General features: G+C 43.2%; 2 protein-coding genes across 2 annotated transcripts; one reads left to right on the top strand and one right to left on the bottom strand.

Moving 5' to 3' along the window:
* Positions 1 to 18,713: 18,713 nt before the first annotated feature.
* On the bottom strand, positions 18,714 to 24,216 carry MED21 (mediator complex subunit 21). The gene is made up of 4 exons (XM_075276403.1): positions 24,135 to 24,216; positions 21,456 to 21,570; positions 21,201 to 21,301; positions 18,714 to 19,521 (listed from the first exon to the last, which is right to left on the bottom strand). Exons 1-4 carry the CDS (start codon positions 24,174 to 24,176, stop codon positions 19,345 to 19,347), a joined length of 435 nt encoding a protein of 144 aa, XP_075132504.1. The 5' UTR covers positions 24,177 to 24,216; the 3' UTR covers positions 18,714 to 19,344.
* A 6,158-nt stretch (positions 24,217 to 30,374) lies between these two features.
* LOC142203829 (glucose-fructose oxidoreductase domain-containing protein 1-like) lies at positions 30,375 to 66,912 on the top strand. The gene is made up of 2 exons (XM_075274901.1): positions 30,375 to 30,840; positions 64,336 to 66,912. Exons 1-2 carry the CDS (start codon positions 30,588 to 30,590, stop codon positions 65,253 to 65,255), a joined length of 1,173 nt encoding a protein of 390 aa, XP_075131002.1. The 5' UTR covers positions 30,375 to 30,587; the 3' UTR covers positions 65,256 to 66,912.
* Positions 66,913 to 72,089: the final 5,177 nt, after the last annotated feature.

Raw genomic sequence — 72,089 nt, 5'->3', positions numbered from 1 at the left:
GTTCAAAGCCTCGACAACTTTATTGATAAAAATGTTTTAAAATTAGTCTGTTAAATATATTTAGTAAGTCATATAAAACATGAGGTGTATAGTACCACATGCTTTGGATTTATATATATAATGCTGTTATGTATCAATAGAGCTTCCATATGCAGAGATCATAGACTTAAAGGGATTGTCCAGGAAATCCAGTTTTTATCCTGGAGGCCAGGAAGGTGTAAAAAAAAAAAACCCCAAAAAGACTCCCCATACCAGTCCCTGGTTCTCAGGGGTCTCCCGCCTCTGCCCAGTATTGTGGCGCCCACCAGGGCTTTCCGCACATAACTGCTGATCAGCAGCCTAAGGAAAGGAGCCGAAACGTCACTCAGATACGTCACCTGTGTGATGTCACCGTCTATTGACAGATCCATGAAAACAGACAAAGATAGGTCAAGTACAAGTGCTATTGCACCTAATGATTGATGACTCCGCCCCCTGGACACCCTCACCACACTCCCTGGTGGGGGATTGTGCAGAAAACAAAAAGTCACAAGTTGTTTTTTTTTGTTCTAAAAATCATTAAAATAAATGGGGCAGGTTTTTTTTAATTAGGATTAATAAGCTATTTTTTTTTTATTTTTTTTGGGGGGTGGGGGGTTTGTACCCACTTATCCAACAGAAGCGCGGCATTAGTGTTGGATTTATTATCATTTAAGGCAGTATGTTTCAACGCGCAGGTGCTCGACCCAGTGGAGGGTGTGCCTGATTTTTGAAGAGGCTTAAAACAGACGTGTTAAAAATATGGCTCTTGAACCGCCATTTTTCACTGTTGTTCTCATGAAGCCTTAGGGCCCCTTCACACGGAGTTTATGCTTCGTGTATTCTGTACATTTTACACGTGTAAAAATACATGTGTAAAATGTAGTTAGCCATTGAGTTCAATGGCATGTTCGTATAACGCGCGTCCTTTTGCGTATGTCTTTTTGCATGCGCGCACAAGAAGACGTGCGTTATATGAACATGCCATTGAATTCAATGGCTAACTACATTTTACACATGTATTTTTACACGTGTAAAATGAACAAAATGAGCGGAGTGTATACAGAATACACAGAGTGTAAACTCCTTCTGAAGGGGCCTTTAGGATGACCCGATACAACATGTTAAAAAAAATCTCCATTAAATTAGAAATAAATTGTAAAACCTTTGATCCTCTAGTGTCTTATTCAGACCATGGTGAAATTATTTATGAAAATTATATTCTTTTTACACAAAATATTATACCTGTTGTGTAACTTTTTAAAAAAGGTCTTTAATATCTCTAGGTTGAGGGATCACAATGCACATTTATTTTCCTATCAGTATATCTTTGTAGTATGGGAGGAAATCCACGCAAATACGAGTAGAAGATACAAACTCCTTGCAGATGTTGTTCCTGGCGGGATTCAAACCCACAACTCCAACGCTGCACTGAGCCACCATGTTCCCCCTATAGGTTGAGATTTCATCATTTGAAGTTCTAGGCCCAAAGCCTGCTAAGAGATTCTGGAACCATCGGCAGGTGCTGTGTTGTCACGGAGACCTTGTTTGGGTCCAAATCACCATTTATATTGATGTTTCTACATAGATACCTGTCAACTTTTCAATGTTTGCAGAAAACCTGGCACAGTGTGAAAATTTTTGTTTGACCTCGCCCCCTTTTGGGAAAGCCTTTCCTTTTTAGTGACAGATGCTAAGGCTAGGTTCACACTTGCTCCATGCATTCCGTAATTTGTTTCTGCCGTGAGACTTCAATGACAGAGAGCTTGCCCACTAAAACAGCAGTTACCTGCTGACACCCGCGGACCCCGTAGACAATAATGGGGTCCGGTAGCTATTCGCTGGTTTTAGGGTAAGTTCACACAGAGTTTTTTGGTCAGGATTTTGAGGCCGTATCCACCTCAAAATCCTGATCAAAAAGACGGCTCCCATTGAAATCAATGGGAGCCGCTCAGGTCTTTTTTGTTGGAGCTGTTTCTTCCGGCCCCCCGGAAAAAAGAAGCGAGATGCTCATTCTTCAGGCCGTTTCGCTTCACGATTCAGCCTAAAGACACTCCCTCCTCCGGACTAGGCTTGGGCCTAATCCGGAGCGGAGTGCGCAGCTGGATTTTGGTGCAGTCGCAGCTACCCGTTTTTGGTCCGGAACACCCTTAGACTGAAACCAACGGGGAGAAAAGTCCTCCATACAGGACATTTCTCTCATTAGATTTTCGGAGGAATCTGAGACAGAGTCTCTTACGGAGCACAGATCTGCACATGTAAATGCAGATGTGAACATACTGTACATGGCAGCCCTCCTAGTTCTGTATTATGGACCCCTGGTCACTCCCTGTACTGTCCTGGCGTCATATTCTCGCCTAGTAGAAAATGGCACAATCATTAATGATTCCTACATAAATCTTCCTGCCTGCCAATGTGTGTAATGTTCCCCACAGAGTGGAAAAGACATTGGTGAGAGGTGAAAGAGAACAGACATTACATGAGTGAGGAGTAAATGTCTGCAGTCTGGTCCTACATAACACCCAGTGAGGCCAGCGCACAAAACCGCCCTGTACACAGACCAACCAGTACAATCGCCACTGTTTACCATGGGTGTAGGCAACTCTAAGGAGGGAAATAGTCCCTGCCCGGAGGAATTACAGAAACAAACCAGTTATAGCTGGAAATCACAAAATGCTGTCTATTCAGAATCTATAATTCTGTCACAGGTAGATGATGGATATGAGATAAATAAACAGATGGATATTAGATAAATCTATACGAGGGAGGGAGGTAGATAGATAGATAGATAGATAGATAGATAGATAGATAGATAGATAGATATGCTGTAGATAAATAGATATGTGAGTAATATATGTGAGATAGTAAATAGAAGACAGATATTAGATATGAAATAGTGAGATAGAATAAATAAATAGATTGCCAATTATATAGATTGATACAAGAAAGATCAATAGAGTTATATGAACAAATAAATAGAGGGTAGATATGTTGTGGATGTTGGATAGATAGATAAATAAATAGATTAGATATGACAGGTATGCAATATATAGATAGATAAGTATGAACAATGTATAGACGTGATATATAGATAGATAGGTATGAGATATATCAATAGATTAGGTGGATGCAACAGAAAGAATATATAGATAGATATGAGAGAGAGAGAGAGAGAGAGAGAGAGAGAGAGATTAGATAGATAGGAGATAGATAGATTGATAGATAGATTAAATATGAGATAGATACATTAGATATGAGATAGATAGATATGTGATATGTCGATATATTAGAAAGATGCAATAGATAGAAGAGACAGATGTAAGATACATAGGTAATAGATATGAGATATTATCGGTTGATTAGATGGATGCAACAGATAGAAAATATAGATCTATAATTAGATAGATAATAAATAGAAGATAGATAGATATGGACAGATAGATATGAGATACATAAATAAGAGATAATAAATAGAACATAAACAACTAGATAGATAGATATGGACAGATAGATATGAGATACATAAGTAAGAGATAGATAATAAATAAAAGATAGATAAATAGATCTAGACAAATTATTATGCAAATTAGTTTTCTTACGCAAGAAAGAAAACCATCTCACACCAGCCAAACCAGAAACTCCCCCAGAGGGTGGTTTTATTTATAAACAACTTTTTTTTCTATTGAAAGCTGGATCTTGTGTTTTTTGTCCAAAGTGCGGAGAAAGCGCCGCAAGCCAGACATTAAAGGTACGGGGAGTTACATAATTAGTGCAGCTGAAAGAAGACAGATGTCCATCATGTTCACCCAGGGGGGTATTGGTGTATTACCTTGTATCACTGACCCTCTCCAGGGAAGACAAAGCTGCCCCAACCCTGCGAGCCAGAAGACCCTGCAAGGTCCAGCGGCGGATCAATCCCCTCACAATGACTTAGGCCCATTTTGCTCCCAATTCCACCTGAACTCTCCCCCAGTGTCCATCAAGGGACCACAGTCTAGGTTGCCCCCCCTTCCTCCTTCAGAAGATGGGGCCCCCATGGAGATGGTGTGTCTTTAAAAAAACTTGTTTGGCCTAAGAAGTCCACTGGTGGGTCTCTGAAATGCGTTGCAGTGTGTCAGGCTGGATGAAATTTCTCTGTATTTTTCTTTTTTATTTCACTTTGCCTTCCCCACCCCCATGACAGACATGGAGTCAGTCGGAAGCCTCAGGGTATTGTCAAAAAAACTTGTTTATCCAAAAATGCCCTTGAAATTGGTCTCGTAACATATTTAAAGAGCCGGTGCAAACACACCCGTGAGACACGCAATGAAAACACGGCGCCCATTAACCCTCTGAAACCAATCCAACTGGTTCCTGGGTCCCAGAGCCTAAAGTCCTATAAGTATTCTGCTAATCCTTATATCTGGAAAGCTCGGTAGTAACCAAATATGGCTACCATTGCACCACTTAAGTCATCATTCAGCTTTCTCAGATCCCTCAACGGCCTAATAATGTGGTAAAACACCCCCCACTACTGTATTACCAAATACCTGGACACTCTTTCTGTGCAGGAAACATGGAAAGTAGTGTGACAATCCTTGTGGGAATGGTAAAAATGGCCATATTAGTGGCCATTAGTACCCAGCTTTTCCAGACTTCTAAATGACAGATCTGCCCAGTCAGGAGCCTGGAAAAACTGTATGACATAAATTCTCACTGAGGGATTCACACAGATATGTCCAGTTATACAGTGTCATATAACTGCCACATGTGTAGTCCCCCAGCTTTCCCAGACCCCTGAATGAATAGCTTAGGCACATTTGCCACTCAGAAATCTGAGAAAGCTGGATGAATCCCAGTTCTGATTTAATACGGCTGTTCAATTATATAGTGGTACAACAGCCATTGGCAGTATTATTTGTCATCACCCAGCTTTCCCAGTTTTCTATGCCAGGAGTCTGGGAAAGCTGGATGACAACATGCTCAGATTTTGTACAGCTTTCCATTCATCCAGTTTACAACAGATAATGACAGCAATATTTATCATTACCCAGCTTTCCTAGTCTCCTGAATGACATGACTTCCAGGTCAGGGGTATGGGAAAGCTGGATGACATAACAAAGCAGACCTATATGGCGAATTCGCCTAGTAATACAATGATACAGGAGCTACTCAGGAGTTTGGTAAAGCTGGATGAAAACTACTAGATGTGACACAATTGTCCAGTGATACAGGAGCTCACAGCAACCATATTAGTTGTCACCCAGCTTTCCCAGATCCCTGAATCTCAAAACTACCTAGATAGGAAATGGAAAAGCTGGATGACAACTGGATCCCAATGGGATATCACAATCCAATATTACAATAGCTAATGACAGCCATATTTGTTATCACCCAACTTTCCCAGACCCCCGAACAATAAATCTGCCTAGTTAGAAAATGTAAATCTCTTGTGTACCCAGTGCCAAACTTGTATCAAACTTTACAAGAAAACTGGCCGAAGCAGGTTCTTCTGTAGTAGTAATGTAAAGTGTCAGCGCTGTCACACCCACGTACTATCTAATGTGTAAACACAGCGCCGCCCTGCTGGACGCACAATCCATCACCTGCATAGCCAGAGATCACTACAAAAATCATCCCTGAGGGCATCTGTCAACTGGCAGCAGTGTGGACAGCTGAGACAGAATAACCTCAAAACCATAATAGTAGTGTCCCTTTAAGGCCTGAAACCAGAGGACAATCATTATATATGGCATTGCAACTGTGCAGGATTGTGTAATAGGATTAGAACACATTAGCCTTCTTCTCAGATCAGAATGTTTTAGCACCACTGTTGCCCGCAGATATCACCTCCCTGTCAGAAGTAGCATCATATAATGACACCCTGCTTGCTGCGGTATTATAAATGTGTCACTCGCCTGTGTATAGGAGACATAATAATAATTACGTGTGGTTCATCACATTAACCGTGTGAATCAGGGTTACCCGTGTGAGAGCGCCCTGTAGAATGACGGCCGGACCCAGACGTAATGATGGCGCACAGTAACAACACGTGAATAACCAGCACTTAGGAAAGAATCATTATTGACTAATGTGCAAAGGATTTTGGTTACGTCGAGGTTGTGAATTCCTAATACAATTGATTTATTGCCCCAAAATCTTTCCTGCACTGGATGGAGTGGGGCTTATTAATAAAAGGTGTGGTCACAGGGCCCAGTCACAAAAATCGGGGGTCCCAAATCCCCCTTTGAATGATGATCACACATTAAATATATCCTACCATTTTGTGTCTACAGCTCCGATTCAGATCTATGTGTCTCCATGGTTACAGTCTACAAACAAATTCTCTATGTAGTTGGATAGTTGAGGACAGAGCTTGGCTATCTGCGGCAGTCACAAAGACTTGATCGGAAACTGAATCCGCCGCTTCATTTATGATGCGGGTCCCAAATCTCCTATTTAAATGGTGTGTTGGTCAGAAGTGCATTCCTGATAGTCTAGCTGGGCCGTGAGGAATGCCCCTCCCAACATTACTCGTCCATAGCCCTGTACGGTCAGAGGGGGCGTTCCTTATTATCCAACGATGACGCTAAGCTGTGAAGAACGCCCCCCAGTACTAATCTATGGACGAGTACATAGCGTCATGGCTGGGCGGTAAGGAGCGCCCTCTCTGACAGTACAGGGTTATGGACGAGTACAGTCAGGAGGGGCGTTCCACAGCCCAGCGAGACTATCAGGAACACCCTTCCGACAGTGGGCAGAGATCGTTGCCGTTATAACAGCACCAATATCTCCAGCCCTGGGGCACAAAACGGGAAAGCCGACAGTTCAGTGATTTCAGCTCACTGTTGGCTTTCTAGCGGTATATAAAACCGCATGTGCCTGAGGACATAAAAGGTCCTCTTTAACTATATCCTGTCTACAGCTCCTATGCAGTTCTATGTGTTTCTATGGTTACAGACTACGAGCAGATTCTCTGTGTAGTCAGATACTTGAGTGATAGTTGAATACAGACTTTGGCTATCCATAGCAACCCCATAACCTTTGTATGGAATGATAGTGCACATGTATGACCAGTCACATTGACAAATCGGAATACAGGATCGGTGGGGGTCCAACTGAATTATAGTGCACGTTCGTCACATTAACAAACTGGGGCTTCCATTTGCAGGATCGGTGGGAGTCCCAACAGTCCAACCACCACCAATTCCGCATTGATCCCCACTTATTCACATCTCCCAGATTTCTCTTGTGCTGCATCTACTTTTTGCATAAAACACTCACATATTGGCACTGCTACTGGTCTGTTTAGCTGCAACCCAGCTTTCCCAGGCTCTTGAACAAGCAACATATTCCCTGATATCATGTATATGGTATATAACTTGGTACATTAGAGACTGTGACAACCCCCTGAAATAAAAACCAAACAAGTGGTAATAGCCGCCATATTGGTTGTCACCCAGCTTTCTCAGAAACTGTAATAGCCAGATTTTTTTTTTTACCATTCATGGATTTGGCTATGTAGGGATCAGATGTTTAATAGTTAACTCCCCCCCTTCCCCAGCATGGTAATCTTGGCAGTTCTGCCTCCTCTGTGGTGCAGCCTCTTCCTGTCTGCGCCGATAAGCAGAGATTACCATGTAAAAGGTCCTTGTTCAGATCTACTCGGTAATATCGCAGCGGATGCTTCCTCCTCCTGTGATGTCACCTAATAAGGGAATAGGACACACAATGAGACTCTGGCGTCACGCCAAGATGGCCGCCCTTGTGCCTGTCACCTGACCATTACTAGGAAAGGGTCATTCACTGTGGGAATTCTGGTCTAAACGACTTACTGGCAGATTCTTAGTCATATCTGTTTCTGGAAAAGCTGAATAAAACTTTATTTGGACTTCAGGGTTGCCCCTCAGCTTTCCTAGAGGCCAGAAAAGAAGTTTTAGCAAGTTAGGTACAGGTGAAGGAAATATTATCAGGTTGAATTGGCATTGAGGAGCCTCGGAAAGCTGGATGACAGTCCCTGTGATGGAAGATGGTTGAATATAATTTTTTAAGATTTTGCAAAATAAAAAAAATAAAGTATATGTTGATCTTTGCAATCATTTTATAGCTCCAATAAATCAAATAGGAAAAATTAAACAATTTTGAAAAAAATTATGATTAAAATTCTCCTACCGTTTGGTTTCTACAGCTCCTATGCAGATCTATGTGTCTCTATAGTTACAGACTACAAATAAATTCTCTTTGTAGACAGATCCTGTAGTCAGGTGTTATTCCTTTTTCATCTCAATTCTATACAGGGTTTGTTTTGTTACCTGTAACCATGGTGGCTCATAGTTCTGCACAGGAGCTGTATACACAAAACGGTAGGAGATTTTTAACAGCCACTTATAGGAGTCTTAAAAATTTAAGAAAAATGATCTCATTCTCCATATACACCCAACAGGAAGGGCAGAAAATGAAGGAACAGGAAGAGTCTGTTTGCTGAATGTGATATAAATATTGCAATGGAAAACCCCAAAACAATCTGTGTTTGCTTTGCTGGGAGAAGATGGGAGAGCCTTGTAAAGGTAGGGGTATAGCCATGTCATAGTACTGCTAGTCATATAACATATACGACACATCATCCAATTAATAGTTCTATAGAGAACCTAAATAATACTGCCATGTAGTGTCCAGATAATACTGTCAGGTAGTGCTTACATAACATGGTCCTACAGCATCCAAACAATAGTCCTATACAGAACCTAAATAATACTGCCATGTAGTGTCCATGTAATACAATCAGGTAGTGACACGGTCAGACAACATCCAAACAATAGTACTATACAGAAACTAAATAATACTGCCATGTAGTATTCATATAATACTATCGTGTAGAGCTCATATGACATGGTCATACAGCATCCAAATAATAGTCCCATAGAGAACCTAAATAATACTGTCGTTACTGGCGTAACTAGGAATGGCGGGGCCCCATGGCGAGCATTTGACATGGGGCCCCCCTGAGAGACGCCGAAACCTCGACCGAACGCTCCCATGCCCCGCACTTTCCTGCACGCACTATTATGCCCCATAGTGGCCCCTGCACACACTATTATTGCCCCATAGTGGCCCCTGCACACACAATTATTGCCCCATAGTGGCCCCTGCACATACTATTATTGCCCCATAGCGGCCCCTGCACACACTATTATTGCCCCATAGCGGCCCTTGCACACACTATTATTGCCCCATAGCGGCCCCTGCACACACTATTATTGCCCCATAGCGGCCCCAGCACACACTATTATTGCCCCATAGTGGCCCCTGCACACAGTATTATTGCCCCATAGTGGCCCCTGCACACACTATTATTACCCCATAGTGGCCCCTGCGTACACTATTATTACCCCATAGTGGCCCCTGCACACACTATTATTGCCCCATAATGGCCCCTGCACACACTATTATTGCCCCATAGCGGCCCCTGCACACACTATTATTACCCCATAGCGGCCCCTGCACACACTATTATTACCCCATAGCGGCCCTGTCACACACTATTATTACCCCATAGTGGCCCCTGCACACACTATTATTGCCCCATAATGGCCCCTGCACACACTATTATCACCCCATAGCGGCCCCTGCACACACTATTATTACCCCATAGCGGCCCTTGCACACACTATTATCACCCCATAGCAGCCCCTGCACACACTATTATTACCCCATAGCGGCCCCTGCACACACTATTATTACCCCATAGCGGCCCCGTCACACACTATTATTGCTCCATTGTGGTCAAACATGTACAATTATTATACTTGGGGGTCTTTTCAGACCCCAGAGTATAATAATGAGGACCCAGGGGAGCATACAAACATAAAAGCACTGTTACTTACCTATCCATGGCTCTGATGCTATCCCTGTTGATATCAGCCATCTTCAATGACATATGACACGTCACGTGACCAGAGCCTGTGTTGCGACGTCAGGGTCGTCACTTAAGTAGGCCCGAAGCCTGCCTGGAGCGCGGAGAGGTAAGTAACAATGTTTTTATGTTCTCTTTCCTCCCCTGGGCCTCCGATCATTATACTTGGTGGTCTGAAAAGACCCCCCGAGTATAATAATAGTGTTTGTGGGGCCCACGGGCTTACTTCCCAATCCCCCCGCTCCTGCTCACAGCAGCCTCCGCAGGCGGCCGTGGGCAGGAACCAGGTTCGGTATGTAAATAGGGCCTGTTACTCCAGTAACTCCAACCGGTAATGAAATAAAAAACAAACAAACAAAAATGCAGCGGTAGCGGCTGTCGCTGGACCCCCTAATGTCCTGGGCCCTGTGACAGCTGCTACCCCGGTAGTTATGCCCCTGCTGTCAGGTAGTGAGCATATGGCATTGTTATACAGCATCCAAATAATAGTTCTATAGAGAACCTAAATAATACTGTCATGTAGTGTCCATATAATACTGTTAAGCAGACACGTTGTGACACCTGTGACACCACCATACAGCATCCATATAATAGTCCTATACATAACCAATACAATACCGCCACAAAGGGCCTCAATTAAACTGTCATACATAATCAAAATAACAGTGCTATAAAGAATCTAAATGAGACTGCCAAGTGGTGCCCACATCACATACAAAATAATATCCTTACCTAGTGTCCATATAATACTATTAGTTTATGTCCATACGCAATATACACATAAAATAAATAATACTGCCATGTATCATCCATTTAATTACTTGGTCCAACCAAACCGGCATCCAAATCATAATCCCATACAGAAACTAAGTAACACCACCACAGAATATACATATACTACTGCCATTTGGTGTCTATATGTGACGTTCATGCTGCATCTAAATAACAATCCCAATCAGAACTTAAATAATATTGACACAGAGTGCTTGCATGACAAGCAGTGCCAATATTGCAATATCAGAAAGCATCCAAGTTCTGACCATAAATAATACCACCACATTGTGTCCATATACTACCAGGCAGAGCCTATACGATGCATCCTCCAAATCATAATTTTGTATATGACCTAAATAATACCGCCATACAGAGCCAAAATAAAACTGTCAAAGCTTACACACAGCATGACATGCAAATATTATACCACCATATCTTGCACACCTAATACTACCAGGTATTTCCAATATGTAAAATAATAATTCATGGATCCTAAATGATACCCTCATATAGGGCAGAAATAGTAATAATAATAACAACATAAAGCATAATAATAAAAAAAGAACTTAAATAATTCTACCGTACATTAGTCTTACAGTTCTGCTATTGACAGACATTGAATCCTCCAAATAATAATGGCATACAGAACCTAAATAAAACCGCCATATAGGGCAGAAATATCAATTTCATATACCATAGTGATAATATTAGAACCTGAATAATTCTGTCTCACGCTATCCTGATTTTTCTGGTATACTACTGCACTACTAATATACATTCTATAAAGACCTAAATAATACTGCCATGTGGGGCACAAATAAAACTAAGGGTGCATTCACACTGAGTAAACGCCAGCTTATTCTGAACGTAAAACACGTTCAGAATAAGCGGCGTCTAAAGCAGCTCCATTCATTTCTATGGGAGCGGGGATACGAGCGCTCCCCATAGAAATGAATGGGCTGCTTCTTTCACTCCGTGCAGTCCCATTGAAGTGAATGGGGAGTGCCGGCGTGTACGCTCCGGCATGAGCAGAGCTTGCCGTATACGCCGGCACTCCCCATTCACTTCAATGGGACTGCACGGAGTGAAAGAAGCAGCCCATTCATTTCTATGGGGAGCGCTCGTATCCCCGCTCCCATAGAAATGAATGGAGCTGCTTTAGACGCCGCTTATTCTGAACGTGTTTTACGTTCAGAATAAGCTAGCGTTTACTCAGTGTGAATGCACCCTTACATAGAAATAATAGAAATAAGAATAAGTAATATGACCTAAATAATTCCATCACACATTATCCTTTATAATTCTGGAATACCACTGCATTAATAATATACAGCATCCAAACAATAATGATATACAGAACCTAAATAATACCGCCGTATAGGACACAACTAGTGCTAACAAATACCCATAGAAATAATATAAGCGAAATACTTCCACTACAAAGTGTGTTCCTAGTTCGCCTGCAGTACCTTATGTAAATAATATTCCTGTACAGAACATAAAAAATACTGTCCTACAGAGGTCAAATAATACCGTCATAAAGCATCCAAATACAGATCCTAATAAACACATACAGAACTACCCAGAGTTGACTACCTATCCCTATTATACAGCAACCAACTTAGCACTACCCACTATGAAAGTGCCCTAGCTAAGGAGCAGAATGCCAGAAATACAGTGAAGACTGACACATGAACAGCTCAGCCAGGGAAGAGGTAATGGTAGTAATGGGAAGGAGCAGGATGAATACATAATAATTTATGTGCAGATACATATGCTATTCAGTGTCCTGGCAAAGCTGGGTGGCGACTCCTACGGGCACTGTCACAGTATGCACACAGTCCTGAGTTTCCAGGGCGTGTTCTTCTCCCATTAAGACAACAGGAAAGGATTTTCCGTTTTTCGGGCAGACTCAGGAGTGCGGCGCTGAATTCCTTTCTGATTATGCGATGTCTGCTGTAAAACATATAGAGGGGTATTTATGGCGCAGCCCCCGCCCTCTATTACCGTACCGGTTATATATAAGGAGCCAGTATGGGATCCCATCTTACTATGCAGGGATGCAGCTGAGTATATTTGTCATTCAGGAATCTGGGAAAGCTGAGTGATAGCTATAATGGTGCCTAATAAAACAGATATGGGTAAGGCATAAACCTGCATGTCAAAACCGGAGACAACCAACATGGTTCGCTATTAGAGCACCCCTAGTGTTTGTCATCCAGCTTTACCAGACACCTGAATGGCCCATTCTGAATGTTATATATTATAATATAGGATACACAGCTTATAGATGGTGGAAGATGTCATAGCAATGGTAGAAATGTGGACGTGTGGAAACCCAGTGCTCAATTAAAGGAGAGGTGCGGGAATAACCAAAACAGGCAAAAACAGCGCCACCCCTATCTATAGGCTGTGACTGGTATAGCACTGAATCTATATGAAAGTGAATAGAGCTGAGCTGCAATACCAAATACAACCTGTGTACACAAGTGGCGCTGTTTTACTTCTGGGTACACTCTTTAAATCATGTAGGGCTGTGGGAGTTGTGGATATGGCTCCCAGGTATTTTGTAGGGTGCAGATGGTGCAATTATGGCTCCTAGGTGTTATGTAGGGTGCAGGAAGTGCGGTTATGACACTTGGTATGATATAGGGCTGCGGGATGTGCAGTTATGGCTCCCGGGTATTATATAGGGCTGTGGGAGGTGCAGTTATGGCAATTGGCTATTTAGGGTGCTGGAGGTGGGGTTAATGTACCCAGGTATTATGTAGGGAGCAGGCGGTGCAGTTATAGCACCCGGCTATTATGTAGCGTATAGGAGGTGCAGTTATGACACCCAGGTATTATGTAGGGTGAAGGAGATGCAGTTATGGCACCTGAGTATTATATAGGGTGCAGGCAGTGCAGTTATAGCACCCGGGTGTTATGTAGGTTGAAGGAGATGCAGTTATGGCACCAGGGTATTTTGTTAGGGGGGGTCAGGTTGTGGGGGTGCAGTTATGGCAATTGGCTAATTAGGGTGCTGGAGGTGCGGTTAATGCACCCAGGTACTATGTAGGGTGCAGGCAGTGCAGTTATAGCACCCGGCTATTATGTAGGGTGCAGGCAGTGCAGTTATAGCACCCGGGTATTATGTAGGGTGAAGGACATGCAGTTATAGCACCCGGCTATTATGTAGGGTGCAGGCAGTGCAGTTATAGCACCCGGGTATTATGTAGGGTGAAGGACATGCAGTTATAGCACCCGGCTATTATGTAGGGTGCAGGCAGTGCAGTTATAGCACCCGGGTATTATGTAGGGTGAAGGACATGCAGTTATAGCACCCGGGTATTATGTAGGGTGAAGGACATGCAGTTATAGCACCCGGGTATTATGTAGGGTGAAGGACATGCAGTTATAGCACCTGGGTATTATGTAGGGTGCAGGCAGTACAGTTATAGCACCCGGGTATTATGTAGGGTGAAGGACATGCAGTTATAGCACCCGGGTATTATGTAGGGTGAAGGACATGCAGTTATAGCACCTGGGTATTATGTAGGGTGCATGCGGTGCAGTTATAGCACCTGGGTATTATGTAGGGTGCAGGCGGTGCAGTTATAGCACCCGGGTATTATGTAAGGTGAAGGACATGCAGTTATAGTACCCGGGTATTATGTAGGGTGAAGGACATGCAGTTATAGCACCCGGGTATTATGTAGGGTGCAGGCAGTGCAGTTATAGCACCCGGGTATTATGTAGGGTGAAGGACATGCAGTTATAGCACCCGGGTATTATGTAGGGTGCATGCGGTGCAGTTATAGCACCCGGCTATTATGTAGCGTATAGGAGGTGCAGTTATGACACCCAGGTATTATGTAGGGTGAAGGAGATGCAGTTATGGCACCTGAGTATTATATAGGGTGCAGGCAGTGCAGTTATAGCACCCGGGTGTTATGTAGGTTGAAGGAGATGCAGTTATGGCACCAGGGTATTTTGTTAGGGGGGGTCAGGTTGTGGGGGTGCAGTTATGGCAATTGGCTAATTAGGGTGCTGGAGGTGCGGTTAATGCACCCAGGTACTATGTAGGGTGCAGGCAGTGCAGTTATAGCACCCGGCTATTATGTAGGGTGCAGGCAGTGCAGTTATAGCACCCGGGTATTATGTAGGGTGAAGGACATGCAGTTATAGCACCCGGCTATTATGTAGGGTGCAGGCAGTGCAGTTATAGCACCCGGGTATTATGTAGGGTGAAGGACATGCAGTTATAGCACCCGGCTATTATGTAGGGTGCAGGCAGTGCAGTTATAGCACCCGGGTATTATGTAGGGTGAAGGACATGCAGTTATAGCACCCGGGTATTATGTAGGGTGAAGGACATGCAGTTATAGCACCCGGGTATTATGTAGGGTGAAGGACATGCAGTTATAGCACCTGGGTATTATGTAGGGTGCAGGCAGTACAGTTATAGCACCCGGGTATTATGTAGGGTGAAGGACATGCAGTTATAGCACCCGGGTATTATGTAGGGTGAAGGACATGCAGTTATAGCACCTGGGTATTATGTAGGGTGCATGCGGTGCAGTTATAGCACCTGGGTATTATGTAGGGTGCAGGCGGTGCAGTTATAGCACCCGGGTATTATGTAAGGTGAAGGACATGCAGTTATAGTACCCGGGTATTATGTAGGGTGAAGGACATGCAGTTATAGCACCCGGGTATTATGTAGGGTGCAGGCAGTGCAGTTATAGCACCCGGGTATTATGTAGGGTGAAGGACATGCAGTTATAGCACCCGGGTATTATGTAGGGTGCATGCGGTGCAGTTATAGCACCCGGCTATTATGTAGCGTATAGGAGGTGCAGTTATGACACCCAGGTATTATGTAGGGTGAAGGAGATGCAGTTATGGCACCTGAGTATTATATAGGGTGCAGGCAGTGCAGTTATAGCACCCGGGTGTTATGTAGGTTGAAGGAGATGCAGTTATGGCACCAGGGTATTTTGTTAGGGGGGGTCAGGTTGTGGGGGTGCAGTTATGGCAATTGGCTAATTAGGGTGCTGGAGGTGCGGTTAATGCACCCAGGTACTATGTAGGGTGCAGGCAGTGCAGTTATAGCACCCGGCTATTATGTAGGGTGCAGGCAGTGCAGTTATAGCACCCGGGTATTATGTAGGGTGAAGGACATGCAGTTATAGCACCCGGGTATTATGTAGGGTGAAGGACATGCAGTTATAGCACCTGGGTATTATGTAGGGTGAAGGACATGCAGTTATAGCACCTGGGTATTATGTAGGGTGCAGGCAGTACAGTTATAGCACCCGGGTATTATGTAGGGTGAAGGACATGCAGTTATAGCACCTGGGTATTATGTAGGGTGAAGGACATGCAGTTATAGCACCCGGGTATTATGTAGGGTGAAGGACATGCAGTTATAGCACTTGGGTATTATGTAGGGTGAAGGACATGCAGTTATAGCACCCGGGTATTATGTAAGGTGAAGGACATGCAGTTATCGTACCCGGGTATTATGTAGGGTGAAGGACATGCAGTTATAGCACCCGGGTATTATGTAGGGTGAAGGACATGCAGTTATAGCACCCGGGTATTATGTAGGGTGAAGGACATGCAGTTATAGCACTTGGGTATTATGTAGGGTGCATGCGGTGCAGTTATAGCACCTGGGTATTATGTAGGGTGCAGGCGGTGCAGTTATAGCACCCGGGTATTATGTAAGGTGAAGGACATGCAGTTATCGTACCCGGGTATTATGTAGGGTGAAGGACATGCAGTTATAGCACCCGGGTATTATGTAGGGTGCAGGCAGTGCAGTTATAGCACCCGGGTATTATGTAGGGTGAAGGACATGCAGTTATAGTACTCGGGTATTATGTAGGGTGCATGCGGTGCAGTTATAGCACCCGGGTATTATGTAGGGTGCAGGCAGTGCAGTTATAGCACCCGGGTATTATGTAGGGTGCAGGCAGTGCAGTTATAGCACCCGGGTATTATGTAGGGTGAAGGACATGCAGTTACGACATATGAGTATTATGTAGGGTGTGGCAGGTAAGTACAAGCCGAGAAGGTCAGTCTGCCGCTATAAGACCCACCCAGGACACAATTCTGATATTTTGGCCAAGAATTAATCTGAATTCCTTCCCTATATACCCGCACAGCCCATTCAATCTCCGGTCGCCTCCCGTCTCCAGACACTTTCTCCGCTACAATAAGTGTTTTCATTTTGTGGATTTTTCTACAAGGACGCTGTGTGCCCTGTACAGACCTCGCCCTCCTGCCCGGATCATATATCAGACGGTTATTAGTTACAGCCTCTAGGCTCAGAGCTCGTGGGAAACACGTCATGACCCTCAAAGGCTCCTTTAAGAAGGTGGTGGAGGGGATGGCAGAGCTCAGGCAGGACTTCAATGGGGACTTGGTGGAGTCTGTCCTGAATCACCGCAGCGGCCGCAAACACTTGTGTCATTGTGTAATAATATGGCAGGCAGGAGGAGGATGAGGTCATACTGGAAAAATATCGGCGAGGATGCCATCGTCTGCTTCCAGGGAGGATCGATGAAGTGGTTGTAGGGCTGGTGTAAGACAGCGGGGCAGGCACATAGGGCAACTTGCTAATAGGCATAGGGGGCAATATCCTACATTCACCTTTGCAGTGTGGAGCAGATTTAACGTTTCTGAATTTATTTATTTTTTTTACTATCAACTTCAATGCAGCAATAAATGTCATGAAAAATTCTCTCGAAAATTAAATTGGTAATACCGTCATAACTGCACCTTCCACAGTCCTAAGTAATACCCAGGTGCCATAACCGCACCTCCTGCAACTCTACATAATACTTGGGTGCCATAACCACACCCCTACAAAATGATGCCACTACAATGCTGACAGGAACAGGCAACATGGGGGGGGGGGGGTGTTAGAGAATGATGGGTGACAACACGCATTACGACAGTAACAAATTCCCTATTGGTTGTCACCCAGCTTTTCCAGGAACAGATATGAGGTTTTTATCATGAGAGAAGTCATGTTTTGGATGATATTATCAGCGTACAGATATCACTCAGTATGTAAATTGTCTTGTTAATTTATAGCCGGGGGAACGTAACGCGGTGATACATGTGACTGGACACACGAAAATGAGCAGATTAACTCATAAGAGGAAGTGACTGACTCACTGCTGTAATACAGAGACTGGACTGCTGCACAGAGTGACTAGAACAAGCATTAATCATTGCTGGCCAAACAATACCGCTCAATCTCATGACATCATATGACAAGTATGTCCTCTAATGACATCTAATCAATAAAATCTGTTTGGCGATCAGTCTCATTCCAGGGAGTGGGGCTGAGCTGCAATCCCAGGCACAGCCACTATACAATGTACGGCACTGTGCTTAGTAATAAAGAAACAGTGTTCTAAGATCGCTTCAAACAGGTGATTGGTCAGGGTACAGGGTGTCGAATCCACCATTCTGAAATTGATGACCTGTTCTAAGCATAGGTCAGGGGTCAGCAACATTTGACACTCCAGCTGTTCTGAAACTACACCTCCCAACATGCTCCATTCACTTGCATGGAAGTTTCAAGAACAGCAGAGCTAGTGTACATGCTGGGAGTTGCAGATTCACAATAGATAGAGGTGGGGGTGTAATTTTGGCAACACCCCCACAGTATAAACACTCTCTCTATTGATCATTCCCCCCCCCCCCCCAAAATACAGTATAAAACCAATTTATTGGCCCCCATACAGTAAGTGTCCCCACGCTGAGGCCTCACATTGTGCCATCAGGATGAGACATCCTCTGGAGGCCTAAGCAGAGTCGGCCGTGGACATGAGTGGGGTAGGCGAGTGAAAAATGAAGATCAGCAGGTTATCCCCTGTGAAATACCAGTTCTTCATATAAAAGGGGTTTGGCTTAGTAAGAAAGGAGATTTTAAGATAAGATTGCTTTGCTGCCTGGATTGGTTTGTGCAAAATCCAGACCAGGAAGCAGACAGGGGAGGGCTGAAAAATTTTACAGCTACAATCCAATTCAGTTAATTTTATTATACAAAACCCAATACAAACATTTGCTGTGACAGCAGCCGAGATCCCGGGATCAGTGTGTGGCCCATCCTAGCAGTAGAAAAAAAAAACAAACAAAAAAACCCCCCAAAAACCTCACACCCCTCCAGCAGAGTCCATGTATGAACACGGGGCCCTACTGGATGTAAATGGAAACGACAGAGAGCAGATTTAAAAGACACCGCTGCACTGTCCTGGCGAGTGCTGAACCTACACAAATATTAGAGAACTACATAAACCAGATATTGCCCAATATACTTCAGTCACGCAAATGGCTCCTCCTATAGATGGGAGGCTGCAGAGACTTTCCACAGCTTTCCTGGACTGTTTTGACACTAGAGACTGTGCAGGCTCTGATAAGTAACCTTACCTCTCAGAGATCTATAGAGATTTATCTATTAGAGGAGCGGTATACTAGTAATTCCCTAATATATACGTGTAGGTTCATCCACAAGCCCAAGATAAAAATCTCGCACACGCAGTAATGTCGCTGGCTGAAGGTTTGCCTGTAATGCCGCCCATCATGGTTATAAGTGCTGTATCCCAGCTCCAGGGATCCAATGGGTGATCAGTTCTAATGTAGTACAGCGCCCTCTGCTGCTAGCTCTCAGACAGTGGCTGCATGTTGATTATGCTCCTTGTCTTCAGCTGAGACTGTGCGATGTCAGCGAGTGCTGTCTGTATCTTCTCCAGCAGCATGTCCCCCCTATACACCACCTCCTCCAGACGGGCAGCCGCTGCATGATTCTCCTCTTCTAACTGGTACAGACTGGCTGCCTGTAGAAAGAACATACAATAAAGGGGCTGTCAAGCACAAAGAGTAATGTATACAGACAATCTAGCCACGGAAGCTGTCATTGGTATTTAATCAGGACCCTTTATTGATCCGCTGATGTGGCTGCCAGAAGCCAAATACAAGGTGTACGACAGGAAGCAGGTCTGTTCCTATTCAAGTGAATGGGAGCAAAGCTAGTTTACCAGCACTATGCTACAATGAGAAGAGCCAGATGCCCTTCCACGGCATGGAGTGCTTTCAAGCAGCTGATCTGTGCAGGTTCTGGGTGCCGACCCCACTGATCTGATACTGATGATCAATGCTGTGGATAGATTAGCAGTATCAATTATTCTTGAACAACCCCTTTAAGTCCCTTAATTCAGCATCAGTGATAATCCACTACATAATAGTCCCATCATGTGACTGACAGGCAAACACATAGATTAGATCTACTCCAGCAGGAACAAATCCTTATCTCTAGTGCCACCTACTGGAGGGTGCTCCAAAAGAAACAGTACACCCAAGAGCGGCATCTAACTTAGCCAAGCAGGTCCAGTTCTGTCCTGATAGTGGGCAAGAAGCGAGCACACCACTGTTGCAGGGTCCTCCCTGAGCGAGATTCCCTTTTGGAGACGTTCCTGATTTGGCCAATATCATTAACTATGCTGCAAGGGGTTTTACCAGACTTTTAAAAGCTCTATCCTGAGGATAGGTCACTGACTGAAATTCTGTGGGAGTCTGACATCCAAGACCCCGCAAATTATATAAGTTCACATCATGTTCACCGGTCACATGGCCTGATTGTAGCTTAAAGGGGTTGTCCAGGATTATTTTTTTTAGGTCAGGGAACAAAAAAATGTTTTCTTGCGGTGGAAATTGTAGAGCAGAGAGTGCAGACCTTAATCTCCAGCCGCTGGCTTTCCTCCCTTCTTGTGGTGGAAGTCCTTACAGGCTGAGACGTCCCAGGTCCCTTTCCTTAGGCAGCTGATTGGCCTCAGCGGACATGTCACCACTGAGGCCAATCAGTACACTCAGTGGCCTAAGGAAAGGACCTGCAACGTCACAAGTAGTTATGTCCAGCTGATTGGCCATGTGTGGTTGGGACTTCTGCCAGAAGAAAGCATCGGCGCAGCAGGACCAGGCCGCGCTGGGAGACACCAGGGACAGGAGTGTATGTTTTTTGTTTTTTCACATCCCCCCAGCCAAATTTAAAAAAAATAAAAAATATCCTGGATAAATCCTTTAAGTGAATGAGCTGAGCTGCAATACCAAGAGCAGCCACTTTACAACATATGGTGCTGTGCTAGGTAAATACTTAAGAGGCTGCAGTGCTCACCCAAGCGCTGCAGCCTCTTTAAACCGTTGATCAGATCCAGGCATGGGTGTCACACCTCTGCCAACCATTAATTATTTATTCAGGAAAACCCTTTAGGGGTCAGATATTGACTTATTGGGAGAAAAAAAAATAGTATAGTATAAACAAGAATTCTGCTCTGAGACCATTGCCCGTAAAGCTCTCTGTAAGACAGCTTGTGGTCTCTGCAAGGAGAAATATAGGTACCCCAACCAGAGATCTCCACCAGACTTTACTACTACACATTCAGTAACATTTCTTATAGCTCTCACTGACCCACACTTACAATAGTGATCGTATCTCCATAAGAGTCTGTGCACGCCTCACCTGTAACGCAGCTGTAGATTCTTCACTGGGCAAAGAGTCGATAAGAACATCAATATCTTTTGCTGTGCGAGCAATGAGAGCGGCAAAAAGCTGAGCGTATTCTGCAGGAGTAAAAATACATCAGAGTGTTTGCTAATCTAGTATAAGTGTGCTCCAAGAACTCTGGATTATCAGAAAATTATATTAATATTACATAATCTCCTGGGAAGTGCTTACATAGGTTGCCAGGAGGAATATACAGAGGATTCCACTCACCTTCTGTGGGGTTGGTGGGCTGCTCCTTGTTTACTGTAGTCTGAATGTTATTGAAGGAGGCAGGAGGAGCGCACTGCTGGAGGACCCCGATAGAATTACAGAACTGATCCGCAAGCTGAAGAAAAAAAAACCCCCAGAAAGTCACCGATCCATACATTACACTACTTATCCTGTATTATACTCCAGAGCTGCACTCACTATTCTGCTGGTGCAGTCACTGTGTACATACATTACTTATCCTGTACTGATCCTGAGTTACATCCTGTATTATACTCCAGAGCTGCATTCACTATTCTGCTGGTACAGTCACTGTGTCCATACATTACATTACTTATCCTGTACTGATCCTGAGTTACATCCTGTATTATACTCCAGAGCTGCGCTCACTATTCTGCTGGTACAGTCACTGTGTACCTTTATTACATTACTTATCCTGTACTGATCCTGAGTTACATCCTATATTATACTCCAGAGCTGCGCTCACTATTCTGCTGGTACAGTCACTGTGTACCTTTATTACATTACTTATCCTGTACTGATCCTGAGTTACATCCTATATTATACTCCAGAGCTGCACTCACTATTCTGCTGGTACAGTCACTGTGTACATACATTACATTACTTATCCTGTACTGATCCTGAGTTACATCCTGTATTATACTCCAGAGCTGCACTCACTATTCTGCTGGTACAGTCACTGTGTACCTTTATTACATTACTTATCCTGTACTGATACTGAGTTACATCCTGTATTATACTCCAGAGCTGCACTCACTATTCTGCTGGTACAGTCACTGTGTACCTTTATTACATTACTTATCCTGTACTGATACTGAGTTACATCCTGTATTATACTCCAGAGCTGCACTCACTATTCTGCTGGTACAGTCACTGTGTACATACATTACTTATTCTGTACTGATCCTGAGTTACATCCTGTATTATATTCCAGAGCTGCACTCACTATTCTGCTGATACAGTCACTGTGTACATACATTACATTACTTATCCTGTACTGATCCTGAGTTACATCCTGTATTATACTCCAGAGCTGCACTCACTATTCTGCTGGTACAGTCACTGTGTACATACATTATATTACTTATCCTGTACTGACCCTGAGTTACATCCTGTATTATACTCCAGAGCTGCGCTAACTATTCTGCTGGTACAGTCACTGTGTACATACATTACATTACTTATCCTGTACTGATCCTGAGTTACATCCTGTATTATACTCCAGAGCTGCGCTCACTATTCTGCTGGTACAGTCACTGTGTACCTTTATTACATTACTTATCCTGTACTGATCCTGAGTTACATCCTGTATTATACTTCCGAGCTGCGCTCACTATTCTGCTGGTGCAGTCACTGTGTACATACATTACTTATCCTGTACTGATCCTGAGTTACATCCTGTATTATACTCCCGAGCTGCACTCACTATTCTGCTGGTGCAGTCACTGTGTACATACATTACTTATCCTGTACTGATCCTGCGTTACATCCTGTATTATACTCCAGAGCTGCACTCACTATTCTGCTGGTACAGTCACTGTGTACATACATTACTTATCCTGTACTGATCCTGAGTTACATCCTGTATTATACTGCAGAGCTGCGCTCACTATTCTGCTGGTGCAGTCACTGTGTACATACATTACATTACTTATTCTGTACTGATCCTGAGTTACATCCTGTATTATACTCCAGAGCTGCACTCACTATTCTGCTGGTGCAGTCACTGTGTACATACATTACTTATTCTGTACTGATCCTGAGTTACATCCTGTATTATACTCCAGAGCTGTGCTTACTATTCTGCTGGTACAGTCATTGTGTACATACATTACATTACTTATCCTGTACTGATCCTGAGTTACATCCTGTATTATACTCCAGAGCTGCACTCACTATTCTGCTGGTACAGTCACTGTGTACATACATTACTTATCCTGTACTGATCTTGAGTTACATCCTGTATTATACTCCAGAGCTGCACTCACTATTCTGCTGGTACAGTCACTGTGTACATACATTACTTATCCTGTACTGATCTTGAGTTACATCCTGTATTATACTCCAGAGCTGCACTCACTATTCTGCTGGTACAGTCACTGTGTACATACATTACTTATCCTGTACTGATCCTGAGTTACATCCTGTATTATACTCCAGAGCTGCACTCACTATTCTGCTGGTGCAGTCACTGTGTACATACATTACATTACTTATCCTGTACTGATCCTGAGTTACATCCTGTATTATACTCCAGAGCTGCACTCACTATTCTGCTGGTGCAGTCACTGTGTACATACATTACTTATCCTGTACTGATCCTGAGTTACATCCTGTATTATACTCCAGAGCTGCACTCACTATTCTGCTGGTGCAGTCACTGTGTACATACATTACTTATCCTGGGTTACATCCTGTATTATACTCCAGAGCTGCACTCTATAGTCCCCTGACAGCTCTGTGACAGGTGATGATGATCTATGTCCCTCCAATAGATGTCCACCCCCCGTATACACTGACCAGATATTCCTCATACGGTATAACATACGATATAGTATACATACGTCACCTCTATATTACACAACTGCCCTCAGATCTATACACTATACCACAGTGACCACCAGCCCGGTTTGTCGGACTCCTACACCGGGAATCACTCACCGAATTGAGCGCATCCTGCAGCTGCGTCAGGCGATCCGCCATCTTTGATTCGGGCAGCCCCGAAACTGCGTTCAGAACGCGGCGTGATCTACTATTGGTCAACAACTTATGGGCGTGACACACACGTAGGACGTCCTTTCTTTCACTGTACTCTTTATGTAGTAACTTTATTGATAACATTCATAATTAACACTGATTGTAAAGTTTTGAAATCTTGAACAAACCTCGGGGTTGTTATTGTTTGTTCTTATTCTGAAATACTTGCCAGCCCTAAATGTTGATATTTTATTATTTTTGTGGATGCAGTTTGTGTAATTCCACAATTTGACCACCAGATGTCACTTTGTATACATTAACTTATTAGGCTTTGTTCACACAAAGTACATTGATCGGTGTTGACCAAAAGGTGATTATACTGAGCTAAGAAAAGTTCTGGATAGACATGATGGGTTATCAAATAATCCTTATTTGTGAGCCAGATGGGCTAAAAAGAGTTAAAAATCCAATAATAAATGTTCTTGGTTGCCCAGGTATTTATCATATACTGTATATACATGCCAATACATATACATATATACATGCCAATACATATAAGCACACATATCACGTAGAGATGCAAAGGCAAAATATCAGACCAGGGTACTTGGGCCCCATTACAGGAAGGTGCTCTGAGGGGCCAATCTTAGGGTCAGTTCACACAGAGTTTTTTGGCACTGATTTTGATGCTGAATGCGCCTCAAAACCACCTGATTTTGAGGTGGATTCAGCGTCGAAATTAGCACCGAAAAACTCCATGTGCACTGACCCTAACAGCTCTACAGATCGTCTGGATGTCCCCTGACATAATGATAGGTGACCTGCCCCAAAGCAGGTTCCTGATGAGCGTTATCCTCCTGCGTGGTAGCCCATTATAGTGCCTGTTGAAGAATCTTGAAGCCTAGCGTGAAGCTCCTGGGCCTTAACACCAAATCTGTAAGGGGACCCCACTTAGCATGTGCTGTGTATAATATTGAGGTTTTATCATTATGTAGAGGGGCCTTTGGGCCTCCTTAGCCTGGTAGCCACTGCTACCTCTGCACCCCCTATAGCTGCACCTCTGAGAGGATCCTCTAGTCTTCTGCTGGGTCCATCATACAGTCACACATATACACACATTAGATAAATTGTGTCAGAAAACCAGATCAAATCAGATCAGGACATGACTGAAATGATAACGTGACATATCCTCTGTGATGTGTATGGTGGAGCGGCCATATTGTTTTGCTGCAGCCACTTCTGAGCTTCCAATGTCAGTGAGCTGACGCTATATTCACACTAGCATTGTGTTCTCCATCGTTCGGGTCTGCTAGAGGAAAGCCGGACCGGTGTTTCAGCAGTTACACATGGACACCAACAGACCCCATTGACTATAATGTTGTCCACCATTTCAAAACTGAAAGTGATAGAGAGAAAGGTCCTCCATCCAGGACTTTTCTCTCCACCAGAGTCTCCAACTCCAACGCAAATATCAACCCAACTTGAGAAGCACAAAGCCGCCATAATCTTCTAAGTAAATTGTAGGTACAGGAAGGTTACAGGGTCTGTGCAGAACTGATGTTTAATGTGAATAGTCACAAAACACAGGCCCTAATGACCATGACCCCCCCTATGTTCTTATATATTATTATTTATAGATATATTAGTGGGTACCATTACCATAATTTGGGCACGTTCCTCCCTCCAGTTCTGCATCAGGGTTACCTCCAATTAGCAAGAAGCATCTGCCTTTACCACATTGTACATGAGGGTGAATATGTCTCAGGATACTGTTTTATACCGCCATTCCTTCTTATTGTGAGAGAAAGCTTAGAGTTAGGCCTCAAGGTCTGTGCACACGGCCATGTGCTTTGTAGAGACGAACGCTAGTGTGAACTTAGCGTCAGTTTGTTAACCATGTTTTTCATGACTAGCACAATGACCCGTTCATTTCTATGGCTGCATACACAGGCCCATGTATTATCACAGGCCGTGCAGGCAACTGTGAGCCTGGAGCAAAACTCAGGACAGGTCCTACGCCTCTCCATTTTTCAGCTCGGGCTCACTGTCATTCAGCCGCCACATTGCCTGGACAACATGAGGTTGGCTGTTATCGACAATGGACATGGCCAAAGAGTGTTCATTTCATTGCCTATCTTGCATCTGCTTGGAAAACGTCTCATAAAGGGGGCAGAAAATTCAGCAATCAGGCTCTTATCTCTGTGTGTATGGGTTGAGGGTCCTAAAAGCAAGCCCTTCAGTGATAACAAAAAAAGTGGGCCCCAAGTGTCCCATGTGGGCCAGATTTCCATGGAAAATGGCGGTTATGCAAGGTGCTCAATAACCCCAATGACTTGATGACTGGGTTCCCAGCATATAGTCTGAGGTGTTCTCCAGGAATGACATGAAACTCAGGGGCTGCCAGGGTGGGTATAACCCCCCCCCAAAAAAAAAACAAAAAACAAAAAAAAAAACCCCTCAACTATCTCCAGTGCTCCATTGTACAGTCCCAGTCCCCTTTCTCTCTTGTGCTAGGACTCCCCAGGCCAAAAGTGGAGAGGCTTACATAATTGCTGAGACCAATCACTGGTGACATACCTGAATGACATCACTGGTCTGAGTGACATCACTGGTCTCAGCAGACATGCGAGCCTCTCCACTTATGGCTGGGAAGGCCAAGCATTGGAGTGGACTGGGACAGGGACTGTAAAACAACAGGCATCTATTTTTGTTTTACACCCCCTCTTGAGTTTCCCCTGATTCCTGGAGAACCCCTTTAAGAGACCTTGTTTGAGACCTGATAATTTAGAGCCTTCTTAATGATGAGACCCTCGACCCTTAACTTATCAGACCTCTGGCCAAACACCTAAACTAGGGGTATGAGGTCTGAGGTGGTCTATTTTAGGAGTCTGGGTTTTGATTATTTAGAGGGCGGGTAATAATTTAGGATTTAGGGTCCAATAATTTATGGGCCTGTAGTGTCAGAGCTGCCGCTGATCTCCATTGTATCTGTATTGCCGCCTTTAACCCTATAATTGCTCCATACAGGGTTAATTATAGGCTGGAAAGGCAATAATGGCTGCTATCTGCAGTGTGTGAATACCATGTAACCAGATCCACTATGTAAATGTTTATTTGTCTGTCCTACATTAGAGGAGGGGGCAGCAGGTGTTTGTATACAGGGTGCCCCTCTCTTTGTATGGGCTAGGTCATTGTAATGTAGATGAAGCCCTAATCTAATCCAACAAAAGTCAGCCATACACATTACGAATGTAAAGCCACGGATACTGGTTGCACCAGCTGTCCATCTATTGTCTGCAGGGGTGTCCCAACTATTCCCAATGACAGATATTTTTGTGTGTTATTACAGTGCTAATATATATATATATTATCTCTGTACTGTGACATCACTGTGTGTATTATCCCTGTACTGTGACATCACTGTGTGTATTATCCTGTACTGTGACATCACTGTGTGTATTATCTCTGTACTGTGACATCACTGTGTGTATTATCTCTGTACTGTGACATCACTGTGTGTATTATCTCTGTACTGTGACATCACTGTGCGTATTATCCCTGTACTGTGACATCACTGTGTGTATTATCTCTGTACTGTGACATCACTGTGTGTATTATCTTTCTACTGTGACATCACTGTGTATATTATCTCTGTACTGTGACATCACTGCGTGTATTATCCCTGTACTGTGACATCACTGTGTATATTATCTCTGTACTGTGACATCACTGTGTGTATTATCCCTGTACTGTGACATCACTATGTGTATTATCTCTGTACTGTGACATCACTGTGTGTATTATCCTGTACTGTGACATCACTGTGTATATTATTCCTGTACTGTGACATCACTGTGTGTATTATCTCTGTACTCTGACATCACTGTGCGTATTATCCCTGTACTGTGACATCACTGTGTGTATTATCCTTGTACTGTGACATCACTGTGTGTATTATCCCTGTACTGTGACATCACTGTGTATATTATCTCTGTACTGTGACATCACTGTGTATATTATCCCTGTACTGTGACATCACTGTGTGTATTATCCCTGTACTGTGACATCACTGTGTGTATTATCCCTGTACTGTGACATCACTGTGTGTATTATCCCTGTACTGTGACATCACTGTGTGTATTGTCCCTGTACTGTGACATCACTGTGTATATTATCCCTGTACTGTGACATCACTGTGTGTATTATCCCTGTACTGTGACATCACTGTATATATTATCCCTGTACTGTGACATCACTGGGTTTATTATCATGTAATAGAATTGAAGGGGTTTTATAATATACTGCAGTATATTAGTATTGAAGTATATTGTATGGGTAATAAGGGTCTAAAACCCATAGAAGTTATAAAAATAAAAGAGAAAATATTTGATAATATGTAAAATTAAAAATACATAAAAATGTAAAAACTAAAAACAATCACAGTTTTTCAGAATGCAAAAAGAAATCTGTGCTGTGATTGATTGCTATAACTCAGGGCGGGTTCACACCTGCACCCGGTCTCCGCTTTCAGGTTTCTTTCTACTGCCCAAGAAACTAGACAGGAGACGGAATCCGGCAGTCACTTTTCAACCATTCATTTGAAAGGGTTTGCAAAGTGTCCGCCCATGAGTGTTTTGTGGTCTCCGCGGCGAAACCGTTTTTTTTTTTTAATCGGACACAAAGTCGGACATGTAGAACTTTGTGTCGGGTTAAAAAGAACAAAAAAATGGTTTTGCCGCAGAGACCCCAAAACGCTCACGGGCAGACACTGACCACCGGGTTTCCGTCTCCTAGCGGCAGAAGACATAAACCCACAAAGCGGAGACCGGGCGCAGGTGTAACCCCGCCCTAAGACTGTTTCACTGTTAGACCATTTAATAAATATGATCCGATGAGTCTATTTACATGTCTTTTTTTAAATTTTTGATGCTCTGCTTTGATGGATCATCCGAAAATATAACTTATCCAATGTGATCGATCAATGAAAATGAGTCACAGAGCAATGACAAAGTGATCCATTATGTCCGGTTTCACAGCTGGCCTCTCCAAAATTGTGTGAATATAACCATATTTTACAAGAAAAATCACTCACACATATATACACACAGTAGTATATATATATATATATATATATATATATATATATATTTTTTTTTTTTCTTTTCATGTACACTTGCATATTGTACATGCTACATAGATATACAGTACACATTTAGGTCACACACACATACATACAGACTCAGGTCACAGACTCAGGTCACACACATTGTACACACCCAGGTCACACAGACAGACAGACTCAGGTCACACACATTGTACACACCCAGGTCACACAGACAGACAGACTCAGGTCACACACATTGTACACACCCAGGTCACACACACACACATACACACAGACTTAGGATACACAGACTCAGGTCACGAACACACCCAGGTCAGAAACACACACACAAATACATACAGACAGACTCAGGTCACACACACTGTACACACCCAGGTCACACTCATATACATACACACCCAGGTCACACTCACATACATACACACCCAGGTCACACTCACATACATACACACCCAGGTCACACTCACATACATACACACCCAGGTCACACTCACATACATACACTCCCAGGTCACACTCACATACATACACACCCAGGTCACACTCACATACATACACACCCAGGTCACACTCACATACATACACACCCAGGTCACACTCACATACATACACACCCAGGTCACACTCACATACATACACTCCCAGGTCACACTCACATACATACACACCCAGGTCACACTCACATACATACACACCCAGGTCACACTCACATACATACACACCCAGGTCACACTCACATACATACACACCCAGGTCACACTCACATACACACACACCCAGGTCACACTCACATACACACCCACCCAGGTCACACTCACATACATACACTCCCAGGTCACACACTAAGGACATAGCCACACACAGTACACAGCTATATCACACGCCTACTAGTCTATGACTACAAGTCACTTGCAGCAGTAGCATCTTGGACCAAATCCGTCATTAGGCGAGGCCATGAAGGGTTAAGCAATCCCCTCCGCCTCAGCCAATGGCGGGTGAAGCCCAGGAGGGGGCGTTGCAGGAAGCCGCAGACACTCGGTGACAGCCGCTCTCTCCTCCCTCCGCCTGTATCACAGCAATGAAGAAGAGAAGCCGGATCATGGCAGAGAGCTGCTAGATGTGCAGGGTGTGCACGGCGGCATCTTCCTGAGCCCTGGGATTACATTGTGGCAGGTGGTGTGCAGGATGAGCTGGGCATGGAGGGCAGTGCATGGCCCCTCCAGCCTGAGAGGTGAGGGGGGCACACAGTAGGCATCACTGCTGCTTTGTGCTCTGCCCTGTCCTGCTCGGCCATGCTGCCCGGGGTCGGGGTCTTTGGCACTAGCCTGACCTCCAGGGTCATCATCCCTCTGCTGAAGGACGAGGGCTTCTCGGTGAAGGCTTTATGGGGCAGGACCCAGGAGGAGGCAGAGGAGCTGGCCAAGGAGATGAGTGTGCCCTTCTATACCAACCGTATCGACGACGTCTTACTGCATCAAGATGTGGACCTGGTGTGCATCAACCTGCCACCGCCACTGACCAAGCAGATCGCTGTCAAAACCCTAGGTGAGTGTGCCCGATTGCATGCCATGTCCCCATTGCTGCCGCCATGCCCCTGGGTACCCTTATGGGTAGGTAGAACTGGGCACCCTACAACCATAATACATTATATCAGCCCTCACAGTATCGGTGCCCATGCACTTGCAAAAATTTACAGAAATGTGTTTATCATGCCTATAGACTGGCATTGTTGCCAATGATCTGAATATTAGGGTATATTCACACAAGGCCATTTTATGCAACTGCAGATACCTGTGCCACTCAGATGAACAGAACTGCTTTTTTACTTGCAGACGTTTCCACTATGAATCATCTATTCTGTTGATTGACATTATACATTGTATGGAGTGATGCGATCATAAAAATTCTTATATGTGCCAAATTCAGACCCCAGAAAATTAAGCAGACCTTTGATACTATACTATAATAACTAAAAAATACCTACGGTAATATGTATCAGACCCAACCCATTAAGTTACTTGGACCGCAGTCTCGAGCCAAGACCCTAATCATGGCACCTAAAATTATCCAGACCCGACCCTTAAAATGATTCAGACATCAGACCTTACACCAAAAATATTCCCAGACTAGACCCCTAATATGACTGAGACACCAGACATAACCCTACACAGACCCTAGACCCGAGTCTTAAAATGAATCAGAGCTCATACACAACCCTAAAAAACGGACACCTAAAATTAATCAGGGACCAAATCTGACTCCTAAAACTGCTCGGACACAAAACCTTACACCTCAAATTACAGACTCCTAAAATTATTCATACCTGAGATCTGACACCTGACCGGGCTCAACGTCATCTCATCTCAAGAGGGTACAGCAAATGATCTTGTAAGGTGCAATAGTCCAGAGGCCCTAAAATTCAGAAGTCCTGCATAGCAACAAAGACTTTTTATCTAGGAAGATTTTCGTACATGTGAGGCATTGCGCTTAGTGGTGGTGGACATCTCTATTAGTTGGTGGTAGACATCTCCGTTTGCACCTGTGGCTTGAAGCCATCCATCATTCTAGTGGAAATTTATGGCCACAGATTGCCTCTTGGTGTCACACGGGCATAATGAAAGTCAATTCAGCGGTCATGAAAGAGGAACCCAGTGAGAAATTGCCTCATCCTTTGAGACGTGATGTAATTGTGAATGGTTATTTCAGTCGTTTGACTAAATATGGTATTTTTTGTACAAATTATTACTGTAGTGATTGTCTACTAAAAAATTGCCTGTGTAGGTCTTGGCTGAGGGACTCCTTTCGAGGCTCATATATTTGTTTTAGTTTAGCTAAGACTATGTTCACACCTGCATCAGAGTCTCTGGTGCTGAGTCCTTTACAAATTCAGGACAAAAGAGTCCTACGAGCCTTTTCCTATGGTGATGTCCGGGGAAAAGTATTGGACGCCATACTGGTCAATCAGGTAATTCAGGATACGTTTGTCATTAGATGGACTGTTTTTCCGTTCCTCTGGTCCTGCAGTGGACCAGAAAAACAGACAAAATGACTTGTTTGTGGCCAGTAAGGCCGTGTTCCCATAAAATTAATTTGTGGTGGAATCTGAGGGTTTGTAGTTTGCTGTACCACAAATCTTCTCGCATGTTAGTTCACGTAAGGCTACCCACCATAGTATCAATATGGAATCCGCCTCAGTAAGTGACATATCAGAATATATATATATATATATATATATATATATATATATATATATATGGGATTTGGATTATTGGATTTGGATTATTCCTAATTTTCCCCTGTTCTTGTTCATGCTTGGTTTGGCTGAGGGTACACGTGTTCTGAATGGTAAGAGGGGTGTAAGGGTACCCTATTACGGCAATCATTCTTTGCTGATATTTGCCATCGGTGGAAAGTTGTGATACCGTCATTTGCACCAAGTCCCACTGAAAAATGGTGCGTTCGGCCTAAAGACCTGACCGTGGCACAAATGTACGTTTTTGTCCATGAGTTATCCATTTTTTAACAGATAGTACAATGACTCATTCATTTTTGTGGCCCCATTTGGCAGCCATGTGGCCGGTCACAAACATGCACAGACAGTGCATGGATGCCATTGTGTACACGTAGACTAATATGTATGACCAGTGTTAGAGATTGTACTGAGTATGTCGCACCGGATGCTACACTTCAACAGGAAGTGCCATGACAGGAAATGAGCGAATCCGTGGAGGTCACAGGGTCATTGTACGGGGCCGGAGCTTACATTGTCATACTTGACTTGTGTTCTATGAATGTAGTAGACATTCATTCATAGGGTGGAGAATGTATGAATCTGGTGTACAATATATTAATTTATCGAGTCCCATTGTCTCATCCGCAAGAACCCCTTTAAGGGAATTACCAGTAAATAACTCTTATCTCTAGGGTCAGACCACTGGGGTAGCCTTCTATGACTACAATAGGTTTCCGGAGCCCCCATTCCAAAAGAGAATGGATGGATTGACCGTCACGTATTTATACTGGCGCTCTCACCAATTTCTTTGAGTCTAACATTGACTATCTCCATAAGACCCATAGGTCTGAAAGGGACTGTCTGGATTTATCCATTCAGATCGGCAGACTCCAACACTTGGTAGCCCTACGGATCAGCTGTTTAAAGTAGCAGCTTCGGCATTATAGGCCATGCAGAATCAATTTCATCGGTCACATGGCTTTTGGAATACCCCTTAAATTGAGGGGCAGAATGGATGACATATCTAGTAAAATTGAGTCTTCGGCCATCCCCTTTAATATATCACGTGAACGTCCACACCGCGACTGTTTTCATAAGTCCTATTTACTCAGTAATACGAGGTAGTTCTTCGTAGACGGGTGACTGCGGAATCTTTCATCTCTTTTTTATGGACCCGTGTACAGATTATTTCCCTAGAAGTGGAGAATACCGCCATTCATCTCGGCTCGTGTCAGTAGACATGGCAGGCGTCAGCCTTGTGTAAGATCTTCTGTCACCAGAATTTCCAGCTTTTCCACATTGCTCGAAGGTGTTTGCTTGTGACTGCGAGAACTGTTTACTTTTCACAGACGACCTTCTTGTGGTGATTCGACATTAGTCAGGATTAGTCGGAAGTACTTAGAGCGTCCCATTACTCATACCTTGACCGAATCTGGAAAAAAGATCAAATAATTTATTTTCTAAGAATTTTTGATTGAAGAACCATCCAAGGTGAGCCAGACATATGGTGCTCAATGGGTACCCGAAATGATAGATTCCTGAGATATAAGGTTGGGTTCACATCTGCACTAGGAGTCCATATGGTGCAAATTCAGCAATTTCAATGAAAAAGAATGGCCTCCCGATGGAGCCCATTATACTCAGTGGGGCACACTGTGGCCTCTTCATTATTTACCAAGCACATCTCCTTACATTGTATAGTGACTGTGGTTGGTGGCTGTGTTTGGTATCACAGTTATCCCCCATTCACTTAAATGGGACTGAACTTCAATCAAGCCAGGTGACCAATGAACATGATGAGGTAGAGCCGCTTAAAACAGCTGATTCGCAAAGGTCCTGGTGTCAGACCCTTGTGGATGATTTATTTTGATAAGTCTTCAATTGAGTTCCAGAAAACCTCTTTAGGCTAAGGCCCCACGGGCCGGAACTGACACGCTAAAGCGCAGCGGAAACAACCGTGGCGAGAACGCTTTGCGGTTCTTCCCGCAGTGCTTTGAACAGAAAGTTCATGGAGTTTTCCTCCGCGGACTTTCTGTTACAATTATATCTATCAGAAAGCCGCCGGCGTTTTCGTAGATATAACTGACATGCTGCGATTTTCAAAACCGCAATGGTTTTGGAAATCACAGTGTGTCCACCCTGCAATTTTTTTCCGCTAAGTGGGCATGGGATTCGCATGAATTTTATTCTCTTTGCAAGTACTGTACAAAGCCGCGAATTTCCTGTGGCGTTTCCACCACGGCCAAATCGCGACATTTCCAGCCAGTGGGTCCCCGGCCTTAGGCTAATGCCCCACATTACGGAAACACAGCTTTTTTTTGTTGCATATTTTATTGTTGTTTTTTGAGCCAAAGCCAGGAGTGGATTGAGCAGAAAGTAGAAGTATAAGAACTTCCTATATATTTCCCATTACTTTTGTAGCCATTCATGGCTTTGGCTCAAAAAACGCAAAAAAATCTGCAACAAAAAAAGCTGTGTTTCCGCAACGTGGAGTCTTAGCCTTACGGTTATATCCCTTGTGGCCTAGGGCAGTGAATGGGTAAATGGTAACATCCCTAGTGGGCTAGAGAAATGACGTGCTTAATGATAACATCTCTGTTGGTCTTAAATAGTACAGAAATTATTGATGACATCCCTGGTGGTCTAAGTCAATGAAGGGAGTCAATAATAACAGGCCTGGGATGAGACCCTGTGTGGTAGTGACCACGGAATCAAGATACTATAGAGCCGGTCTCTGCTTCCTCTTTGGGGCCCATGTGTGGTTAGGACAACCTGTGCAGGCTATATGGCCACCTCTGCTTAAAGGGGAATTCTACCATTGATTCTTATCATCATGACAGTTGTCAAAGTGGAGGGGTCTGTATTTAGTAAAACTCTGACCAGCGCTGTTGGGATCGGCAAGATTTACTTATTTCCGAATCTTACATATCAGAACTCTACAGGTCTAGGATCCCTTCTGATGTCTTCTGACAGGTATCTAGGTTAGTAGGTCATTTAAAGTGGAGTTCCCTATTCCATATAGCTGATCGGTATACATGAAATAACTACAATGTCACGTCATTAGAGTTAAGCTTGCAATACACACCCGTCAGAAGATCAATAGGCCACATTGGTGTCTACACCTGTCTACATGTTTTTGCCAGTATGCAAATGAGCTCTTTGGACCTACAAGAGCGCTGCCATTGCCCCCACAAGTTCATTTGCATATGAAAAACAGCAATATCTCTGCAGAAGAAGCATCAATTCACAAGGGTATACACCATATGATTCAGGTAACCCCAACCTATCTATCTGCAGGGTGTGTGTGCATGTTGGGTTCTGGTGACACACTCCCTTTAAACAGGTTGGATGTGAACTGTGGGATTTTTATTTTTTCAATATGTTACATTTTTCTCACTCTGTCAATTTTGCCATTTCTCATGCTGTGGTTTTCTGTCCATGGACCCCCGGTGGGTGGTGGTCGCTGTAGATATTGACCTAAGGATTAGTATTTGCTCGGGAAATGCTCCCAAAGGAAATCCTTTCTCCCTAGAGTATGTCGAATTTGCTGTGTTTAGTTTTATACATTTCCTGGAGGTTTAACCTTTATGATAACTGTTCAGATTTTTATATAAAACACAATGTAGCATAATCCATAAAGTCTTTAGTCTACATACATTTTCACGACAATAAACAAAGGGTTAAATCGATGGTAGAGGTTCCCCAGTCTTAGAGTAGTAGGCTTTAGCAGTGTTGGTCTGGCCGACCAGAAGATCCTCCAGTAGGCCCAGGCTCTAACACAATAATGTTCCAGTAGAAGACATACAGATTTGAAGAGTTTTATGGTCTATACCCTGGGGGTGGGTGGAGGAAGGGTCCCAGAATTATTTTATCAGGAGGGCCCAAGGACACTTGGGCTCTAAGTTACAAGTTATTCTTGGAGCAGGGGTGCACAGTGAAGCTCTCACCTCTTCTATACTGCAGCATTGTCAAAAGATGTCAGGGCAGACTGAGCCCGTTGGTCCATTGGTGGTCTGCTGTTAAGTGGTTAAATTCACAATAGTCCATAAATTTTCTCAAACTAATTGTGTCCAGGTTCATTGAACCAATTCATCCATTGATGTGAATAAGTCTTTGAAAAACAACACAAGATACAAATTAACACAGCCGAGAATTGGTACAGTCATGTGAATATGGCCTAATCATACGGGTACAATTTGATTGTATGCCACAAACAAAGGTAAAGTTGTAGAGCAGTAGATGTGCTACACCCAGGACCGAATTATCCATTGATGGAGTGTCACTCTATAGAATAGTGACTGTATAATACCGCCCTCCGTTATCTTATTAAGATGACTAAACTGAATATCTGTGCTCAAAAATATGCGCACCCCGTGTACTCGGGAATATATTGCTAGTTGTAATGACTAGTTCAAGTTTCCAGAATAGTTTTCATAATGGAAATTGGGCTCCACTGTAACAATGCAATTCCTGTGAGTCATTTGACCCATGAGGCCCTGTGAGGAGAAGTGGAACCCCCTTCACATAACCTATCCCTATTGCTGCTATATGAGTATGACTAACCATGAGTGATGTAATATATTCAGCTAACAAGACAGAAAAGACTAAATAAGGGTTTGTAAAAATCAAGAATTACTTGTAAAATACAAAACCGTGACTCATTATTACAAGATGTGGCTATATTTATCACTACTGTGTCTGATGTTGGTGAATGATTGTGACTGTACCAGCAGAATAGTGAGTGCAGCTCTGGAGTATAATACAGGACGTAACTCAGGATCAGTACAGGATAAGTAATGTAGTGTATGTACACAGTGACTGCACCAGCAGAATAGTGAGTGCAGCTCTGGAGTATAATACAGGATGTAACTCAGGATCAGTACGGGATAAGTAATGTAATGTATGTAGACAGTGACTGTACCAGCAGAATAGTGAGCGCAGCTCTGGAGTATAATACAGGACGTAACTCAGGATCAGTACTGGATAAGTAATGTAATGTATGTACACAGTGACTGCACCAGCAGAATAGTGAGTGCAGCTCTGGAGTATAATACAGGATGTAACTCAGGATCAGTACAGGATGAGTAATGTAATGTATGTACACAGTGACTGCACCAGCAGAATAGTGAGTGCAGCTCTGGGGTATAATACAGGATGTAACTCAGGATCAGTACAGGATAAGTAATGTATGTATGTACACAGTGACTGCACCAGCAGAATAGTGAGTGCAGCTCTGGGGTATAATACAGGATGTAACTCAGGATCAGTACAGGATAAGTAATGTAATGTATGGACACAGTGACTGTATCAGCAGAATAGTGAGTGCAGCTCTGGAGTATTATACAGGATGTAACTCAGGATCAGTACAGGATAAGTAATGTATGTACACAGTGACTGCACCAGCAGAATAGAGAGTGCAGCTCTGGAGTATAATACAGGATGTAACTCAGGATCAGTACAGAATATGTAATGTAATGTATGGACACAGTGACTGTATCAGCAGAATAGTGAGTGCAGCTCTGGAGTATAATACAGGATGTAACTCAGGATCAGTACAGGATAAGTAATGTAATGTATGTACACAGTGACTGCACCAGCAGAATAGCGAGTGCAGCTCTGGAGTATAATACAGGATGTAACTCAGGATCAGTACAGGATAAGTAACGTATGTACACCGTGACTGCACCAGCAGAATAGAGAGTGCAGCTCTGGAGTATAATACAGGATGTAACTCAGGATCAGTACAGAATATGTAATGTAATGTATGGACACAGTGACTGTATCAGCAGAATAGTGAGTGCAGCTCTGGAGTATAATACAGGATGTAACTCAGGATCAGTACAGGATAAGTAATGTAATGTATGTACACAGTGACTGCACCAGCAGAATAGCGAGTGCAGCTCTGGAGTATAATACAGGATGTAACTCCGGATCAGTGCAGGATAAGTAATGTATGGACACATTGGCTGTAACCAGCAGAATAGTGAGTGCAGCTCTGGAGTATAATACAGGATGTAACTCAGGATCAGTACAGGATAAATAATGTAATGTATGTACACAGTGACTGCACCAGCAGAATAGCGAGTGCAGCTCTGGAGTATAATACAGGATGTAACTCAGGATCAGTACAGGATAAGTAATGTAATGTATGTACACAGTGACTGCACCAGCAGAATAGCGAGTGCAGCTCTGGAGTATAATACAGGATGTAACTCAGGATCAGTACAGGATAAGTAATGTAATGTATGTACACAGTGACTGTACCAGCAGAATAGTGAGTGCAGCTCTGGAGTACAATACAGGATGTAACTCTGGATCAGTACAGGATAAGTAATGTAATGTATGTACACAGTGACTGCACCAGCAGAATAGTGAGTGCAGCTCTGGAGTACAATACAGGATGTAACTCTGGATCAGTACAGGATAAGTAATGTAATGTATGTACACAGTGACTGCACCAGCAGAATAGTGAGTGCAGCTCTGAAATATGATAAGTCCAATTCAAAATTAGTCACTGTAATTGTGGCTTAGAGTGTAATAGAAGTATAAATTGTAAGATGTTGCTCATAAGTGGATATTCCCTTTTAGATCCGTGTTTGTGATGTGATTTCTATAATTCGGGGTAATAGATGTGTTTGTACAATAAGGTGTGATAGTGATAATATTCTCGCAGTGCTTGTGCAGACATACAGTAGTGATAAGTTTCACACTGCCTTAGACATACTTTATGAATCTGATATATTTGATGGTTTACGTCCACTATTACTATAACATGTCACTACTACTTTAGTGCTCTTGTAAATTGCTTGTACAGTCATAGCTATAAAGCCATATAAGGAGGCATTGTGTATGGTTTCTTCGCCACATGCCAGATACGTGCGGATTTGTGTACATGGATATCTGTGTGGAGCTGAGATAAGACAGGCTGTTATTCACACTCTATAAATATTATGCAAAGGAATTTTTTTATTTTTAGGGAGAACTTCTGAAAGCTAAAAGGAATAGTTAAGTCCTCAGAGACATCCTTTGTATATACAGTATTAATTCTAAGAATGCTAAGTAGTTAGTGGAATCTGCTATATCTATAGCATGCGGGCTAGAGCAGGAGCAGCACCTCCTTTGTCCACAGTGGGCGCCAGCTGGATGTTGTAGCTGTTACTCTGTAATCTCAAGCGTTTAAGTCCTTAAAGGAAACCTTGGCTTAATTTCAGATACAACTCTACCTACAGGGCCTTATGGATGGATGGCTTAGTATCCCAAGTAGGCCTGTCTAGGTCTGGTGAGTGTGGTCGAACTCATCTCTGGTACTCCTGGCTCTCAGCGCCTGCACCATTGTTCATTGAAAGTGAAGAGGCACACTATGGCTCACTGCGTATGTGCCTGAAGTCCTGCGCATGCGCAACAAAGCAGATGTGTACTTCCCATCTTCACTGTGCAGGCGGGTACTAGATAAGTACAAAGGCATTTTTTTCATTTAATGAAGGCATGTTACAACCAAACTTTTTGGGACACTGAACCCCCTCAGTCTATAAAGTCCCATATCAACCTGACAGAAGGAGGACCAGGAGGAAAAAAAACAAAAAAAACAATCACGCGTAGCTTTCTTTTGACCAACACAGCTACGTGGGTTTTTTTTTTTTTTTTTTTTGAGGGGGGGGGGGGGGTAAGCATGGGGGTGTAGACTAGAATCATGTACATATGAAAACACAAGAGAAAGTGCAAACTATATAATTTTTATTATATTTAATGTGACTCAAGTCACCATAAGGCAGAATCAGTGGGAGCGCTGAGCTTGTTTCCCTGCACCGAGATGGTCCCATCTAGGAGTGCTGGGAGACAGTGACATACGAAGTGTGTTCCTTATGTTCAGTCTACTCTGTAACCTCTTTTTGGTTGCTGTCATTGCAGAAAACCCTGCATAGTACTAGAATCCCGGACATACAGCGGGTCCCGGCTCAACCCTGCACTTTGCTCACTTTATCCCGATGAGCAACAACCAAGCGTCAGTGTTGTGGGTCCTAACTCAACCCCGGGCACTCGCCGGCTCCACAGCAGCTGCTGATTCCTCGCCGCCAGTACGTGGACCGGTGCAACATGCCCCATGGCCCGGTACTGGTCCGTGGACCGGCGGTTGGGGACCCCTGCTCTGAAGGACCTTCTGAGCAGATAACAGTTGCATTGCTTGGTACCTTGCTGTAAATCAACCTAACAGGCCCTCTTTACGGACAGTACCTGTTTCGATAGTTAGGATGTGTTGATTATTTCCTCTTTTTATTCCCACCTTCTGATGCTGATAACATTTTATTCTTTCTTCAATGTTTTCACATGAGGGCTTATTTTTTGTGGGACAAATTGTATTTTTTTAATTGCACCATTTTGGGGTATGCTGTAATATACAAAAATTGATATGACATTTTTATGTTTGGGGATGGTACATATGGATAAAAAAACAGCAGGTCCACATTTGGCTTTTGGGTTCTGTACATTCTTGGGATGTATTTTTGGTGCTGGGGGTTGAATTTTGGACAGACTCATGAATGTAATGATGTGAACACTTTCAAGATCACTTATCTCTGGTCTGTTATTCCTTCCTCATATGTGATGTGTGTGGCAGTCCAGTTAACCCTTACTGTGTTGGCTCAGAATAGCATTGTGTATAGAACATGGGTCAGAAAGATAATGTCAGGTGTATATACTAACATTAAAAATGAACTAATAATACAATACAATACGCTTCATTGTCGTTCTCTCCGAGGACCAAGTGTTTGATGCTTACTTTCGATGAAAAAAATGGAAAAATCTATTTTGGGCATCCTTCAGTAGTCCAGTTCATTTTGTTTCATTGATTGTGAATGAAGTATGGAGGATGTAATGAACCTTCGTGCTACTGCACCTTTTACTAGGAATGATAGATGATTTCTGGGCTAGTGATTGTATCTGACATTTGCCTCGAGGCTTTTACTTGTGACTTATTCCTATGTCCACCCTCCTACGCATTTTTATGTCGCAGTATATCTTAAAAAGAAAAGAAATGAAGCAACTTTGTAATAGGTTTTAATGAAAAATTTCCTATTGTGTTTCTTCTGCAACTCTTATGTAGACTATGCATCTCCATGACGACAGACTACAATTAGGAAGCGTTTTTTTTAAATCTTGAGGCGTTTTTTGGAGCTTTTTCTGGAGCAGTTTTTGGTAAAAACTGCTTCAGAAAACGCCAGGCGGTTTTCCCCTCGCCTAAAGTGAATGGACTGTAAAAAATAAAAACGCTAGGCGTTTTTGGTCGCGTTTTTCGCCTCCCATTCACTTCTATTGCTTTCGTCAGGTGGAATCCGCCTGAAGTAAGGTCATGTCGCTTCTTTTTTTCTGCTAGAAGTCTCCATAGACCACCATTGTATGGAAGCGGATTTTGAGGCAAAATCTGCTGTCAAAGTCTGCCTCATTGCCCCATGTGAACTAGCCCTTATGTTTCCATTACATGTTGTCGTAATACCAAACTTATGTTATAATAAATTAGGGGACAAATTGAAGGAATTGGAGCCTGTGGTTAGATTGCATACCGTATCTATCACTGGGGGGGAAGGGGGGCATACAAATGAGCTCTGTCAGAATAGTGCTAGGTCATCAAAAATGGGCACAAGCCCAAATAACTGTGCTGTTTCCTTGCCCTAGTTCTGCCGCTGCATGGTCTCACAATGAACATTTTTGGATAGGGCCTCATTTTCACAGTCCATCCGACTTATTCTCTGACCATCTGATGTCTTATTTCCTAGGGCGACTATCCCTTTAAGATTATTAGGTGTTAAACGTTTTTTGTCAGCCAGACTTCATCTACTTTCTGCATTGAGTGGTTGTAGCTGCATTTTTATGACCTAGCCCTTTATCCTGCTGAATTGGAAAAGTCACTTCTACAACAAGCTGTAACGTTGTGTATTCCTGACATTAGTGTATTAGTGCAGAAGAGGCAGCTTCTCAATAAGTGGCCATTTACTTCTACAGGCGATCTTCAATACCAGTCAGCGACTAAGGATCTGGTTAGATGTATAGTCAATAATGTTTTTCCATGCATATAAAAGCAAATACAATTCTTCTAGCAGCAGTCCTTAGGATTCGCAGTATAGTTTATGTGCCCGGTATCTGGGTTATAAAAAGAATCTATCACCAGATAGACCTTTTACAATTAAGCAGCTTAGGGCGGGTTCACATCTGCGCCCGATCTTCGCTTCAGCCAAACCGGCGGGTTTCCATCTTCTGCCCCGAGAAACTGGACAGGAGGCGGAGACCCGGCAGTCAGTTCACTTGAATGGGTTTGCAAAGTGACCGCTCATGAACGTCTTCTGCCTCTCCGCGGCAAATCCATTTTTTTTTAACCGGACACAAAGTCCGATATGCACTACTTTGTGTCCAGTTAAAAAAAAAAAAAGTGGTTTCGCCACAGAAAGGTAAAAGACACGGCCGGACACTTTGCAAACCCATTCAAGTGAATGGGTTTGAAAACTGACTGCCAGGTCTCCGTCTCCTGTCCAGTTTCTCGGGGCAGAGGACGGAAACCCGCCAGATTGGCTGAAGCGGAGAATGGGCGCAGGTGTGAACCCGCCCTTACAGAGTTTAATCATACCGCCATGCATTGCATTTCTATTCATTGAACCCAGTTAGAAGTGGGTCATGTATCAGTGTATTCTGCCCATTAGACCAGAAGGTCTATTATTTTAGGTGCCTTTTTACACAGGACTGTGAAGTCAGTAGGCCAAACAAAAAGATTCCAAGTCCTCTTTCTTCCACAGCCTGACTACTAGAGATGAGCGAGTACTGTTCGGATCAGCCGATCCGAACAGCACGCTCCATAGAAATGAATGGATGCACCTGGTACTTCCGCTTTGACGCCGGCCGCTTAACCCCCCGCGTGCCGGCTACGTCCATTCATTTCTATGCGAGCGTGCTGTTCGGATCGGCTGATCCGAACAGTACTCGCTCATCTCTACTGACTACGACTACAAATCCTATTCTGACTCCTTTTAACGAAAAAGCTCCTCTAAATCACAAGAAAAGATAGTGATTGGATTCCTGTTAAATGAAATCTGCAAAAACTATGCAAAGAATTAAACAATATTAACAAATGTATACTAGAATTTTTTTTAAAAATTGCTCTTGATCTGGAAGTCCTAGTTGGTAACTTTTTTTTTTTTTCCAACCCCACCAAACTCTGGTTCTGACTATGACTACAGCTCCTTGATTAGGGTGGGAGGTAAGAATGCAGGTGGGGTTAGAGTCCAATAGATACGAACCTCTGGACAGTTTCTCAATCCCTTTCCAACTTTAGGTACCGTTCAGACTTTGAAGACGAAGAAAAGACTGTAGAGGAAGACAATTCTAGTTAACGTGAGTTGGTAAAAAGTGTGTGGTGTGATTCTATTGGTGCAGGTATTGGGCACTGGATGGTAGTATTATATAGCCACTGTAATGCACTTATTTGCACACTGTGTAAAGGTACTTTATTGAGGCACTATATGGTGACTGGTATAGTTACACACTCTATAAAGGTACCTTTTTGAGACACTATATGGTGGTATTATGGTGGATTATATATTACATTGCTTTTGGATACTTTATTACAGTATTGTTTTCACAAACAGGAATACAATCCACCCATGTACTCACAAACAAAATAACTCACAATAAACCACGTGGAGGATAAGTGTTCATGATATCCCGTGTCTTTTATGAATAATACAATCGCTGATACATTGTCTTCTATGACATCAGATTATGGGGCTGCATTTTTCTGCTTTGTAGGACAGTATTATATTACTTATGGAGGAAATTGCCCGGTGACCACCGTCCTCCACCTACTTCCTAAACAATTGTTCTGATGTTAAGAACAGTGAAAACAATAATGTAACATGCACATGTTTCATTCTGTGCCAACAAACCCCGGGATTTATATGTATGAATTGTGCTCCTCCGCTTCATTATTTCTTTACTTGAATACAGCATTGTGCAAATGTTTTAGACAGGTGTTGGGAAAAATGTTGCATTATATACCGCCGTTCGGTATATAATCCGGTTTTCGTTGGTATGCAAATGAGTTCTCTTGCAGCACTGGGGGTGGGTCCCAGCGCTCAAACAGCACTGGGGGTGTCCCCAATGCTGCAAGAGAACTCTCCAGTGCCACCTCCATCTTCTTCAGGAACGGGTCTTCTTCGCGTCTTCTGGGGGTTGGCTTCAAACTTCTAGGTCTCGGGCAAAGCCGACTGTGCATGCCCGCCGGCCACAAGAAAATGGCCGCTTACACAGTATGGTAAGCGGCCATTTTCTTGTGACCGGCAGGCATGCGCAGTCGGCTGCCCGAGCCCTAGAAGTTTGACCCCCAGCACTGGAAGAAGACGCGCAGAGAGGCCGTTCCTGAAGAAGATGGAGGCGGCGCTGCAGAGTTCTCTCATAGCATTGGGGACACCCCCAGTGCTGTTTGAGCGCCGGGGTCCGCCCCCAGTGTTGCACGAGAACTCATTTGCATACTGACGAAAACCGGATTAAATACCGAACGGTGATGCGGAGAACACATCTAAAGGTAGGAGAAGAATAGCCTTTCTTAAGACTATTCCTACGTGTTAGGCAGAACAAAATGAGTTTTAATGATAGGATCCCTTTAAAAAGCCGTTACACACATAAACCATAGACTATAACCAGCAGAGAGAAGCCCTTCTTGTAGGATTTCTCTTTCTACCGATTATAGGTGGATTTGGCGGCAGAGTCTATAGTGACTCCAACAATAGTGTGTCCAAAAATAGAAACAAATAGAGAAATGTAAATCCCATCAAGTGATGTCCCGGAAGTGATGTTGTGGCCCCTACAGATATAGCCCTGACCTAAACATCATCCAATCTATCTGAGATGACATGAAGAGACAGACTGATTGGATCAAGCCAACATCTACAGAAGATCAGTTCTTAGTTCTCCAAGATGGCGGGAGCAGCCTCTCTGCTGAACTGTCTTCAAGTGCACTGAGAAGAACTGATGGATGGCAAAGGTCACACCAGATATTGCTGGGATTGAAATTTCTCTTTTCTTCATTCATTTTATTTTGTTTAATGACAAAAATACACTATTATCTCGTATCTGAAAGCATTCTTATGCTAGGTTCACACTAGCGTTGCCTCTCTGGTCCACCTCTCCGTTGTTTGGGTCCCTTGAAAGAGGCCGGCTGCTAAAACAGCAGTAACATAGGGAGCCAATGGACCCCATTGACTATAATGGGGACCATTAACTCACTGTCCATTGTGTTTAGATTGAAACTGGTGGAGGACAATGTCTTCTTTCCTCCACTGATTTCCAGCGGACAATGCAACAGAGATTCCGGTGCAGATGTGAATGCGGTCTTACTGTGCAGCAATTTCTCCACAGTGGCCTAAAACTTTTGCACAATATTATATTTTCTCCAAAAGATCTGCTTCCCTGGGTCTGTAGTCTGGTAAAGGTCAGAGCTGAGCACCACCAGTAAAGACGTCTGCTAGGTGATGTTTTAAAAACTTTGTAGAATAATTTACGTCAAGATTTATTATATACTGTTAGTGAGAAGATCAGACCAGACCCCAAAATTAACTCGGGCCCCTAAAATGAATCAGACTTCAAATCAGCCATGAAAATTAATCAGACCCCAGACCCAAAAGCTTTTACGGTCATATGGTCGCTCTGTATTTGTCTCGTTCGACCCACCTTCATCTATTATGTATAAATATCACCGATAAAAAGATCCAGCAAGAGCCGTGGTGGTTAGTTGAAAATATGGAGAAACTTCCTTCTTTATTTATTTACATCTTCATGACAAAAACCGCAATTGGCACAAACATTGCAAGCAGATAGCGTCAGACTGACGCGTTTCGGATTTTCCGTCCTTTCTCAAAGTCTGAACTAACGACATTGAGATCACCACGCCTATTAAACCCATGTCAATAAGACACCACCTGTGATTGATGTAATCAGGTGTTGAATCCTACATCAGTTATAGGAAAACGTGATGATTTCAATCCGCACTGTGTGCATTAAACAAAACACAATAACATTGAAACATACTACAAACCCACAGTAACCCACAATAAATAATTTAAAACAAACAAGAAAACATATGAAAAACATACGTTTCACATTAATAAAACTTGTTATAAAAACAAGACAAAAAATGTATACAAACAAGACCAAGATTAAAACCAAGATAGATTTTTTGCAGAGAATCGTCATACATTTGTTCATCAAGACTAATCTTCCCCAACACATGTTGTACTTTTTCTTTCCATTGGACACACACTAATAATAAAGATTATATCATATAGCACCCGAAATAGTCCATGATTATTCTATTTCTCTGCGCATGCGCTCACTACGGACTGATGATCTCTATGTAATGGTATTAATATCCAAGTAATCATCGGGCCAGGATCCTTCAGATGGGAAAGATAAGCGAGATAAGATTTCCATAGTATATTCCGATGTGATCTGTTATATTTCGCCATGCCCATACTTGAAGCAAAAGTAGTAACACACTGTGCCCATACTAAAGATGGGGAATTCAAATTCACCGAAGTTACTGCGCATGCTCTAGTTCGGATGCTGTGATCTCTATCTGCGGGTGTCATCGGTTAGATAAACAACAAACCGAACACTGCAAATGAGAAGAAAAAAGGAAAAGAAAAACAAGATTTTATCAAGAAGCAGGTAAATAACAGAAAATATATATATATATATATATATATATGTATATCCATGACAGATGTTGACTATTTATCAAAGAGTATACATATGCTCTTTCCCTGTATTACACTCAAACTTTCTCCCAAACAGGAATATCAATGATTTTCATAATTGTATATTCTCTCATACGGCATAATTAATTGATTGATATGCAAAAAATTTTTTTTAGATGTTATAAATATATGACACATCATTCCTGTTATTCATGCCTTTGGGAAAGCGGGTATTGAGCTTCCATATCCAGTATACCTCCCGTATATTATGTATGGCCAGCCTAATCCTTCCATCGGCCTTTGGACCGTGTACACATTTCAGAGGTCTGAGGCATTATTTCCAACATTATTTCTTATTTTTTATGTATCTGATCCAATGGTGGACACAGCTTAAGACTTTAGAAGAGAACAACCCAAAATATAGGTAGATTGGAGGCCTGAAAACAGGATTTGTCCGGCCCTAATCCAGTAGATGTTCTATGTATCTGCGGGTAGTGGAGAGAGCTGAACCTTGAAGTAGACAGCGGGAAGAAAGAGCTTCGATCCCATTAAAGCAAACAACCAGCAAAGCCCAGAGGATTTCTGTCTGTCTCTATGTACGCTGTAACCACTCTCGAGTCTAAAGGGCAAATGATATATATAACAGAGAGAGCTCGGTGAGGTCACTGGATCAATTAACGTGAATTGTAGATCCTAATCTCCGTCTATGTAGCGTATCTAGTAACCGGTTATGATCTGCCGCAGAAAAATTACCAAATTACCATGCATAGAACGTATTGAATTTTTAAAAAAATGCAAAACAAAAAAAGGCATGTTTGGGTCAACTGGGTTTTTACCCTTGTGAATCGCTGCCTACGTTGCAGAGAGGGGGTTTCCATTTAACTATTTGGAGCAATGGCAGCATGCTCGTTGCTCTAAAGTCCTCATTTGCATATTGACCAAACCAGAAATATCTTGGCAACAGAGGCAGCGATTCACAAAGTGAAAACGTTGTTAGATTTGGGTGACCCTAACCTACCTACCTACCTATCTATGGGGCTGGGCTCCGGTGATACTCCCTTTAAATGAAAACCATGGACAATGCTGAAAACAGATGTAAGGGTGAAGGAGACCTTCTAGTAACAACAGATTCACAAGGTCAATTGCTGCAAAATTACCTTGGGTTCAGTCAACACCTTCAGAGATTTCTATCGCACACACTTTTTTTTTTTTCCCCAAAAATTTGCAAACCCTCCCACAAATGTAATGAGATTAGGGCCATCCTAATAGTATTGACTTTAGAGGAAGTAAAGCAGCTCGAAGGACTTCCTTACATTGAAATTCGAGGAAAACATTGACATAGGGCTGTGATCTGTTTGTGTTTTACTTAGTATTTCAAGTACTTCTTTAGTCTAGTTTTGGGAGGAGATAGAAGGGTTTCTGTTAAAGGTTTTTATTATAGGATATTCAGTTGGTGGTCTATCCTTAGGAGAAACAATCTTAAGTGTTCGTCTGGGGCCAACAATGATTCTGAAAATGAGCTTTGTGGCCTCTTCCAGTGAGTTCCATAATCCCTTGTTCTGCTCTTTGGTGGGCACTCAGGTTGGATCTCCACTGATCACACTGATGGGCCACCATTCCTGGAAGGGGATTGTCCGGAAGTATAGAGATATGACTCAAATACCAAATCTTTAGATGTGCTCATACATGTTAAAATAGCTTTTCACCTATACTATATGAAGAAGAGATCTTTATACATGGGTACAATAGAGATTTCTCCATTTGAAGGTGGAACATGACTCACTGGGAACCCCCGGTCTCAGAAGATTTTTTTAATACTTGATAAGCTTTGCCCTTTGCTTTTATATATGTATTGTTATGGTCTTACGAAAATCAGAGAAGAACTTATTAGGTGGCATGTTTCATGTATAGCATCCATGACCTGGTCTCTCGTTTAGGTCCTCTGTTGGTCTTAGGACTTCAGTGGAGGAACCAGACGACAAACACAGCAGAAGATATGGAGATGTACCAAAGCTTGGGAGTTTAATACCAGGATTGTGGGGTCGGCAAGCTAAATCTCCGGCTCCTTCTCCTATTTCTCCACATCCATCTTCTACTCCTACTCATGGGCATTGAGTATGAGAGTGAGAACTCGCTTGACTGGTTTCTGAAAAAGAAGGTTATGTCGAGATTGATGTCTTCTTATTATGCCAGATTTCCCAAGGCTTTGGCACCGTACATTCTAATGATGCAGTTACGTCTCCAGCTCTGTTCTCAGGCTTTATCTTCTAGGTGTGTTGAGTTTTTTTGTCTGGCCTTCCCCGTTGTGATTTTCCATTATTTTTTGGTGACAAGTCATTGAGTTAGTTTCAAAAGCCCCATTTCCATGGCAGGTATCGAACCCCATCAGCTCACCTTGACCTTTTGTTTTTCCACTATGGAAAGTACCTGGCATTGCAAACTTTTTTTTTTTTTTTTTTTTTTAGTACCTGCTTTAGGTACCAGTGGAAAACAAGCTATCTAGTACCCGAACAGGTTTAAATCAAGTTTCATTGAACATGAGCTGATACCATGCAGTGGAAAATAGTCTTTTCATACCCCATCAGAAAGTCGAATGACCAGAACCAAGTGCTTTGAGACCCTGGAGCAAGAGGGATCTTGACTAAGCAGGGTCCCTGGTTGACCTTTCTTATTGAGGGCATGTAATTTAGGATACCTTAGGGAGTGCTTTCATTACACGCTAGAACTTGTAGTTTTTCACAACAGTGGGCAGGTCTCAGGTTCCTGAAGAACAATGTACATGTTTTAGGCTGATACCAGTGGTTACAAGATCACAGCCCAAATCTCCAGGGGGGATAATAACCTGCTGATCTTGATCGACAGGTCGGCCACCAACAAGTGCTTAGAAGATCACTGTGGATAGGAGTACAATGGTAGGGTTATTGAAGAAGAACAATAACACTATTGAGATATGATGGCGTCCGTTTCCTGAAGAAACTCTCATTTTTATTGTATAATATTGTCATATTATTTCGGGATTTTGTAGTATCTCAGATATTGCCTGTCCCTGTATTATGTCACTCACATCTCTGCACAATGAGAGGAGAGGAAAAATCTCACAGTAATAGGCTGCCAGGGAAAGTTGGTAAGGGAGCGATGAATGCCCCAGACTCTGGCCCACCTGGACATACACTCACCGGCCACTTTATTAGGTACACCTGTCCAACTGCTCGTTAACACTTACGGTAATTTCTAATCAGCCAATCACATGGCTGCAACTCAGTGCATTTAGGCATGTAGACATGGTCATGACAATCTCCTGCAGTTCAAACCGAGCATCAGTATGGGGAAGAAAGGTGATTTGAGTGCCTTTGAACGTGGCATGGTTGTTGGTGCCAGAAGGGCTGGTCTGAGTATTTCAGAAACTGCTGATCTACTGGGATTTTCACGCACAACCATCTCTAGGGTTTACAGAGAATGGTCCGAAAAAGAAAAAACATCCAGTGAGCGGCAGTTCTGTGGGCGGAAATGCGTTGTTGATGCCAGGGGTCAGAGGAGAATGGCCAGACTGGTTCCAGCTGATAGAAAGGCAACAGTGACTCAAATAGCCACCCGTTACAACCAAGGTAGCCAGAAGAGCATCTCTGAACGCCGCACAGTACGTCGAACTTTGAGGCAGATGGGCTACAGCAGCAGAAGACCACACCGGGTGCCACTCCTTTCAGCTAAGAACAGGAAACTGAGGCTACAATTTGCACAAGCTCATCGAAATTGGACAATTGAAGATTGGCAAAACGTTGCCTGGTCTGATGAGTCTCGATTTCTGCTGCGACATTCGGATGGTAGGGTCAGAATTTGGCGTCAACAACATGAAAGCATGGATCCATCCTGCCTTGTATCAACGGTTCAGGCTGGTGGTGGTGGTGTCATGGTGTGGGGAATATTTTCTTGGCACTCTTTGGGCCCCTTGGTACCAATTGAGCATCGTTGCAACGCCAAAGCCTACCTGAGTATTGTTGCTGACCATGTCCATCCCTTTATGACCACAATGTACCCAACATCTGATGGCTACTTTCAGCAGGATAATGCAATGCCATGTCATAAAGCTGGAATCATCTCAGACTGGTTTCTTGAACATGACAATGAGTTCACTGTACTCCAATGGCCTCCACAGTCACCAGATCTCAATCCAATAGAGCATCTTTGGGATGTGGTGGAACGGGAGATTCGCATCATGGATGTGCAGCCGACAAATCTGCGGCAACTGTGTGATGCCATCATGTCAATATGGACCAAAATCTCTGAGGAATGCGTCCAGCACCTTGTTGAATCTATGCCACGAAGAATTGAGGCAGTTCTGAAGGCAAAAGGGGGTCCAACCCGTTACTAGCATGGTGTACCTAATAAAGTGGCCGGTGAGTGTATGCTTGATGGATAGTGCAGCAGTATGGGTACAGAAAAATCCCAAACCAAGAGACTAAAGACTCTGGTCTCTGTTTGTAATGGAAACCAAGACAGTACAGGATCGACCGTAGCCTCAATTTCAATTTTGCCTATTGATTGATTTGAACAACATTGTCAACCTCATCTTTTGGATTGTTTTGGTGTCCGTCATTTTGATGTTGGTAGTGAATGCAGCGCTGTTTTTTCCTGTTACACAGGGTAGAATTTGTTGCAAAGGCATTTTATTAGGTTTTGCTAGGAGTATTAGCCTTAGGCCTCTTGCACGTAACTGTGTGTCATGCTTGGGTCCATAAAAATGGAACTGGCAACAAATTGATGCCACGTAGCAAGCCACAGCCATAAAGCACTGCGGAAAAGACCGCAGCGGAAACGCACCATGGATTTTTAGGCTTAGGACCCATGTTGCAGAAACGCAGCTTTTTTTTGTTGCAGATTTTGCTGTGGTTTTTTGAGCCCGAGTTCTTATACTTTTCCCTTCTGCTCAATCCAATCCTGACATTGGCTCAAAAAACCGCAGCAAAATATACAACAACAAAAAAGCTGCATTTCCGCAACGTGGGGCCTCAGCCTTAAGGGTGCATTCACACTAAATATACACTGAGCTGATTCTGAACGTAAAACACGTTCAGAATCAGCGCGTACAAAGCAGATCCCATTCATTTCAATGGGAGCCGGCATATGAGCGCTCCCCATTGAAATTAATGGGCTGCTTTTTTCCCTATTGGTTTCAATGTGATACGTCCGTAGAAAGTTCAGAGTTTTTTTCTCTGTGGACTTTCTGCCCCTTTTATACCTATATGGAAAACACCATCATTTTTGTAGGTATGATTGACATGCTGCGACTTACAAAAATCTGAGTATTTTTGGGATTGTGGCATTTCTGCTGCAGATTTTTTTCTGCAATGTGTGAATGGGATTAGCCAGAATCCCATTCATTTTGCAAGGACTGTGAAATGCAGGTTTTTGTTTTTTTTGCTCCGGCGGAGTAAAATGCGGCCACAAGGAAAAAGACTGCTTACACAGTAAGTAAGTGGCCATTTTCTTGTGGCTTGTGGGCATGCACAGTCAGCTCTGCCTGAAGCCTACAAGTTTCACCGCCTGCGCCGGAAGAAGACGTGTGAAGAGGCCGTTCCTGAAGAAGATGGAGGCGGCTCTGGAGAGTACTCTCGCAGCATTGGGGACGCCCCCAGTGCTTCGAGAGAACTCATTTGCATACCGGTGAAAACCGGGATTTCTATGGAACGGCGGCGCGGAGAAGACATTTAAAGGTAGGAGACGAATAGCCTTTCTTAAGGCTATTCCTAAGTGTTAGGGACAAAAAATTCAATTTGAATGATACTGTAGGATCCCTTTAAGGTGTTATCTGACCCCCCAGATGTTTTTTTTTTATAATGATAAAATTAGTCATCGTTCTGCAATTGGTGAGGGTCCAACACCCAGACCCTGCACCGATCAGCTGATCTGGCCGTGTCCCAAAGCCATAAGTAGATTTTATGTATTTTTTTGCATATAATCCATAATCTATTATAATCCAGAACGTGTCAAATCTCATTATTATAATATGTGTGTATTTTACCATTAGTGAGCTATTTTTATGTGCACATGTTACAGATCTTTCACTTGTGCCATTATCTTTAGGGCCTGCATGTCTTACATCTTACTAAATGGGTAACACAGGAAGGAAGGATGCTATGTTCATTACCTAGTGTCCACGAAGGGGATATTTTTACTTAAAATAACAAGGTTCTGCATTCAGACAATGAGCGCTCATGTTATATGTCATCTGCTTCTTTTCCTCTTTTAGAATAGCATCATAACCACAGAAACAGAAACCCGACAGGGTGTGTCATACGTTGCATCAGTGGCGGCAGGCATCTACATGTTAAACACTATATTTCCAACACTTCTTTGAAGGTGTTGTGCTTCCTCGTAATATAACCTGTCTTCCAGTTGTAGCAATACTAATCTTATGCCCTTCTTTGAAAAAAAATTTTTGGTACATATTTACTCTACTGTGTATAAAAAGAAGAAACTTTGCAGTAAATGTTTATAAAAGGGATTCTACCATTAAAAACTTTTTTTTTCTCCCTAACATGTTGGAATAGCCTTAAGAAAGGCTATTCGTCTCCTACATTTAGATATCTTCTCTGCGTCGCTGTTCGGTTAAAAAAAAAACTTTTTCCGACGGTATGCAAATGAGTTCTCTCGTAGCACTGGGGGCGGGCCCCAGCGCTCAAACAGCACTGGGGGCCCCTCCAATGCTGCAAGAGAACTATCTAGTGCGGACTCCATCTTCTTCAGGAAAGGGTTCTTGACGTGTGTTCTTCCCGGGGTTGTCTGTTTCAGCGCTGGGGCCCGCCCCCAGTGCTGAGAGAGAACTCATTTGCATACCGGCGGAAAACGGGATTTTAACCGAACAGCGGGGCGGAGAAGACATCTAAAGGTAGGAGAAGAATAGCCTTTCTTAAGGCTATTCCGACGTGTTAAGGAGAAAAAAAAAGTTTTTAATTGTTGAATCCCTATACAAAAAATCCCTACTGTTTTCTTTCTACAACTCCTATACGGACTATAGGTTTCCATAGCAACAGACAACGAGCAAGATTTGTGTAGTCAGATTCTGCAGTCATGCTCACGTCTATATTTCTACTACTTCTAGACAATCTAACAAAAATATAAGCAAGCCCAAAGTAGAGAAGTGGAAGAAAGTACGAGACTGCAGGGGTGTACTACAGAGAATTCGTTATCTGTTACCATGCAGACACAGTTGGGATTGGCTGGTCCCAGATCCCCACCAATCTAAATAAAATTTTAAAAAATGAAGGAACGTTGCATTAAATCTTTATTTAAAAATTTCTACAGCTTCGATGCTCACTATACGTCTCCATAGCAAAAGACAACGAATTGGCTCCATGTAGTCACATCCCGCAGTTGTGTTCGATCTCGGGGTCTGGGATTGTCCACGCAGTCAGTTCCCCACCTATCTATATAAAATCAAACATGAAGAACCGCTGTGATAAATCTTGAATAAAAAATTCCGTTTCAGTAAATATCTTCGTTCCAAATGATATAATTCGGCAGCATCTTCTCTGGCGGTCTGCTCTGTGCAGTTCCTCTGTTATTCCTCCTGTAAATGTATGAATAAACTGACAGCAGTCAGTTAAACTTATCCAGACACTGACAACATCGGAGCATGTAGGCGCACGCTCTATGTATTTCCTAGTAGTCAGTGTTGGCGTAGTTTTTCGAGAGGAATTGCACAACAAAGTTCTTCAGAAGATGCATCAAAATGGTTTTATTGAGAAGGGAGGTAGAATAATAAGGGAACTAAATATTCTGAGGCCAGACGGGGGCTGGCTGTAAACCTGGAGGGGGATATTTCATTCCCTGTCACCTTTTACACTAGCTGTGTGTTGCACGCGCTTGCACCACAGATTGTGAAGGTTCACACAGAATCTGACACAACACCGTCAACCAGTTTCTTACCACACGTCAGTTTCATATTTCCCACACATTTACGGTTTACTTTATGAGACAGACAGGTCCGCGCCTGCTTCCTTCTGGTTTTATCTGTCATCAGCGCAAGCACAATGCAGAATGGAGCTGCTTGCCCGCCTTTGGTGGAAATGCACAAGATTTTTTTTTTCCATGCAACATATTTTAAAGGGAGTGTCGCCAACACCCAGCATATCACCCCAGCCCTGCAGATAGATAGGTTAGGGGAACCCAAATCAAATGGTGTACACCTCTTGTGAATCGCTGCCTCCATTGCCTTTCTCTTAATATGCAGATTAACTGTTTGGAGGGACAAGGGCGTCACCATTGTTCCAAATAGCTCATTTGCATAGTAGCAAAAACAGCAAAAGTCATCATCCCCAATGTTCTGTTCCGCCATCGGACATATCTGCCACTGGGATACTTCCCTTTCCCCATTCAGAACCCATGCAGACGTTTCCAAGCTGAGCATGTATGTATATGAGGAGGTCAGGAGGAATAGCTGTCGGTTGTGACAGGTACAAGGAGGCCCTAAAGTGAGAATACCAGTTTAGGCTAAGGTCACACATAGCGAAACACAGCTAAATAAAACTCTGCAGACAAAAATGTTGTGGAAAAGCAGCATTTTGCTTTTTTAATTTTTGCCTCCTCCATATAAGGTGTGTACATGTGTGTCGCCAGACCGTGGGAGTTAGACACTTCTAAACCCGCCCGTTCTGGTGCACATTTTTCAGAAGTTTTCGGCCTGTCATATTTCTCTGTTCTTTTTGGTGTACGCTATTTATAAATATGTTGTAAATGAAGTTCAACACAAATTTGCGCGTAAAAGTAGACAGAAAAGTGCCAGACTTCTATTCAGTGGTTTAACTAGGAATGGTGGGGCCCCGTGGCGAACTTTTGGCATGGCTTCCCCCACCCCTCGCATTTCCGCACACTATTATGCCCCATAGTGGCCGCTGCACACAGTATTATGCCCCATTGTGGACACCCATGAACAATCATTATACTCTGGGGTCTTTTCAGACCCCAGAGTATAATAATTGGTGACCCAGGCAGATAAAACCCTAAAATAACACTGTTACTTACCTATCCCTGCGCTCCCCAATTATGGCGGCCATCTTCAATGACATCCGGAACGTCAGATGAACAGATGGCCTGCATCACGACGCATATGGACGCATGTCCCGGTCTTGTGGACCATCACGCAAGTAGGCCCGAAGCCTGCCCGGAGAGGCAAGTAACACTGTTTTTTTATGTTCATTACCTCTCCTGGGCCTCCAATCATTATACTCGGGGGTCCGAAAAGACCCCCGAGTATAATACTGCTTGTGGGGCCCGCAGCGTCACTTACCGATCCCGGCCCCTGCTAAGATCGGTAAGTAACTAGGGCCCGTTAATAGGTAATGGCCTATTAAAAAAAACAAACAAACGCAGCAGTAGCGGCTGTGGCTGGGCCCCTAATGTCCTGGGCCATGTGGCAGCCGCTATCGCGGTTATCCCAGTAGTTACACCCCTGCTTCTATTGATAAATACACTGTATCATGTTAATTTTACACTGCATTTTTCCCATAGGCTTATATAGCGTGTAGGCAAAAATGATATTTGCCATTATATATATTTTTTTTTTTTCAAAAATGCATGTGTTTTTTGAAAATTCTGTTGTCCGCCGTATTTTTTCAGCAATGTGTGGATGTGTGCATATCTGCAACTTGTGTCCTTGGCCTCAGAATAAGGTCTGAAAATGAGAGGCCTCCAGGAGAGACATCAGTACCTGCGTCAGAGCAAAGGAAACGACTGACATCAATATTCATTGCGAGCTGTCATTCGCCTTCCTGCTTTATCACTCTCGGCAGGCTCGTAAATTGAGCTTTTCAATCAAATTCAGTAAAAAAAAAAAATTAATAAATTTGTCAAATTGTTGACTGATTCAAAATTCTCGCTATTATATATTTTTTGTATTTGACAAAAAAAAAATAGCAACAGCATGACAGGAGAGATATGTGAAGTATGACATGTGACAGAGGCGGTGACAGTGGGAAATGTCCTTGGTTGTGCTTACTTTATCTATGGCTTTACTGTGTTATTTTTAGAAGGTTTATGTAAGAAGCCGAGCCGTGCCGATTCCCCACTCTAGAGCATGTCGTCCATTTACATTCCTGTAGGATCAGTTCTTTACAACCCAACATGCTATGTCAGTGTAGGCCACAGTACTGTAATGTTGAAACATTTTTTTTTTTCTCTTTTAATCGACACAATCCAAAGCCATAACTTTATTTTTCCATCTATGTAGCCATTTGGGAGCTTGTTTTTTGTGCATTTTTTATTGCCACTATTTTGGGTAATATAATGTTTTGTATATCTCTTTTATTAATTCTTTTTTTCTTTGAGTCGTGGGTTGAAAGAAAACAATTTTAGGGGGTGAGTGTTTATTTTTATAGTGTACACTATTTAGAACTAGCAATACCTGCGACTTCGTCCGCGTTCCCCCTGTGCGCGACAGACCTGCAGCACAGCCCCGGCTCTCAGCTGCCTTGACACCGGTCTCCCCACTACTTCCACGCGTGACCCCGGCGCCCCCCTGCAAAGGGACCCCGTCCTCCCTTCTGAGTGTTCCCCCATGCTGCAACCCTGGCCCTCCTGTCCCCCGGCCTAAACACCACTCACTCCCTGCCAACACCCCCCATCCCGTGACCCTGGCCTCCACCCTACAGTGACCCCGGCTTCCAACAGCAGCTGCGTCCCCTGACGCCCCCCCATGTGACCCCCCCCTGGAATACGGCGTCTAACACCCAGCAAGGGACTCCCGTCCACCTAGTGTCCCGGCATGCATAGGGCCTGCAGACTGTGCTGCGCACCAGCTGCGGGCTTGCACGCCGCTGGACGGGTAGACGGCTGTTTAGTGTATTTAGCGCTGGGTTCCTCCTCCACTTTCCAACCCCTGGGGCCCCGGCAGACTCACCCATCTACGCCGTGCCTCCTATCTTTCCATCTGGGAGCCATTCTAGGTATGTGGCAATGAGGAACAAACACACAAACTTTCACATTTATAATTTTAGTAGGATAAATGACCTCTGCCTGTTATTCTGCAGGTTAGTACTATTACGACAATACCAAGTATATGTATATATATATATATATATATATATATATATATATATATATATATATATTTTACTTTTGCTCAATTGCATTTTTTTTATTGAAAACAATAGAATGTATTATTTAAATAGCTGTATACTGTTTTTTGCAGAATGATTTGTAGTTTTTGTTGGTACTATTTTGGGGTACATACGACTTTTTGATCAACCTTTATGCCATTTTTGGGGGGAAAGGGAAAAGCAAAAAAAACAAAATTTTTTTTTTTTAAACATATAAACATATATATTTTTTCATGGTGGGATCAATAATGGGCCTGGGTTCAGATAACTTAGGAGCGGTGTTGGAAGGTCGGATTATTTAGAGATCTGATACTGTATGGATTTGGCCTGGTAATTTGAGGGTTTGGGGTGACATATATTAGGCATTCGGAGCCTGATAACCTAGGTACTTTGGGGTTCATAATTTAGGAGTCGTAACTTATTTTGGTCACCCAGATCTGGTAAATGCCCATGTTTGAGTGGGTCAGCCCATTCCTCTGTTTACTATTGGGCCCAGCCAGTTTTGCTTTTGCCCCTACATACACATAGGTTGACAGGTGTAACATTCACATTATGTATTTCCGTGTACGATTTTGTAGAGCTGCTATGCGTAGTCTCTGGAGAGTGGCGATTATAGTACCAAATACCGGGTATGTATATAACGTTCATGTAAAATGTTCAGCAGGTCACAAAAATATCACGCGGTGTCATCCGACAAGCCCATAACTCGTAAAAGAGCATTCACTTTAAGCCCATCGTTTATACAAGGAAATAATTGAAGGATTTGTGCGCTCGCCAGCGCCAACATAGAGCGTTCTCTAAATAGTTTCCTCAATGTAAGACGTCCTCAGCTCACCACCAAGGTCACAGACAAGTCTACGCTATAACGTGACAATACAATTCACTAGGTGTAGTCAGCGGGAAATATTCCAGCGGGATCTCAGCCTTTACCAGGCCCCGAAGGCATCATTAAAATGTTATTGCTGACTGTCAGGAGCGTCAGTGGCAGCTACTGAAATGGGGAAACGCGACATTAACAATACTGTTAGCGCTATATTATCACTTATATAGATGTAATAACTAGTTATCTGACTGCAAATGATATATGTATAGGGTTAGCTATAGGTATAATATCTAGTGATCCATTGTATTTTATAATATAGGGTTAACAGTAAAGAGTGTCTCCCACTCTGGAGGATCCATCCTGTCCTGCATTATAGTCAGCCTATTGCTTTGAATGAACAAGGTGTAATACTTCATTTCTCCTGTGGAAGTGCTGCAGGGAACTCAAACTCCTTTCCCAGATTCCTCACTGAGGGTCACTGAGGTGGAATCTTATTGTCAAAACTCCCTTCTAATAGATCCGGATGGACCCCATTGACTATAATGGAGACTAGGTATCAATTGTTTTCTTTAGAATTTTGACAAACAAAAAAGTTGTGCTTGTAGAATTTTTTTATCCATAATTTTGGATGGACTCAGAATACAGTTTATAGGCCAAATATTTGGAAATGTTCTTGGACACCTTGCTCTGGGTGTGGCCTTTTATTTGCATTTTCCCATAGGTTATTGATTAATATCTAAAAATGCCAGTTAAAATGATACTAAAAAAAGGCAATAAAAACGGCAACAAAAATTATTCAAAATCAAAAATCGCCAGTAAAATTAAACTGTCAAAAACAACTTCAAAAATATGTAAAATGGAAAAAAAAATGAGAGTCTGGTCAATGTGCCTGACCCCAAATTTCCCAAATGTTGAAGGACAGCTGGGCCGCCCCACACACTAGATTCATTTATCTATTATTTATGGTCAGTCCAAGAGTTTTTTTTAATGCTTCTTTTATATCTTTAGTGTCCCGTACAATGATTTTTTTCGTGGGTTTAACCATTACAGTCTTGGAGTGGACGGGCCTTGTTCTTGTGTTGTGTTTGCCGCCTGCGTTCATGTCAACAGTTTTTTTTTTTTTAATGACCTAATGCCCTATTTTACAGTTTCATTACCTTTTCCTGCCTTGAGAATTTATAGCTTTTGCCTTTCACTTTGGCCTGTAACCTGTATAAGGAGCATCAGTCGAGTCCGGAGAAGTATTAACCCTTTAATTATCAGCCTGTTTTGGACCTTAATAATCAAATATTTTTTTTTCCTTGTTTCACTGTCACATTCCAGGAGACATAACTTTCTTTTTGCATTGGCTTAGCTATAGCGTGGTGGCTTGTTTTATGCGAGATGGTTTGTAAATTTTTTTTTTTTTTTTAAGGGCATCATTTCAGAAGCCACTAAAGCAGATGCTTGGTTGCCATTAAACAGCCGAGTACCTGCTCCATCCTACTCTGTCAGAAAAACTTGGCAGTATACACTACTGCCCAGTGGCGAAACTACCGCTGTAGCAGCAGAGGCAGCTGCCACAGGGCCTGGGACATTAGGGGCCTGGGGCGGCTGCTATCATTATACTTGGGGGGGGGGGATGGTCTTTTCGGACCTCCGAGTATGATGATCGGCGGCTCAGGAGAGGTAAGTAACATAAAAATCACTGTTACTTACCTCTCCACGATCCGGGCAGGCTTCGGCCAGTCGCCTGACGTCTCATGACCCCGGCCTGCGTCCCGGGTTATGTGACGTCTGACGTCATTGAAGATGGACTGCTTTGGAGGCCGACAGTGGAGGCGGGAGATAGGTGAGTAACAGTTTTTTAAAAAAATGTTTTTCTCCTCCTGGGTCTCCGATTATTATACTCTGGGGTCTGAAAAGACCCCAGAGTATAATAATTGTTTATGGGTGTCCACAGTGGGACATAATACTGTGTGGAGCGGCCACTATGGGGGTTAATACTGTGTGAAGGGGCCACTATGGGGCATAATAGAGCGTGCAGGAATGCGTAGGAGGGGGTCGGTCGAGGTCTTCGGTGGGTGGGGGGCATGTCAAAAGTTCGCCACAGGGCCCCGCCATTCCTAATTACGCCACTGCTACTGCCTATACTACATGGCTGCTATACAGCTATCGTAAAAAAAAGCTTGTTTGGTGCATGATGAAGGGGTTAATTGGTGGAGTCTTGGCCAGACTTTTTTGTTTTCCTGCCAGTATTTAGAAGATTTCTATCCTCTAGACAGGAATATGAGCTTTCAGCAGTGCAGACCAGAGAAAGTGCTGTTTCCTTACAAATAAGTAGCACATAGTGGTGTAAAGCAGTAGGAGAAAAAGTGGAAATGGCTTGTTAGGTCCTGAACAAAGCGACATCCTGAAAATAATCAAGGCCGGAAATAGGGGACGTTTTCATTGTTACTAAAGTAGAACAGTTCGACAGATCTGCCCCTATCCACATGACCAGTTCTAGTGAAAAGAATGTCAGCTGTTAACCGATAGAGAACTGGGGCGGAATTTTGTTATAAAAGATCTCAAAAGTATCAAAATCCTGACTAAAAAAAACAGTGTGAACTTAGCCTTATACTCTGAGGGCACTTCAGACCATGATGCGTGATGGTCTAGGGGAGGTGAATAGGTACATGCCCATCCACCTATGAGCTTACTGCTGGTGGATATACTGTACATACTCTATACTGCCCAGTCTGTGCAGAGTGATCACTGCCGAGCAAACCATAGAAATGTCTTTCTGTCCTGCTTGTCAGAGAAGAGGGAGAAGCATGGCTGAGAAGTAAGGCTAAGGCTGCACTGCAGCTTTCGATGTGACACCCATTGAGTGACCAAAGATCAGTGAGTTGCAATGGATGACCCTGCAGTCTTTGGTTATGTGATAGTAGTTATGGCCGAAGTCACCATATAGCTCCCTAAAAAGTGACTGTATTGATAACTGCCTTGACTTCAGGAGTCCTCCTGTCTAGGCGAAAACCTACGTCAGCTCCACGATCCTTTAGATTTCTTATGTCATTTGAACCAATACAGTGGTCAAAAATGATAATGTGTCTGGCAGGGCTGTGGGGTCAGAGTTGGCGTCAGGACCATTTTTGGATGGGGTCGGGGAAAAATTACCAACTCCAGTTTCCAGTGTTTAATAATATGATACAATTATTAAGAAGGTTTTCCGGGCAAAAATTTTTCTTCTTCTTCTTTTTTTTTAATTAAAAAGTTCTGTTAGTACTATTAATGGGTTAATAAGTGCACCCAAATACCTTTTAGCAGTGTTTTGAGCGATTTCTGGGTTTGTCTGGGAGCTCCTGGCATCTTCTGCATCTGTTTACATGGCGTAACTTCTTGCTTTCTTAGCTTACACCCACTACTATGGTTTTGGGATACTACTTTCTATGGATTTGGGGTATTTGTACAAAAAAAAAAAAATTAAGGAAAGTGCTTTCATTAAAAAAAAAAAAAATTTCAATGGTCCTGGGTCCTCATCTTTGTAAATGGACTGATGAATTGGTAGAGGCAGAATGGAAATAGAGGATCATATTAAATATGCAGGCAGCATCAATAAGATAGCAAATGGTTCTGAATTTCTCTTGGATCACGAATGTACACGGATCGTCATTCATCAATATTGCTGAACGATCGCACTAACATAATGCAGTAATATTAATGCGGCGAGCGGCTTCTTTTCCGGAAGGTCCCTAAGCAGCACTTAGTTTTTTAATAACCATTTATAGTGCTCTGTATGTATCTGGCAGATACAGTACATTTTGTTGTAGTGCATGCACAACGAATTCATGGCAAAATCCGGAAGTGTCATAAACAAATTTTGTGTTAGCATGTATTGAAGGTGCCGTATTCCATGTAAGTGAAATCGGGGCTGCAGAGTCATAGTCAGAACCAATATTGGGTGTTGTCATAGTTGGAAAAGAGTATCTCTGCATAAAAATACAATTATTAATTATTTTAAATTATATTCTACATTTCTTTGATATTGTATAGATTACAAATTTACTTTAGTGGATTTCGATCAGTAGGAAAAAAATTTGTGAATTAGATTGTTATGGAGTGACCATGAGTGGCAGCCATTTATGAAGGAGTTGGAGAAGTCGTGGTTAGGCCTACCAATGCTACATCCCTACTGGTACTAGTAATGTCTGTTTCTTAACAAATATATAATAAGAATGATATAAATACTGTATATAATTCGGCTCCCAAAAATATTGTTTTCCTCGTGGAGCTGGGGTCAGAAATCTTGACAGGGGAATGCAAATGAGCTCTTCTCCAGAAGGAAGAAGCTCCTAGTTGTGCCTTGTGAGTCAGCGTCTGACCCCTGAAACATGATGAGGGATATGAGCGATGATTCAATGATGATTTGTCTGCCAAGAAATAGAACAGACAGAATAAATCATCTGGAAACAAGTCGCTTGAATGGGTGATAAAAACAAAACCCATTGTCCGCTCGTAGTCTGGGGTAGATAACACTTTAGCTATATACATAAATCAGAGCTGCACAAAAATGAAGTGTTTATTTACACATTATTGATGGTTGTATAGGTCTATCAGGGAAGCTTTTGCTTTTGGAGAATTTTTCTGTGCAGCTATGTGGACCTGGGATAATCCCCTGGTGTATCCGCCAAATCGAAATCTTTTATACCTCCGTAAACCATACAGTGACATTCATCACCCATGGGAAATCCAGACGACACCCAAATCCACTCAGACCATAGACCAAACCCCTAAAATGAATTCACACCCCTCTAAAATTAATTCAGACTCTAGAATGAATATCTGCTGATCTCCTGAGTAAGTACTAACCTCTCCTAGCATCCTGAAGCTGGGCAGTCTCAGCTGGTGAGCCAGGCCCAAAGTAGTTCCTCTGGCTGCATTCAATATAGCGGTGGGTTCCGAAAGCTGGCATGTCCTCTCCAAATGAGCCAGTGCCATAGGCTAAGACCTTTTGAGGGATTGTATGGGACAACAGAAATCTGAATTTGTTATAGGTCTACTTTTGACATTTCTTCTCATATATCTCTCAGCAGTTGATTCTATTCCTTGTGGAATGGGTATTAAAGTGGCAGGGCTATATACTATTACATGGGGAAGATAGACATGTCTAACACTTTCTTTCTTGTCCTGCAGGTATTGGTAAGAACGTTATCTGCGACAGAACAGCAACACCCCTAGATGCCTTTCGCATGATGTCGGCTGCCCACTATTATCCCAAGCTTATGAGCATCATGGGAAATGTCCTGCGGTTCTTACCTGCTTTTGTGAAGATGAAGCAGCTGATCCAAGAAGGATATGTGGGGGAACTTCAAGTGTGTGAGGTCCAGGTCCACGGTGGTAGTCTACTGGGAAAGAAATATAACTGGAGCTGCGACGATCTGATGGGTGGCGGTGGGCTACATTCTGTCGGTAGCTACATCATAGACCTCTTGACTTTTCTAACTAACCAGAAAGCATTGAGGGTCCATGGACTCCTGAAAACCTTTGTAAAGCAGACAGACTACATCAAAGGGATCCGACAGATAACCAGCGACGATTTCTGCACGTTTCAGATGGTCCTTGAAGGTGGAGTGTGTTGTACTGTGACCCTCAACTTTAACGTTCCCGGGGAGTTCAAACAAGATGTAATAGTTGTCGGATCATCTGGTAGACTATTTGTAACAGGGACAGATCTTTATGGACAGAGACACGGCTCCTCCGAGCGAGAATTACTTTTAAAGGACTCGACACCCGTCAGCAATTCCCTTTTGCCTGAAAAGGCTTATAGTGACATTCCTTCTCCGTTCCTGAGAGGGACTATAAAAATGGTACAGGCAGTGCGGCAAGCGTTTCAAGACCAGGAAGATAGGAGAACGTGGGACGGCAGGGCGCTGACTATGGCAGCGACCTTTGATGACTGTCTTTACGCTCTTTGTGTAGTGGACGCAATAAAAAAATCAAATGAGACTGGCGAATGGCAGAATATAGTCATTATGACCGAGGAGCCAGAGTTAAGCCCTGCCTACTTAATAAGCGAAGCCTTACGCAGGAGCCGCATGTCTCTATACTGCTAACCCGAGGGGGAGGTTTTAGCTTTTGTAAATATATGCTGCTTTGACGGGTGTTTATGTACCTGGATAAATGGTACAGGTCTATGGTATAACTTATGCATATATCTATTACTGCTGTACTTGCAAATTAGCTCTCCTCCAGAAGGAAGAAAACTGTCTCTCTAGTGTCACCTAAGAAAGCTAATTTGCATATTTTTTTCCCAGGGAACTTTGCTTGTAATGGGTTCAATAAGGAGACCCAGTGTCCTTGAGAACTGCTGTAGTTAGAAGTTAGCTCTCCTCCAGAAGAAAGAACACTAGGTCACTATTGTCACCTAGAAGAACTAATTGGCATAATATTTCCCTGGTAGCATTGCCTGTAATGAGTCTCCGTAAGGAGAACCAGTATCTTCTGAGAACTGCTGGAAATTTGTGCTCCTCCAGAAGGAAGAAAACTTTCTCTCTAGTGCCACTTAGAAAGGCTACCCTTTTTCCAGGGAGCATTGCCTATAAGACCTATACTAACAATCTCCCTAAGGAAAGCCAATATACCCTGAGAACTGCTGTAGTTAGAAATGATCTTTCCTCAAGACAAAAGAACATCTGTTGCCATCTAGGAAATCTAATTTACCTAATCTTTCTCAGGGAGCATTGCTGTAATTGATCTCCATAAGTATGAACCAGTATTAACTTAGAATAGCTGTAATTGATAAAATTAGCTCTTCTCCAGAAGGAAGAACACTCTCTCTCTAGTCCAATGTAGAAGAGCTAATTTCCATATTATTTCTCTGGAAGCATTGCATGTAAGACCTATACTGGTTGGATCTCCATAAAGAAAGCCAGTGTGCCCCTAGTATGTGGAAAGCTAATCTTTTCATGGGATCTCCATAAGGAGAACCAGTATCCACCTAAACAAAAAAGCTGTAGTTGGAGCTACGCTCTCCTCCAGAAGGACAGGAACCTGTAGTGCTACCTTGGAAAGCCAATTTGCATAATCTCACCCAGGATGCATTCCTTATAGTGGGTCTCCATAAGGAGGAAAAGTATTTTCCCAAGAACTTCTATTGTTGGAAATTAGCTCTTTTTCAGAAGAAACAACACTGGCTCTCTGGTGCCACCTAGGAGAGAGAATTTGCATTCTATTTCCCAGGGTGCAATGCTATAATACCTATAATAGCTGGCGTTCCATAAGGAGAACTATCACGGTATAGCCCAAGAACTGCTGCAGCTGGAAGGAAACTGAATCCTCTTTTTCTGGAGCAGACAAACTGTGAACATTTATCAGAATGTATTTTGGTGTGAAATTGTCCATTGTAGCAAATTTTACATGTAAATATAATTGTCAGTTGTACATGAAATTCTGTAAGTGACCGTCTGTGTCCCGTATACAGAGTGTGTCGGCCATGGATTATTTTTCAAAGCTCGTCGCACAAAAACTTCACTTAAACTGCTCCTTGTATGTAGTCGACTGTTTAGGATGTATATTACTATCTGAACTACTGCGACCTACACTGTGGCCACCATGTTATAGAGCAGGAGGAGCTGAGAAAATCGATAGACTATTCACTTAAATCTCTGCTTAGTTCAGGCTTAGTAGTCAGTGGGCGGAGCCTGCTTGGTGATTGACAGCGGTCCCAGTGACAGTAGGCCCGCCCATTGGACTCCTAAAGCAAGAATAAGCAAATGTGTTTATATATATATATATATATATATATACAGTGTTGGCCAAAAGCATTGGCACCCCTGCAATTCTGTCAGATAATACTCATTGTCTTCCAGAAAATGATTGCAAGCACAAACTCTTTGGTATTAATATCTTCATTTATTTTGCTTGCAATGAAAAAACACAAAAGAGAATGAAAAAAAAAAATCAAAAATCATTGATCACTTTACACAAAACTCCAAAAATGGTCCGGACAAAAGTATTGGCCCCCTCAGCCTAATACTTGGTAGCACAACCTTTAGACACAATAACTGTGCACAAGCACAGCAATGAGTTTCTTACAAGGCTCTGCTGGAATTTTAGACCATTCTTCTTTGGCTGCTCCAGGTCCCTGAGATGTGAAGGGGGCCTTCTCCAAACTGCCATCAAGAGATCTCTCCACAGGTGTTCTATGGGATTCAGGTCTGGACTCATTGCTGCCACTTTACAAGTCTCCAGTGCTTTCTCTCAAACCATTTTCTAGTGCTGACCTGAAGTGTGTTTTGGGTCATTGTCCTGCTGGAAGACCCATGACCTCTGAGGGAGACCCAGCTTTCTCACACTGGGCCCTACATTATGCTGCAAAATGTGTTAGTAGTCTTCAGACTTCATAATGCCATGCACACGGTCAAGCAGTCCAGTGTCAGAGGCAGCAAAGCAACCCCAAAACATCAGGGAACCTCCGCCATGTTTAACTGTAGGGACCGTGTTCTTTTCTTTGAAGGCCTCTTTTTTTTTATTTTTTTTCCTGTAAACTCTATTCTGATGCCTTTTCCCAAAAAGCTCTACTTTTGTCTCATCTGACCAGAGAACATTCTTCCAAAACGTTTTTGGCTTTCTCAGGTAAGTTTTGGCAAACTCCAGCCTGGCTTTTTTATGTCTCTGGGTAAGAAGTGGGGTCTTCCTGGGTATCCTACGATACAGTCCCTTTTCATTCAGACGCCGACGGATAGTACGGGTTGACACAGGACAAAGGTTGAGTCAACTTTAATCCATTTCAACTGGCTACAAGTGTGATTTAGTTATTGCCACCACCTGTTAGGTGCCTCAGGCAAGTAACAGGTGCTGTTAATTACACAAATTAGAGAAGCATCACATGATTTTTCAAACAGTGCCAATACTTTTGTCCACCCCCTTTTTTATGTTTGGTGTGGAATTATATCCAATTTGGCTTTTTGACAATTCTTTTTGTGGTTTTCCATTGAAGACAAATGAAATGAAGATAATAATACCAAAGAATTTGTGATTGCAATTATTTTCTGGAAGAAACTGAGTATTATCTGACAGAATTATATATATATATATATATCTGCTTAGCTCCTACTGTTCTTCACAAAGTATTTCCTACCATAACTTGGAAACCCTTGTTCCCACCACAAATACTGGACCTATATTGTGGTAAAATATCAACCATTTACTTAAGTGTGAGATTCAAGATCTCCAGCTGTTTTAAAACTACAGCTCCCAGCATGTCCTGAGGTTGCTTAGATTTTAAGTATTGCAACAGATGGAGAAGTTGGAGACCATTGCAGTAGAACATAATACTCCAGAAGAATGTACCATGCAACGCAGTGGAGGACCCAGACTCCTCGGGCACTACTTGGAGAATTCATCTTCGCCATCTTGCTCATTAAATATAACACTGTCATCGACTCTATGATGTCTGACGATAGATTTAAGTGGAGGTCCCTTTTAATCAATATTATCTACTGTGACTAAGTCTGTAAAATGTGCATCCACCATATTAAAGATATCAGATGTGTTTCTTTATCTGGGTTGACATTAAAATTGTATACATGTGAAACGTCATAGAAGTAAGTGTAAAAATGGTAGAGTGGACTCTTTGCCTTCCAGTAAAATAAGCTGGATGTGAGTTCTGTTTCCAGGATGCTGCTGCCTTCACTAGCTGTTGTTACCTTCATTCCCGGGCTGATTATATATATATATATATATATATATATATATATATATATATATATATTATATATCCCGTGTGCTGACTGACACTGAAGCTGAGAAGTGTGTGATTCTCCCCCTGCAGAGTCTGCTGTGGGTTTTATCCTTTTGCTCTATACTTGTACACAGTCTATGTGATTCACCCCCTCCCTCCCTCTGCAGAGTCTGCTGTGGGTTCCTTCATTTTTCTCAACACTCATATACAGCCTATGTGATTCACCCCCTCCCTCCCGCTGCAGAGTATGCTTTGCGTTCTGTCTTTTCTTTTTATGCTCATACATAGCCTTTGTGATTAACCCTTCCTTTTCACACTACTTTGAATGTTCTTTCCCCCTATCTACAGCCTGTACAGGCTTAAACATTAACCCCTTTCAACACTGATCTGCCATATACATTCTACCTTCCTGCTGCTATCTCGTACACTAGTGCTGGACATACCCATAAGATAACTGACAATCATTTGGCAGACCGCTATCTTTCTTTATACTTTGCTAGAATAAAAGTATTAGAGATCCCTGCTAAGGTGCAGAAACTTTAATGGGACAAGATTTGGCCCAACCCTTTTAAACCCACAACGTGCACATATAATGGAGTAGGAGTAAAACCCTTTAGTAAAAATTTAAGGCAGCAGATTTTGTATTGTTTCCTGTGTAAATGTAGGGTTAATAATTCATGAAAGCAATACAGTAAATTCTGTGCTTATCTGGTGTACAAGTCCACGGCTTCTAGAAGTTTCCTCCTTGTACACTGTGGCAATTTGTTTACATTATGTAATATTCTGAGTGGCCGAAAGTCATGGGAAGGTACTGGATGGCCTGTTAATAGCGGGTCGCCCCTCCACGATCCCTGATAACTGCAGTGAGATGACGAGGCATGGACTCCACGAGGTGCTGGAAGAGTTCTGGAGGGATATTGATCCACGCAGTCTGCACTGCAGCCCACAATTGGTCCTGTCTAGTTGGTGCATGGAGTGGACACTGGTATCTACAGCATCCCATAAATGCTCTATGAGGTTGAGGTTGGACGAGCAGGCAGGCCACTCGAGGGTCATGAGGTTACTGGTGTGTTCATCAAGCCAGTCCCGTGCTACCAACAAGCGATGACATGCTACATTGCCCTGTTGATACACAGCATCCCTATCAGGGAACTCCAACACCAGAAAGGGGTGCAAATGGTCTGCCATAAGTTGCACGTATGGAGCACCGGTCATTGATCCCTGCATCTGAACAATGGGGCCCAATTACGACCATGTGAACACGGCCCAGACCATGACAGAGCCACCTCCCGCCTGGACACGTCCTAGTTGGCATGCAGGAACCATGGCTTCATGGGGCATACGCCACACTCTCACACGCCCATCAGCTCTGTACAACTGGAACCATGATTCATCAGACCATGCCACATGGCCACTGTTCCATGGTCCAATGACGATGGTCACGGGCCCATGCCAGTCTTCGAGTTCTGTGTTGCGGCGTCAGCAAAGGGCATGGGTCAGGCGTTGACTGTTGAAGCCTAGGTAGTGCAGTTCTCGGCATACAGTTCTGGTGGAAATGGGGTCCTGGCGCCCCACGTTCAAATCGGTGGCGATTTGATCCACAGTGGACTGTCGAGATCCCCGTACCACTCTGCAGAATTGACATCCGTTCATTGAACACTTGTGGTCGACCGGTGCGCCAGTCTACGTGGCTGCCAACGTTGTCTCTGTGATATCGCAGGTCCATCAGAGACACTGTTGACCTTGGAAACCCAAATTCCCAGGTAAACTCCAAAATGCTATACACCTTGCACCGAGCATCCCACATTCAAAGTCACTTAACTCGTGATGTGCTGCCATGTTCACAAGACACCTTCCTGCGTCAGAGTGTTCAGATATCCTGGCAACACTAGCGCCATAGGCCGCATCGCGTCACTGTTTCAGCGTCATATCTGACACAACCGGCACTGGGACACACCTTCCCATGACTTTTGGCCACTGAGTGTATAATATACCAGGGGTCGTAACATTTAGTAAACATCTGCTTACCTGGGTCTGGTGAAGGTTCGAGCTAAAAACCAACAGTAAAAATCCTGTCTTGTTAACGATTCACAAACTTAATAGAGATTTCAGGGTTCAATATTATTTGTTATTGAAAAACCAACTAACTCCGAAATCAAGTATAGCCCTAAACCCTCAAACTATTTCAGAGTTCAGATAAGATCCTGAAATTAATTCATGTGCCCTGACCCCAATAGAAGTATATGGGGAGAGCATTGCATGTGATTGGCCACCTCTTTGCTTATTTTTGGCCTGGTTGTATTGGCATTAGGTGAGACAGACGTAGGGTGACCCTCATTCTGGTGGTAGCAGAGACTTATTTTTAAGTTAGGTGACTCCTTTCTGCAATCCTGGCTATTACTTGGGCTAATTTTATGCCATGTATGAGAAGTATTACATCTCTGACTTCTACTATCAGTCATGTTAGCAATGAGTGCCCTCTAGAGGACACAGGCAGAACTTACTCTTAACGATTAGTTATCAGGGAACCAGTTCATAACAAAGCAGATTCAACCTAAATTTCCGAACATTTTGAGCACAACACGAACCTGAAACTTTTGGGTTTTATCAGTCACACAAGCTTTATGACAATGGCGCACCCCATATGATCACTGAGGCAAAACCACTCTCCTCAACACTGTTCCCAATAGCATGCACGCGTGGGCGACCGCTCACCTATTGCAGCCACCCCGCTCAGCCAGAATTAATGCCCGCGCACTCAACTCAGATCTGCGTCCGGAGGATGGGGGGACATGAATCTGGGGGCAGAGATGGGGGACATGAATCTAGGGGCAGAGATGGAGGGACATGAATCTGGGGGCAGAGATGGAGGGACATGAATCTGGGGGCAGAGATGGGGGGACATGAATCTGGGGGCAGAGATGGGGGACATGAATCTAGGGGCAGAGATGGGGGGACATGATTCTGGGGGCAGAGATGTGAGGACATGAATCTGGGGGCAGAGATGGAGGGACATGAATCTGGGGGCAGAGATGGGGGGACATGAATCTGGGGGCAGAGATAGAAGGACATGAATCTGGGGGTAGAGATGGATGGACATGAATCTGGGGGCAGAGATGGAGGGGACATGAATCTGGGAGCAGAGATGGGGGACATGAATCTGGGGGCAGAGATGGAGGGACATGAATCTGGGGGCAGAGATGAA

This window comes from Leptodactylus fuscus, chromosome 5 (genome assembly GCF_031893055.1).
Source record: "Leptodactylus fuscus isolate aLepFus1 chromosome 5, aLepFus1.hap2, whole genome shotgun sequence".
NCBI lineage: Eukaryota > Metazoa > Chordata > Amphibia > Anura > Leptodactylidae > Leptodactylus > Leptodactylus fuscus.
The sequence above is the reverse complement of the archived record's forward strand: the minus strand, read 5'-3'. Positions and strand labels throughout refer to the sequence as shown.

Bases quoted from the DNA above. Each gene is read 5' to 3' on its own strand.
- MED21 (XM_075276403.1), bottom strand. From the start codon at position 24,176: ATGGCGGATCGCCTGACGCAGCTGCAGGATGCGCTCAATTCG. The intron at 21,571-24,134 runs GTGAGTGATTCC...TTTTTTCTTCAG, and splicing joins TGCAGGATGCGCTCAATTCG to CTTGCGGATCAGTTCTGTAA. The intron at 19,522-21,200 runs GTGAGGCGTGCA...TTCTTTCTACAG, and splicing joins AATCTACAGCTGCGTTACAG to GCAGCCAGTCTGTACCAGTT.
- LOC142203829 (XM_075274901.1), top strand. From the start codon at position 30,588: ATGCTGCCCGGGGTCGGGGTCTTTGGCACTAGCCTGACCTCCAGGGTC. The intron at 30,841-64,335 runs GTGAGTGTGCCC...CTTGTCCTGCAG, and splicing joins GATCGCTGTCAAAACCCTAG to GTATTGGTAAGAACGTTATC.